This window comes from Emys orbicularis, chromosome 4 (assembly GCF_028017835.1).
Source record: "Emys orbicularis isolate rEmyOrb1 chromosome 4, rEmyOrb1.hap1, whole genome shotgun sequence".
NCBI lineage: Eukaryota > Metazoa > Chordata > Testudines > Emydidae > Emys > Emys orbicularis.
Genome location: NC_088686.1, coordinates 102,998,857 through 103,070,945, shown reverse-complemented (window position 1 = coordinate 103,070,945; position 72,089 = coordinate 102,998,857). Strand labels below are relative to the sequence as shown.

The 72,089-nt window shown below is 41.1% G+C and overlaps 1 protein-coding gene across 1 annotated transcript; it reads right to left on the bottom strand.

Annotated features, from left to right (window-relative positions):
* Nucleotides 1–26,242: 26,242 nt before the first annotated feature.
* STK33 (serine/threonine kinase 33) lies at nt 26,243–71,396 on the bottom strand. The gene is made up of 13 exons (XM_065404115.1): nt 71,187–71,396; nt 65,368–65,484; nt 63,565–63,678; nt 61,960–62,064; nt 60,707–60,845; nt 59,348–59,436; nt 52,766–52,850; nt 49,131–49,206; nt 39,090–39,202; nt 38,730–38,815; nt 29,149–29,388; nt 27,509–27,592; nt 26,243–26,410 (listed from the first exon to the last, which is right to left on the bottom strand). The coding sequence occupies exons 1-13, from the start codon at nt 71,394–71,396 to the stop codon at nt 26,243–26,245; spliced, it is 1,626 nt and encodes a 541-aa protein (XP_065260187.1).
* Between the last annotated feature and the right edge of the window lie 693 nt (nt 71,397–72,089).

Below are 72,089 nucleotides of genomic sequence, written 5' to 3'. Positions count from 1 at the left end.
CTCGTGTTTTCAGGAACTCAGGTCTGTTTAGATGGCTGCAGGAAGGTATTTACTTCCCGGACCACAAAGTAACTCTTGGGGATGTGGAGATGCCTATAGTCATCCTCGGGGACCCAGCCTACCCGCTAATGCCCTGGCTCATGAAGCCCTATACTGGCGCCCTGGACACTGAAAAAGAACTCTTCAACTACCGGCTGAGCAAGTGCAGAATGGTGGTGGAGTGTGCTTTTGGCCGTCTCAAGGGGAGATGGAGAAGCTTACTGACTCGCTGTGATCTCAGCAAAACCAATATCCCCATTGTTATTGCAGCTTGCTGTGTGCTCCACAATCTCTGTGAGAGCAAGGGGGAGACCTTTATGGCGGGGTGGGAGGTTGAGGCAAATAGCCTGGCTGCTGATTACGCCCAGCCAGACAGCCGGGCGATTAGAAGAGCCCAGCGGGACGCGCTGTGCATCCGGGAGGCTTTGAAAGCTAGGTTCCTGAGTGAGCAGGGTAACCTCTGACTTTTCAGTTTGTGTACAGAGAAGCTGAACCTGCCCCCGTTTCTTTACCCACTAAATGTTCAGTATCCTCTCCAGTTACATACCCCGTTCCCCCCCTTCCAACACACGTTTAAAAATAAAATCACTTGAATTTTGTTAATGAACATCGTTTTCTTTATTACTGTTTTCGCGGGAAAGTGTTGAACCTGGGACGCAGACTGTGGTGGGGAGCGGGTGTAGTGTAGTGATGCAAATGACGCTTCTAAACTCCAGGAATGACAGGCTCCGCAGTGGTGGACTGGTTGTTTCAACGGAGCCTGCCACCCCTCCTGTTCGGGACTCTGTGTGTGTGTGGGCTATGTGACTTTGTGGCAGGGGGAGGACGGTTACAGATCCCCTGCTGCGTGGCTCTGTGATCCAGGATAAGGACCGCTGCATAAGATCAGTAACGGGAAGGAAAGGACTTGTCAAATTTTGGGGAATGAGAGCCTTCTAGTACTAGAGCAGTCTGAAGGGGTGGAGTGAGAGTTTTCACGGACTCTGCCGCCCCTCCTTCTTTGGACTTTGGGTGAGGGGGGTATGGGACTTGGTGGGGGGGGAGGGCGGTTACAGATAGACTGCAGCGGGGCTCTGTCCTCCTGCCTCCGGTCCTGCAGAACATCCACAAGGCGCCGGAGCGTGTCCGTTTGCTCCCTCATTAGTCCAAGCAGCGTTTGAGTCGCCTGCTGGTCTTCCTGCCGCCACCTCTCCTCCCGTTCCATGTGTGATCGGTGCATTTGGGACAAGTTATCCCTCCACTGGGTCTGCTGGGCTGCCTGGGCTCGGGAGCAGCCCATAAGTTCCGTGAACATGTCCTCCCGTGTCCTCTTCTTCCTACGCCTAATCTGCGCTAGCCTCTGGGAGTGTGATGCCAGGCTAGGTCGGGAGACAGTCGCAGCTGTGGGAATGGGAAAAAGGGAGTGAATTCCTCAGAAAGATAAATTTAGTTGTGAACAAAGAACATAGTCTTTCTCTGTGAACAAGACCATGCACAGCACCTATCACATGCGCACTCAGGACAAGGTCGAATTTTCGGCCTTCGCATTCAGTGCCTGGGGTCTTGCAGTGCAGATCAGAGAAGCGGGGCAGGACACCGGAATTTGTGTAGCAGGCCGACATGGTAAGCCGTAGACTTGTGGCTGCTTAAAACTTTAATAGTAGCACTGGCCTCCTTTCACACTGAAAGCAATGCCAGTCCCTGCTGCCAGCAATCCGGCAAGCATGAACTCTGCCCCTGTCCCACCCCCTCGCAGCTGTCCCAGGGAAAGATCCCTGTATGCTGCCCCTCTCCCGCCTCCACCGCGTGGCTGTAAACCGCCGGTTACAGTTCTGTAAAGGAACAGGCAAGCAGTCCCAATACTAACATTCCCCTACCTAATTCAAAGCAGGTCACCATGAGCGACATCACTCTGATGAGGATTTCAGAGACGGAAAAAGAAAGGATGCTTCGGGAAAGCCTGCAAAGACCAGGGCCGTATGCCGCCATGCTCTGCAGGGCAATGATCCCGGAGTACTTGCTTGTCTCCTGGCGCGGAAATGTTTGCTACTACGGAGGACCCAATAAGGCCGCTCTCCCCAGGAACCTGATGCAAAGGCTTTCCAATTACCTCCAGGAGAGCTTCGTGGAGATGTCCATGGAGGATTTCTGCTCTATCCCCGGACATATAGATCGGATTTTACTGTAGCTGCACTGGCAGGGACTAAACAGTAGAGCGGCTTGGGCAGAACAATCGTGCTAAACCGGACATTGTTAGATTTTTTTTAGTAGTTGCACTGCCAGGGACTGAACCGTTAAGCACCTAGGGCAAAGTAATCATGCAAAACCCATTGTTAATATTGTTAATATTCCTGTTCTGTTAAAAATAAATGTTTACATGTTTAAAACACTTACTGACTGATCCTTCCCCTGATTCTGTGTCCGGGTTAACGCCTGGGGACGGTTGGTAGGGGATCTCTGTAAGGGTGATGAAGAGATCCTGGCTGTCGGGGAAATCAGCCTTGTAAGCGCTGTCGACTGCCTCGTCCTCCTCATCTTCTTCCACATCTTCCCCGTCCGCTAACATGTCCGAGGAAGCGGCCGTCGACAATATCCCATCCTCAGAGTCCACGGTCAGTGGTGGGGTAGTGGTGGCGGCCGCACCTAGGATGGAATGCAGTGCCTCGTAGAAACGGGATGTCTGGGGCTGGGATCCGGAGCGTCCGTTTGCCTCTTTGGTCTTCTGGTAGCCTTGTCTCAGCTCCTTGATTTTCACGCGGCACTGCGTTGCATCCCGGCTGTATCCTCTCTCTGCCATGGCTTTAGAGATCTTCTCATAGATCTTTGCATTCCGTCTTTTGGAGTGCAGCTCGGAAAGCACGGACTCATCGCCCCACACAGCGATCAGATCCAAGACTTCCCGATCAGTCCATGCTGGGGCCCTCTTTCTATTCTGAGATTGCACGGCCATCTCTGCTGGAGAGCTCTGCATCGTTGCCAGTGCTGCTGAGCTCGCCACGATGTCCAAACAGGAAATGAGATTCAAACTGCCCAGACAGGAAAAGGAATTCAAATTTTCCCGGGGCTTTTCCTGTGTGGCTGGTCAGAGCATCCGAGCTCAGACTGCTGTCCAGAGCGTCAACAGAGTGGTGCACTGTGGGATAGCTCCCGGAGCTATTAGCGTCGATTTCCATCCACACCTAGCCTAATTCGACATGGCCATATCGAATTTAGCGCTACTCCCCTCGTTGGGGAGGAGTACAGAAGTCGAATTTAAGAGACCTCTATGTCGAACTAAATAGCTTCATGGTGTGGACGGGTGCAGAGTTAATTCGATGTAACGGCGCTAAATTCGACATAAACTCCTAGTGTAGACCAGGCCTCAGTCCCCTTTGAAAATCACAGTCTGGATGAATAAACGTTCGTGCTAAAATTCATGAAACTTTCAGGATTCCAAACATGTTCACAAATACCCAGCAGTTGCCCACATATCCAGGAATCATAGCAGAAAAAAACAGTGCTTTTATTCATGAACGTATTCACAAATAAATTATTTACTGTTTGGCCAGTTCTAGTTGTGATGACAAGCCATGAGCATACAATGTGAAATTAATTGGATATATCAGTCCAGTTCATATTAGACTGGTATTCAAAGCGATACATATTTAATGAATTTATACTACAGGATATGTTTAACACAGTGGGCCATTTACATTTACTTTAGTGGGGCTACACTAGTGTTACTGAGAGCAGAAGAGAGAACAGAGGTTCTGTAGATTAAAGCACTAGACTGGGACTCAAAAATTCTGGGTTCAATTCCTGGCTCTGCCACTGGTTCCCTGTGTGACATGGGGCAATCCACAATCACTCTGTAATTTGGTTTCTCATCTGTAAAATGGGGATAATAAATGCTTTGTCTGTCTTGTCTATTTAGGTTTTAAACCCTTCTGTCTTTTAAGATGTGTTAATATGGCGCATTGCACAATGGAGCCCTGATCTTGATTGGGGCCTCTAGGTACTACAATAATACAAATAATAATTTAGTTAATATTGCTGAAAAAACTATGGTAAAATATCAGATTAGTACTGGGTCACAATTTCTGCAGTATAAAAATGTATAGAATCCTATTCTTATCTGTTACGGCTTGTTTTCAAAACTTCTGCCATTTGAAGAAGCCCTCAACACCTCCCAGTAAAAAAGCTAATTCAAAAGCCACATAGTTGCAGGAAATACAATGCTAGAAAACAGAGTCATGGCAAAACTAGTGATAAAATTATCAAGCAAAATGCTGCTATAGTGAAATTCAGCCATACATCTAGCCAGCTTTACAGCTACAATACACATTTGCTGCATATAAAAATTCTTCATTCAGTTCTGACAGTAGGCATTAGTCCATTTCTTTGAGAACCAAACCCCTTATCTGTATGCAGACTGCTTTTGTTCAGAGCCTTTCTTCATGTTCTCCCTCTCTTCTTAATTAACAGAAAACAGTTATGAATATTAAAGAACAAATTAACAACAGTGTAAATAATTTCTGGGTGTTTGTAGATTCCATATTTAGTTTTTAATTAACCCCCGCTGGTTTCAAAAGGCTGTTTAGGAGATAGATATCCTTTTAAAATTCTCCTTGTGTTTTTTTTTAAAGGTAACAGTGAAAAACGGCAACTTGGTATTGCAGACACCAGCATCATATTTAGGGCAACATTCGGGCTTTGCTTCTTAGCTCAACTTGTAATGCAGTTTCAACAATGAAAGTCATGTAATGCCACCATCAGCTAAATAACGTGGTGTTAGGATTCTGTGTTCTAAAATCTACAATATAGTTATGGTAATGTTACAGGCCATTTTCTATCTTTAGTTACATGCATGCAGCCATTTTGATATCAGTGGGGTTAAATAGGAACATAGCGATTGCCAGACTGGATCAGGCAAGAGGTCCGTCTGGTCCAGTATCCTGTCTCTGACATTGACCACTATCAGAGGAAGGTACTAGAAACCTTGCAGTAGGCTGTCATAGAATAACCTATCACCAGGTAAGTTTCCTCATAACCCCCTAATAGCCCTGAAGCATGAGGTTTTATTTACCTTCCAGAGCTCTTGGGTTTTGTTTTGATCATCACAACAACTTTAGATTTCCTGGTTAACCATATAAACTTCCAATTCCTTTTCTGAATCTTGATAATCTTTCAGCTTCAGTGATACCTTGTGGCAATGAGTTCCACAGGCTAATTGCCCTTAGCAGAAAAAAGTGTTTCCTTTATCAGTTTTAAATGTGTTGCTTTTTGGTCTCATGGCATTCATTACAGGTAAAATTGAGGTAAGTGTTTGTGCTCCAAACAGGGCCAGCTCCAGGGTTTTGGCCGCCCCAAAAAAAAAAAAAAAAAAATCCGTGATCGCGATCTGCGGCAGCAATTCGGCGGAAGGTCCTTCGCTCGGAGCGGGAGTGAGGGACCGTCCGCCGAATTGCCGCCGAATAGCTGGACCTGCCGCCCCTCTCCGGAGTGGCCGCCCCAAGCACCTGCTTGCCAAGCTGGTGCCTGGAGCCAGCCCTGGCTCCAAAGCAAATCAGTACCACACAAAGTGGTATATGTGTGTGTACCATAAGAAAGAGCAATTTATGGCTCGTCTATACCTTTTAAAAATAAAGAGAAACAATTGGGACCTCTCCTGCCATCGATCTGTGCACACGTCCTGCTGAGTTCAACAGGAGTTGTACGTGTGAAACAATGACAGGATAGATGCTCTTAGGAATCTAATTTAAAGATGCCTCAGGAAAGCTTTAAATTGCATTTCCCAGTGAGCAGAATGGGGCATATCATCCTCTCCTCTGTGCATAACACCCATTAGCGTTAATTTGAATTATCCATGTTCACTGAAAGGAGAACGTGACCTGGTGCAAGCTAGAGGAATTTCTTGGATTCCCACTAATGCCACATATTCCCTCCGCTTTCCCACACAACCACCGTGGGTACATGTTCTTGAGAGACACAACATGCACTGCAGCAATACTCATCCCGACTACAACACACAAAAAGGCCACTTCTCCTCTGTATGTCAAAGGCAATTCTAAGGGATCAGAAATGGATACTCTGGATATTCTAAAATCCTTAAACTGAAAAGGGTAGTTTGCTGCCTCTTTGCTGTAACTAAAAAAGCAACGGTGCCATCCCATGAATTGTATGACTCAGATCACATGGAGGAAAATACATTTTATAGTCTTTAAAACATTATTTTATAACTGTACATCTTGAGCCCCTACTTAGACAAAACTTGCTTTGCAATATGCACTATTAAGTCAGTGGCAGCTCTGCCTGAGTAAGGACTGCAGGGCTCAGTCCACCATTAGCATTTGTCTTTGGGGAGCCATTTCTAACCCCCTCCCTTGCTTTACTCTAGTTCTTGATCCTCCAGAAGAGAGCCCTAGTGAAGCTTCATTTTGTTTTATCCTAAGAATATATTAATGTTACAATGAAAATGGAAAGGCAGTTGTACAGTTAATTTACCAATAGTGATACAAATGAACTGAAATAGCTACTAACCCAATTGCATGGGTTCCCAAGGCCTAACATCAGTAGAACCACAATGGTTTCACTGTGGGGGTGGAATAGCGGGAGGTAATATCCTGTACACTGCAGAGCGACACTTCATTGTGGCTTTCTCCCTGGATCCACAGAGGGGAGCTGGGAGCAGAGCAGGAGCATGACACAGTGAGTTCAGGAGCTATGCACATCCACCGAACTAATGCCCGCACAGAGAGGCTGAGGCATTACTATAGCTCATGGACAACAATAAGTGGCTACGCGGCAGAGGCAAAGCTGTCCTCAGACCTGCCACTGGGTGGGCGGAAAGGAGTCCATTCCCGTCAGGGCTTACATAGATCTCCCACGTAAGGCTCATTTACTCATGCTTGAGGGGTTGGAGGAAGGGGAGTGGCCAGTATATGGTCCACTGTGTGGGGAAAGTACCATAATTGAGCAGTAGGTGCTGCTGGTGCCTCTTTGCACTACAGCGCCCCAGTGCAGGAAAGAGATACCAGTTTAGAACACTCCAGGAAAGAAAAGGACTCCGATCCCCAGAAGAATGTTATCTCAGGATCTCCTGCGCAAGACTGCCAGAACGAGCAGGAGTTTTGCTATGTGGGTACACGCCCACTAGTGACAGGGACATGTATGTTTCCTTGTGCAAAAAAAGAGCACAAGGGGTTTACTAATGTAGAAATACTTTTAGAGATCAGGGGCCATTGAAGTCATTAGAGTAACACCAATTTATGTCAGCTGGGGATCTGGCCCCAGTGGGCCTGATATTGCATACCAGCATCAGAAGGAGATAGGAATGGGGCCAGAATAGGGTGACCAGACAGCAAATGTGGGGGGTGGGGATAATAGGAGCCTATATAAGAAAAAGACCCAAAAATCGGGACTGTCCCTATAAAATCGGGACATCTGGTCACCCTAGGCCAGAAACATGGTAGCAAAACATCTAGTACGGCCTCTGATGTCATAAAACCAGCAATGTGATCTGAACTAGCGTGGCCGTTGCCATGGCCAGTCCCTCAACCCACCTTACTGCTGCTTACGTGGGTTGAGAGAATTCCTGGACTGGTGCTCCTAATAGCATGTCTGGCAAGGGACAGGTAGCAAATGTTCTCTACTCACATCTGTTAAGTTACCTTTCTACACAAGCTGGTTTTCATGTTAACTAGGCCATTAGCAATCTGCAGTTCCTACATATTACAAGTGAATCCTGCCTCAGGAAGCATTAGCTTACACTGAGTTTTTAATGTAACATCCGCAGGGTTGGAGAAGGATTATATGGCATGAATATTTCCCCACACGACTCCACCTACTTCCCCTACTAATCACACCCCCCAAGTCTCTCTTCTGCAGAAATCTGGGAGAACAGACGTGCTTCTGCCTTCATGGGGCAGCCTCCTCTGTGTGTTTTTTTGAGCCTGTTTTTGTGGTATCTTGAACAACACTCCCTCGCTGCATGGTGTATGAGACAGAAGATTATGTGGGGAACAGCTAAAAATAACACTGATCAATTAGCGAAAGGGCATCTTCATGACTAAAAGCATTAAATTCAATTTGCTATTCATTACAGAGTCATTTTGGGTACGTCTATATGGGGATAAAAGCCTCGCAGCATGGCTTTGGCTGGCCCGGTCAGCTGACTCGGGCTCACAGGGCCCAGGCTGTGGGGCTAAAAATCTCTGTGTAGACACTCAGGCTCGGGCTGGAGCTCAAGTTCTGTTCAGCACTGGAGTCCCAGCCCTGCAAGGCTGAGTCAGCCGCAGGTGTTTGATCTCTGTGTAGACATACCTATTGTTCAATACTCGAACACTTCACACAGGTGCTAAGTATTTTTGAAGATATTCACAAATCCTGAAAGCTTCGTGAATTTTAGCACAAATGATAATAAGTTAAAAAATTGATACCAGATGCTTATTATTTAAACTATTTCAGTCATCCAATCAGGGAGCAGAAATAATACCTCGTGACTTAGGGACCATCCATACAACATGAATTACACATAGTGAACATTTCACAAATAACCGGAATGTTGGGCTGATTCTCAGCTGGTGTAAATCAGCATGGCTCCATTGGATCTGGCCTTGTGTGTCCAAACTATTCTGCAACTGCTACCAATAATGGCTATATCTGAGGAGAATCAGGATCAGCTCACATTTGACCAGCGAGCTCCAAAAACGGGCTAAATTCTCAAAGAATATAATTGTAAACCATTAGTTCAACCCAGCACGAGCTTAGAGCAACAATCTTTTCATCTGTTCACTTGTTCATTGTGGAGAACACTTATAAAGGAGGCATTTATAGAAATTAATGTGACATAGGCACTAAGAAGAAAAAAGCCAAATTTGATGTAAATAGGCATCTGCAAACATTTCACAAAAGAGTCTCTAATGAAATCCTTGGAGAGCCTGTGTAATCTTTAGTTCAACAATTCAACTTTAGGTTCTTTTCTTTTTTCCTTTTTCTTTTTTTCCCCTTTTTCAGATGTTCCCCAAGGTGTCTGTGCTAGGAAATATCTTTATGGTTAGACAAGTTCAAATACAACTTAAAGAAAAAGTGTTTTTTATGTCACTTTTACAAGTTGAGGTCAGTACCTTACTGTTCAGTGAAGTCCCCAGCAGATAAAGCACAGGAGAAAGTCAGGGACAAGGCAAAACAAAGGAAGAGAGTTATGTTAAATTGTTAGCAGACCCCAATCTAGTTTAAACTGTGTTTTGTTATTTGAAAATAAATGTTTCCTGACACCCTCCTCCACTCCTTGTCAGCTTCTCACACAATTGCCACACGTCCTCACCATGTGTGGTACAACCTTCCTGAGCTCATCTCCATAGCCGTATTTACCTTAAGACTTGCTTCTGCCTTTGGTTTTTGCCCACTGATCACTTCTTGGGCTGCTGCTCCTTTTATTTCTAAGCAAGAAAGCAAGTACAAAATAGAACTGTAGCTACTAGAAGTGGATATGACCTATTAGATCATCTAATCCAGCTCCATGCAGGATTGTTCCCTACATTATGTTTTCAGTTGCTATGGCCAGTCTAGTTTTAAATTACCATCCTCATGGGGCTCCCATTGCTTCCCTTGGGAGGCCATTTCATACTCTGATAAAGCTAAGTATACAATTTTCTCCCAAATAAGTACAGTATTTTCCCACGCTCCTGTAATTTTAAGAACTATCTCATCGTAAACAGGCTGGCATTTTCAAAGAGGCATAAGGGAGTTAGGCACCCAAAGTCCAAACTCCTTTGAAAATCCTATCCGTGATTCACAGCTCAGGTCCAGGCACTGTTGAAAGGTTGCCTTAAACTGTAGCACTGCAAGTGCAGTCCATCCATTGTACTGAGTACTCCTCTCCTCCATTATTGCTCCTAAACTCTCCTGTCCTTTTAATTAAACAGTAGTGCCCTATGTGTTTGGTGCCTTTGAATTTGATGGGGTTTCCATTCATTAAGAGCAATAAAAGAACCACTTCTAATTCATAAAATTATAGTAAGTGACAGAAATACCCACTTTTTCTAATGTAAGCATCTGCCCAGCTGAATGTTTTCACTGTGCAGTTGGGAATCACCCATCACAGTACATTAATATTGTATTAGAGGATGTAGATCACTTTTTCGTTCTTAATTGGTACTTAAAAATTTTCCTCTAGTGAAAATACTGATTGATTTTATGTTTAAATGAACTCGTTCACTGCAACTGCAAATATCCTGCATACAAAGTACTTTAAACTAACAAATGTCACGATAAAAAATTGATAGACCTTACCTGGGGAAAAAAATGCTATTAAAATTAGCTTTATGCCGATTTCACATCTGTATTCAGAGATACTACAAATAATTGTAGGACATATGTAAGGAACCTTGAAATAAGTCTGCACAACTGTGCTGCATTTTTCAGTGTTCAACCCTGAAAGATTGAAAGTCATGACTCAGAACCCAAAAAATCACGAGATTATTAAGAATAATAAATACTGTGTTCTTAGAATCATACAAATGGAGGGCTGGAAAGGACGTTGAGAAATCATCTAGTCCAGCCTCTTGTGCTGAGGCAGAACCAAGTATACGTAGACCATCCCTGACAGGTCTTTGTATAACCTACTTTTAATAACCCCCAATAATGGGGATTACACAACCTCCCGTGGTAACCTATTCCAGAACTTAACTACCCTTATAGTTAGAAAGCTTTTCCTAATATCTAACCTAAATCTCTCTTCCCGCTGATTAAGGCCATTACTTCTTGTCCTATCTTCAGTGGACAAGGAGAACAATTGCTCACCGTCCTCTTTGAAACAGCCCTTAAGACATTTGTAGACTGTTATCAAGTCCTCCCCTCAGTCTTCTTTTCTCAAGACTAAACATGCTCAGTTTTTTTCATCTTTTCTCATAGGTCAAGTTTTCGAAACCTTTTATCATTTTTTGCTGCTCTCCTCTGGACTATCTCCAATTTGTATTCTTTTTATTTGCCTTGTGGTTTCTGAACCTTTTTGGTTTTTATGTTTTCAGACTTTTCTCTGCAACCATGATAGCTAGAAACTATTTCTTTTTTAAAACGAGATTCTCGAATAATCACACAACTCCAGGAGCTGGAGCTTTAAGAAAAACAACAAAAATCACAAGGATTGTGATAAAACTCACAAGAGTTTTCTAAGCTATGCATGTTGACTCACTGATGTGTTGTCCACCACTTTTAGAAAAAATACTCAAAAATGTGACATTGGAGTATTATTTTCCTCAGTAATCTTTTTCATTGTTTAGGCTTCCTTGCATTCTCTTACCCCTCAATGTAGTATGATGCATGCAACTGTAGAAAGCAGATGAGGTTTCAGGTGGAACATATGTTGGTGTGGGATTGGAGGCTCAGAAATGCAAAGCTGGGGTTTGCTCCAAGGAGCAAGTTGGTGACAAATAGTCTCAGCATATAACTCTGGTTTCTCACTTTCATAGATTTATAGAGATGAAGATTACAAGAGACATTATGATCACATAGTCTAACCTCTTGCATAACCCAGGCCGTAGAACATCACCCAGTAATGTTTGCATCAAGCCCATAGCTTAATGTTACTATGACTTAAGCTTAATAAAGCCCTGTTTCTCACAAATTTGCCTGCTTGCTGAATCACTTATTGCTAATGAAACACTGACCCCCTGGACTCATTGGAGTCTGTACTGGTGAAGGAATTAATGCTTAATGTTTGGTCTTTGGGTCTTTTCTTTTCCTTAGATACACTTCCCAGTTTGTCTGTGACCCTTTGCACCCTTATCACTGACCAAAACAGTGTGTTCCCAGCCCTAGAAAGCGATCAAGTATTGGACACCTTTGCTTCCCATTTTATAAATAAGTTAACAAAGAAGTGGCACGAGATCACTGAAATCAAAATGGGGAATGGAACCAGGGTCTCCAACATGGAAAGCCCAGGTCTTAGCTATTCAGCTCCACTGCCTGAAAGCATCAAATATGTGTTTTTGGTTCTCGAATTGCTAACCACTACACGAAACCAGAGCCAGGGCCGGCTCCAGGCATCAGCGCAGGAAGCAGGTGCTTGGGGCGGCCAATGGAAAGGGGCAGCACATCCGGGTCTTCGGCAGCAATTCGGCGGCGGGTCCCTCAGTCCCTCTCGGAGGGAAGGACCCGCCGCCGAATTGCTGCCGAAGAATGAAGCGGCGCGGTAGAGCTGCCGCCGAAGTGCCGCCGATTGCAGCTTTATCTTTTTTTTTTCTCTCTTCGCCGCTTGGGGCGGCAAAAAAGCTGGAGCTGGCCCTGACCAGAGCCAGCAATAGGAGCCCAGAGTCCTGATCACAAATATTCTACTGATGACTACCAAATACTTGTGTAACCCCCTGGCAAAGCATGTGTCACGTCCCCTCCGGCAGATGGTCCACACGCAGCACAACAGCTATTCCCATCTCTGAAGTGTTGGGGTGTGAAGTGGGGAACTGCAAAGACATGATTCAAATCTTGCAGCAGAACCTTGGAGGGGAACTTTGTAGTCCAATGAGGTTTGCATTTGTTTTGGTTTTATTGGTTGTTTTTTGGATTCTTTAAAAATCTGTGTCTGTCGGGACCTGGACAGGTTGGGTTGCCAGAAGCTGTGGATTTTGGGGAGCTGAGTTGCAGCAGGCACAAACGAGCCCGTTTCATGCTAGAAGCAGGTAGTGGGCAGGTGCACCATAAACCTGGGAGCATCATACTGTTCACCCCTCATGTTTTAACAGCATTACCCTGGGCAATGGGAAACAGAGATGTGCCCACTGCTGAGGCTGCGAGCGAGTCCCTGAGATACTTATAAGGGCTTGTCTATACTTACCGCGCTGGTTCGGCGGCAGGCAATCGAACTTCTGGGTTCGATTTATCGCGTCTTGTCTGGACGCGATAAATCGAACCCAGAAGTGCTCGCCGTCGACTCCGGTAATCCTGCTCGGCGCGAGGAGTACGCGGAGTCGACGGGGGAGCCTGCCTGCCGCGTCTGGACCGCGGTAAGTTCGAACTAAGGTACGTCGACTTCAGCTAGGTTATTCACGTAGCTGAAGTTGCGTACCTTAGTTCGAATTGGGGGGTTAGTATAGACCAGGCCTTAGCATTGGAAGGGAGACAGTGATTGGGGGCGGGGAGGTCTCTGGGGATTTAATAAATAAATAAAGGTCATAGTGAACTCATCTGGTAACCCTTTGAAATCAGAGGAAAGATTCCCAATCACTTCAAAGGGCTTTGGATCAATCCCTAAGTGACTGCCTAGGAAGGAGTACTGCGGAAAGGGATCTGGGCGTCATAGTGGATCACAAGCTAAATATGAGTCAACAGTGTAACACTGTTGCAAGAAAACCAAACATCATTCTGTGATGTATTAGCAGGAGTGTTGTAAGCAAGACACGAGAAGTAATTCTTCCGCTTTACTCCACTTCGATTAGGTCTCAACTGGAGTATTGTGTCCAGTTCTGGGTGCCACATTTCAGGAAAGATGTGGACAAATTGGAGAAAGTCCAGAGAAGAGCAACAAAAATGATTAAAGGTTTAGAAATGACCTATGAGGGAAGATTGAAAAAATTGGGTTTGTTTAGTCTGAAGAAGAGAAGACTGAGAGGGGACCTGATAACAGTTTTCAAGTACATAAAAGGTTGTTACAAGGAGGAAGGAGAAAAATTGTTCTTAACTTCTGAGGATAGGACAAGAAGCAATGGGCTTAAATTGCAGCAAGGGCGGTTAAGTTGGACATTAGGAAAAACTTCCTAACTGTCAGAGTGGTTAAGCACTGGAATAAATTGCCTAGGGAGGTGGTAGAATCTCCATCATTGGGGATTTTTAAGAGCAGGTTGGACAAACACCTGTCAGGGATGATCAAATTCTTAGTCCTGCCATGAATGCAGGGGACTGGACTAGATGACCTCTCGAGGTCCCTTCCAGTTCTATGATTCTATGCAACCAAGTGAGTGGTAAATAACCACCAAAAGCATAAGTAGCAGAAAAAAAATTGAGATTAGTTTTGCCTTATAAACAAAGCTATGAAGACCCTGAACATGTGAAGAAAGCAAAAGAAAGCAAAAAAGCAAAAGGTTTTCAGGATTAGAAAACGAGGGACCTGTGAGGAGGTGGTGAGAAAGCTGGACCTGGCTTTCATATCAAGAGAAAGTTAATAGGCTGCTTGTGTCCTGCACCCAGGTAGCCTCTGTCTCAGGGTTACCATTTCATCCCTGCCAGCCTCTTGTGCCAAAACAACGGCAGAACATCCATTTACATGAATGTACATAACATGACATTAATTTATACACACTTACATGCACTGCTGGCTGCTGGAGCCTTGGGATGGGATAGAGAGCCAAAAGCACAAACACCAGTTCATGCCAATACTTCCCACCCCTCTCCACAGCACAGACATAAATAAGCACTAACCCACCAGATACATAACTATGGCCCCACCCCCTCACCAAATCAGTATGTACGGAAATAACGTCCTGCTTTGTCAACAGACACATGAAGAATGTGTTTCATGTGGACAGATGGACATTCTTAGCAGACCTGTGGCAGGAGCTGAAAACACTCTTCAGAAAACCCTTAGAAGTGGCAGGTCAGCCATAACAAAGCACTAGGAGGCTTTGCTGTGGGAACTCACAGGAGAACCTTTTTATAAGGACTACAACTAACAAATGAACACATTTGCACACCAGGACCACACAATGGAAACGCTATGTTTCTATTTCAATAGGGGGAGGAACTGAGTGTGTTTGGGGGCATTTACAGTGGGTCAACCCAGGACAAATTCCACACTGGACAGGAGCAGAGAGGTGCACCTGTCCATACACTGTGTGGCATAGAAGGCCCTGAAGCCTGCGTTGGCTAAGGCAAGGAATTCTCAGCTCCCTGTTGTGCTTCAGTGCTGTTTCCCTGAGGCAAAGCTATTGTACCTTTTGTCTTTGCGCTAGTTTTCAGGACTTGGCCTCTGGAATTTATTTGCTGATATTTGAAATCCATGTTAGTGGAAGCAGGTATCCAAATCCTGGCCAGATGCCAATGTGGGGGCTGTATTTTAGGTGTTCTTGCTGAATACCACGAAGCCAGCGCACCTCTAGTATTTTATTCTCTAAAGAAGACAGGAACAGAAGGGGAGAGGAAGAGGCTGGAAAGGACAAGGGCTGAAGGGTCTAAAACCATTAGAGAACATCCCCCACCCCCTACTGAATCTGGAACTGAACCCATTATTCCTGGGGCAGGGAACATCAGGAAGAGCAAGGATGGTCTCATAGGTAAGGCAGTTAGAATGCTGCCCTGGAGAACTGGATTCTATCCCTGTCTCTGCCTGGGTTCCTATGTGATGCTAGTCAAGTCACTTACACTATACTTTCTACAGGTGGCCAACTGGCGTGTCTCTTAGTTTCTGAGTACTCAATTTGAGACTCCTGGGGTCTGATCTGCAGAAGTGCTGAGCACTGACAGCGGCAACTGAGGTCAATGGGAGCTTTGCGCTGAACATATGAAGTGCTATAAAATGCAAAGCATTCTGAAAAAACAGGCCCTAAACTCCTCAAATTGGGCACCAAAAATTAGTGGACACATTTGAAAATTTTTGACTTTAATCTCTGTGCATCAGTTCCTCATGTGTAAAAAAGGAATAATACCACTTCACCTCACAGGTAAGTTGTGAAGATAATTTCTTTAATGTATGTAAAACACTAAGAGACAAGAGCATCGTAGAAAAGCAGGTGAGGACATTAATAATTCTGTATTCAGTGCAGGGTTGGGACGATGTGCAGCAAAAATGGCATGGGACACACACATTGGATGATGAAAAAATATACATTGACTAACAACCCAGTTAGCACCATCCATTGTGTGCACTGAATAAGACAGGAGTCCTGTGGAAAAAATAGTATATGTAAATTAAAATCTGTATCACAGTGCATATGCACAAAAGGGGGCAAATTAAGATTGCACAGGCAACCTTAATTCAGGCATTTCCTAACTTTTGAGTGCTTGATTTTGCAACCCTAATATTCTTTTAACGTCGTTTCTTTGGATGTAACATTAGTAGGGCCCTATCCAAATTCATGACCATGAAAAACAGTTCACGGACCGTGAAATCTGGTCATCTCCCATGAAATCTGGTCTTTTGTGTGCTTTTACCCTATACTATACAGATTTCATGGGGGAGACCAGGTTTCTCAAATTGGAGGTCCTGACCCAAAAGGCAGTTGCAGGGGGATCACAAGGTTATTGGGGGGGGGGTGTCACAGTATTGCCAGCCTTATTTCCATGCTGCCTTCAGAGCTGGGCACCCAGAGAGTGGCGGCTGTTGGCCAGGAGCAGAGCTATGAAGGCAGCACCAAAGTAAGGGTGGCAATACCATACCATGCCACCCTTACTTCTGTGCTGCTGCCTGCAGAACTGGGCAGCTGGAAAGTGGTGGCTGTGACTGAGGGCCCAGCTCTGCAGGCAGCAGTGCAGAAGTAAGGGTGGCAATACCATACCATGCCATCCTTACTTCTGCGCGGCTGCTGGCAGCAGCTCTGCCTTCAGAGCTGGACTCCTGGCCAGCAGCCGCTGCTCTCCAGCTGCCCAGTTCTGAAGGCAGCGCCGCCACCAGCAGCAACACAGAAGTAAGGGTAGCAGTACCGCAACCATCCCCCACAATCTCCCACACACACAACTCCTTTGGGGTCAGGACCCCTAAAATTACAACACCATGAAATTTCAGATTTAAATAGCTGAAATCATGACATTTACGATTTTTAAAATCTTATGACCGTGAAATTGACCAAAACAGACTGTGAATTTGGTAGGACCCTAAACATTAGAGAAGACAAAGTTAATGTGTGTCTTGCACTTGAAGTGGTGGGTTTGGAGGGTTGTGAAGATTTAATGTAGTATTTCTTTGAGGTCCACAGGACAGATAAGTGCAAGGTCAAAAACTATGATCATTAACCTATTGTTAACCTATTAACTTTGTTATATATTTACTATGAACTAAACCAGTATAACTGTAACATGGAATTTTATTAAATGAATAACTTGCACAATAAAATTAATGGCCTTTCTCCACAGCTTGCAGCTCTATTTCCCAACTTTGTGTATCCTATTCCATGTCTGGTTAAGGAGAGTCAAACATATATAAATACAATGGTCTACATTTTCTAAAGTGACGTGTGATTTTGGGAGCCCAATTTGAGACACCTTAAAAGGCCCTGATTTTGAGAAAATACTGAGCAGACACTCTTGGAAAAATCAGGCCTCCTTAATACATTTCAAGTTGGATACCCAAAAATTGAGAGAACTAAAATCACTAGTCACCTTTGAAAATTTAAGCTATTCCATTTATATATGTTTGACGTCTTAATTCAAGTAAATATCCTTAGCTATTGCTTTTTTTTTTTTTTTTTCCATTTTCCAAAAATTGATTTTGTTTTTAATGGAGCTGAAATTAACATGGCTCTTTGTTTTTTATACTTGTTTGTTCATCAGCATTGTTGATTATTTCACACGGCCACAACTCAGGAGAGGAGGTTTGCAAGTCAATTAACGCTGCTGTAGAGCAGAGCCCAGGGGAGAAGCTCACATATGGCAAGATATGATGTGCAATTTGCTATTTTTTAATTTCTCAGTCAGAGAATGCTGGCCTGTTTAATATTTAGAAGCCAGAGGACATTCCTGATCACATTAGGATGTTTTTAAGGTAGGTCAAATTTGGAATTTCAGTAATTTGATATTATTTCAAGTTTATAAATGCCTTATGTGCCAAATATCTTAACTTCTTGAACATATACAGCAGTGAGATTTAAAAATCAAGACCTTTTTGCTATATAAAAATTTTCTTTCACTATTCATTTCCTTAACCTGAATGTTACAGCAGAAAATCAGTAGATCTAAAAATAGTACATTAAAAGACTGCCAACGTTAGGTCCAAATTTTGCCCCCAGTGACATCTGTGGAACCCATGTGGAAGCATGGGAGGGCAGAATTTGGGCCAAAGTGTTTAATGTTTATTATAAACATTTCATTATAACCTACGTTAGACATGAAAAAGTCCTGTTAGGTCATCGTGTTCAGTTCTTTCCTTCTGTTCAACTATGGTCTGCCCCATGTTAATTTTAAATATGGAAAATACCAAAATCATAGATACACCAAATAATATAGATCAGTCAATTAATAGCAGTGTGCCCTATCACCCCCTTCTCCAAGCTACGGGAGAGGATACCTCAGCAATGTTTCCTTGCTGAGTTTTTTCATTGCAGTCATTTCAGGGGGCGGAGGAGGGACACACGCAAGAACAGACCACAAACCCAGCATGCATTCTAAGGGTCAGTTGGAGGCCTGGGCCATCTATGTGGAGGCCATGTGTCTCTACCCTTATTCTGTGTCCCTAGTGTCTTTCCCTCCCTGCCCCCACCAGCACTCTGCCAACTCATCTGCAACAGAACCTGAAAAAGGGTTCTTCTGTTGACCCACCCTGTAACACACAGCTGTTGGCAGGATGGAATATTCCCTTTTCATTGTTCTGTGTCTGCTCCATTAATGTGCATTCTTCTATAGCATTACCCTTCTATGCAGAAGCTTATTCAAGTCCTCCTAATTGCCACTGACCTTCTCCACACCAACAATCTTTCTAATAAATCAGCTATTCTTTCTCCCAGACCACTAAGAAGAGTCTTTCTTCTGATCAAATTTCTTCCAGTCACTGTTTGCCATGTGTCAGGGGAAAAACCCCCCATTGATAAGTTAGGTCATTGTGACTCACTAGCAACTGACAGGAAGGGGAAGCAATGGCCCCAGGAACTGGCAGTACAAAATGGATCCACTCATCTTTACATAACAAATCTAGATTGGTAGCAGCTGAAACTCATGACCATCTAATGTCCTTGTGAAATGAGCTTGGTCTCTCAGTCTAACTCCAAAGTGTCCACATCACCACTGTTTGCTGGCAATCTCAGAAGAGGTGCCAACAACTGAATAGGACATGCAAACTGAAGTACCACATTACTGCTAGAGGTGGTCCCTACCGGTCAGGTTAGGGGCATAAATAGCAGAACGGTCTAGGGAAGCTTGGACTGTAGTTGCCCGTGCTGTCGCCTACTGTAAATAAACCAAGGACATCAGGGTTCAGAGCGGTCAATCAGGCAGTTTTTGAGCACTAAAATTCACTAAAAGTAAACAGGGAAAGGGTAACTGATTGTTCTTTTGTCTCTGACAAGTGCTTTAACTTCTCTTTATTAAAAGTTATGTGGAGACTTTTTTCCTCAGCAGTCATTTGCAATAGCTGGAACCTTGGTGCTGCTGATTTTTTACCACCTTCTCTCACTCACACAATCTCTCCTTTTCTTTGATCGTACAGAGCAATGCACAATCTTTTTCAAAACATTTCTTAGTTTTAATGCTGAGAACGTTGCAATAACTCCCTAGTGCATTCGCTGGCAGATAGTGTTGTAATTTAGACTACCCTAGTACTATGGACTACCCTGTCCATATATCTTTTTGGATAATTAGCAAACCAGATACTTAAGGAAAAGGAGTCATTTTTATTGCAATCTTTTATTTTATTAACAGACTCCCCAAATGGATACAGTGATGCTTACAGTGCTTTTGTGCTTTTTGTGCAGATTATAAACAGATGCATGATAAGCTATGCTATACTGTTATATTACATAGCATTAACATGAACGATAAATTCACTTCTAGCATACTTTTTAATTAAACTTCACTCCTATTATTAAATTCAAATTATACCAGCCAAGAATATTGGTTCAAAGTAATTTTACATCATACATGGGGCTTCCTAATAGACATTTGTTTTGATTGGGGTGGAAAGGCAAATTAATTCATTGTTCTGGTTCAGAAATCATACTTGGTGTAGATAAGTGAACAATGATGAAAGATGTGAGGTAGCCAGATCTTAGCATTCAAGCAGTTATGAAAACTGTAACTTTCCAGCTCCCTCCTACATATGTCGAGGGGGAAACAGGCTAGACACTTACGGTACGTCTCCAATGCATACTCTTTTCAGCAGTGTGTAGAGTACATAGACTACATGCCCCCGCCCAGCACAGGTATAAATAGCAGTGTAGATGGGGGGGAGCAGGGAGTGCTTAGGTGAGTAAAGACACACCTGAACCTGCTGGGTATATACTCTACATAGCTATCTACTCACCCAAGCAGTGCATCCCCCATCTACACTATTTTTAAGTGTAACTCCCATCCTGTTCCTTAATACAGATAACAATATTCCTAAGGCCAGATCATCCCAGGAGATGCATGCACATCTCCTAGCCAAGTCAACAGAAGTTGTGTGTTACTGTCCTGGGATGATCAGATTTCTGGCATCTAGATTACAGAATCATCCTGCCTGGGCTCTTTTGGTCAATTAATAGCATACTGCTACACAAGGGTGGAATAAGGCTAACCAGTGCCTGTATTCATCAACATTTTGGGACCACCAGCAGTGTCTTCCTTCTAGTTCCCACCCTCCTTCCCCTTCAGGTCATTCAGATTTCCACCCCAGTCCTACTTCCTAGACAGACTTTCCTTCCAGCCACCCCTTACTACTTGAACTTCCTCTTAAGCAAGGCAGGTCAGATCCCCCTAGCAAGCAGCTGACCAGCAGCATTCAGAGTCCTATTCAATCTCAACCTACAGCTTGGCCCTAGACTTATTGCTTTGTCCACAGCATCTCTGACCATGATGTTCAGAATCCAAGGATCCCACTGTAATCTACCACTGGTACTCCATCAAACTGGCTGAAAGTGATAGTTTTCGCATTTAACATTCAGAGAGAGACAGCGACAGAGAGAGAGAGAGATGGTAGGCCATTTTATAGTCTAAAAACTGTTTAATACAGATAGATGAGAAAGACAGGAAACAGATGGATCCTTGAACCTGTTCTGACATTTTTTATCCAATGGACATGAAGCAGGGAGGCAAAAATAATCAAACACTCATATAATATATAATGCCAGCATGTAGGTACAAATGATGCCTAACACCTGTACTCTTTTTAAATAAGCCTGAACATTATCTCAGGTAACATGTACCTGGAATCAGAGTTGGAGTTAAGTATGGACCAAATTTAAAATCCAGACAAGTGAGGAGTAGTCAACTGATCCTTTGCTAAACCGTCTGAATGTTATGAATTAGAGTAACCCATTGCAGGGGTTACCAAACAGCAAATTTTAAATGCACGCACACACACGCGCGCGCACACAAACCCTGAGGCAGAAAGTAACATAGGGAAAGAGTACAAGAAAGTTCCACAAAAGGTGTCACTGGAGAAATGGCATTGGTTGTTTCACAAAGAGGAGGAAACAAACAATGTTGTACTTTTAATCTCCTCCAAAACCAATTAGGAAATGCTTCTCATTCCCTTAAATACTTACATACAAGATACTGTCCACGCAATCAGGAAAAAAGGCTATTTAACTGTTCTTGGTCTGTTTAAAAGGATAGTCAGTGTAAAGGCCTACTGTTAGAAAGTGAATAATAAGGGACTGTAGTAGAAAAGGAAAAGGATCCCTGCATACCATCCTCTGGATACATATTCACCAATACACAGCAAGAGCTAACACTCTGATGGAAATAAAGGAAAATAAAACATTACAGTGATTCTTAAATCTTGTCTGACCCGAAATTGAAATGATGACACTTTTCTTATAAAACATCACTCTACCAGTGCATGCTGTCGTATCAACAGTATACACACCCACCCAGATTTGGCTTTACAGTTCAAATCTGAAAAGGAAGATACTTTATGTCTTTTTATTCATGGGTTGTGAAATCTATTTACTGTATGAGACTTCCAATGTCACTTCCTCTCTCTCAGGTGAACCTTGTGGGGTAAAGAACAATGTTAAATGTTTTCAAATATATTTTGTTGCTGCTCACAAAAAGTGTAATATGCCTGAAAACAAGTATAGAATTTCACAACACAGCTTTTCAGAGGAGCAGATATACCAAGCACGCAGGTGTCCCAACATAAAAAAACGGTGAACTTTTGCTAATAAGTCAATGCAACCATTCTGTAAGGAAAATTCTTCTCTTTGGGTGTCCTGAAATCAAGCGGTCATCTGCTTGGCTCCATCATGTGCCTCACCTATTTTAAAACATTTTACATGCAAACTTTATACACCTGAAGGGGTGGCAAAATATCACCAGTCAGCCTCTTCTGAGAAAAATAAGACAAAAAAGCCTGACATTGCTCTGCACTTAATTAGGTCTAACACAGCGACAAGTAAGTTTCTGATTTATAGTAAACCTGATGTTCACAGAGCAAACTACGTGCTCAGTTCAAAGATGCTGATCATTTCATACAGAAAAAGGATTCTGCTTTGTAATTGTACATAATATTAATATTTGAAACATTCTTAAGGGTGATTGTACCTATTAAAATTGTATGTGTGGAATGAGAAATAAATGAACTGGTGTTGCATTTTTAAAGGATCAGGTTACTGTTGATTAAAGCCTTGTCTACATTAGTATTTCAAATTTCCCACTGGTGCAGTTCCATTGGTGGTAGAAACAGTGGGAGCGCTAGTGTAGACAGGCTGCCAGCAGCCACCAACATTTAAACTATTATGTCATTTAGACCAGCTCTGCATAGAGTTAGACAAGACTGTGGTTAAAATGCTGATAGATAGCTTGCATCGACTCCCCCAGCTTTGCTACCACTAGCAGCAAATTGGAAGGAAAATGTCAGCAGAGATGCAGCGCAAAAGTTAGCAGTAGCAGGAAAGGCTGAGGTGTAAGTCTGAGAGAGACACATAATATGTTGATCTGAATGTTACCATTGACTCATCTTTCATCTTGATGACATAGTGACAGGCAGGTGGTAAGGGGAAAGAATAAAAAAGCACTAGGAAAAGGGGTGTAAGGGAGAGAGACACATACCAGGATGGGGGAGCAGAGGAAGAGAGCACAGTACTGGAGGCTGGTTAAATGGATATAAGTAGGATGGAATGGGAAGCAACAGAGAGTTGAAGGACAGGGGAGAAACAGGCACAGTGGAAAAAGGGGGAAACAGAAGAAAAATGGGCAAAGTCCCTTGCAAGCTATTGAGCTCAGTGGAGCAGGTAAGCAGTGATGCAGAAAGAGCTGGGGAGAGGAAGACAGCAAGCACTCAAGATACAGAGGGGAAGGCTTGAGAAAGAAAAATAAATCTTTTAAAGAAGGAAAAATTCAACTGAGGGAAAACGTGAACACTGAAAAGAAATGAAGAAAAGACAGAAGCAAGGAACAAGGTAAAAGAATGAATGGAGCTACAGTAAGGGGTATTTGTAGTTTAAGAATAGGTTTGTCTGATCAAACTCTGGCACTTACTGATTTAATGGAGGCTTCTCCAGTCTTTGGGATCCTAACAAGGGTAGAGGCACAAGCCCTTTCCAATCCCCGCACACCAAATTGGATGCTATATTTCACCCAGAAAATCTGACAGGTAAACTTGGAAATTTTATCGGGTGTGTTTATCGGGGCTGTTATCACCTAAGCTTGCCAGGGAGAAAGGGGAGGCCAAAACCCACAATAATCTTCCCAAGGCCTGCGAGATGAACCCTCCCCAAAGCCATACCGCAAACTTGATCATTTGTTAGCACACACGTGAGAAGTGCTGCTCAAGGAGCTGCACCAGCGTTCCCCAGCCTGTAGGGGAACAGGTGCATCCCTGCAGCAAGTGCCGCTTCCTATGTGCATGGAGGTACCAGTGACCTCCTCCACTAGCACTACTGCACGTGTGCCAGCTTCCTCTTTGTGGGATAAGAAGGGGTGCCGAAACAGGAGCAGCAGTAATGCAGCTTGTAAGCCCTGTTCCCACCTGCTCTGCGACCAGGGGGCCAATATCATCTGTCTCCCCTTCCACTACTGCTAAGGAAGGCAAATACTACCTCCCACCTAAGGGAGGACAAGAAGAAGGGAAAGAACACTGGAGGACAGAGAAAGCAATAACAATTTAAAATAGGGTGACCAGATGTCCCGATTTTATAGGGACAGTCCCGATTTTGGGGGGCTTTTTCTTATATTAGCACTTATTACCCCCCACCTCCGTCCCGATTTTTCACACTTACTGTCTGGTCACCCTAATTTAAAAGAAAACCAGAACTTACATACAGGATGGAAAAAGATCGAGAGACCACTAGGAAAAGGAGAGAGAATGGACTACGAACAGATGAGATATGGCAACTGCAACAAAGCACAGCATGCCAGGACAAGGCAGAGTTTGTGTAGAGGGGGCTCAGCACTGATCCACCAAACAGGCGTGTTCAAATCAAAAAGGCTGGGAATCACTAAGCTCCACAGAATTGGGTACCTATGTAATTTCTCAGGAGAGTGGGAAGTAAATAATTCTCCTGACTTTAAAGGTAAATGTTACTTATTGTACAGTGCCAGCACTGTAAAAATGATATACTCCTTTGATGTGGGGCAGTAAATTTTCAGGTTCCCATGGTTCAAACGAGCAGCGGTGGCAGATTGTCAGCATGTCTGCTGGGCTTCTAAAAATTCTATATATGTTATAAAAGGGCTTATTTGAGCACAGAACACAGGCACCCTCGACACTGTATCAAGTCAGTGAAAGCACTTCATTTTGCAGCTATGCAACTACTGTGATCAGGTAGGACTGACCTGAGGTTGGCTAATGATGCAGCCACAGCTCTAACAGAGTGAGTTCCGAAATGCCCTTCAAGTGACTGTCTCACTAAAGGAAAAGAATGAGCAATGCGAGTTAATAGCCAACAAGAGATAGGTCAGATTGTGGCCTAAAGAACTAACACGTTGGTGTCATGAGACTCAGAAATCCGGATGGACTTTGTAAGAGGCTTTGTCCGCTTCAAATAAAAACAGAGAGACTGTTAGATCCAGTATGTGGAACAGGGCTTTGCTGAGACAACCAAGACTGCATAGGAAAAATACTGGAAGGGCTGCCTGGTTAAAGTGATATTCTGGTAGAATTAAAATCAGATGAATATAGAAATTTATACTCTTATCAAATTTAGTACAGTCTGGAGAATTTACATCCTTGAACTCATTCTATGTCGTAAGATAAAAACACTAACCAGAAGATTAACACTCCATATAAACATACTTAAACATGCAGGATCTATCTATAGGCTTCAGAGAGAATTTGAGTGGTTTTTCATTGTGTTGATATTGAATGATTCAACAGAGATTTTAACGGATTTATCATAATTTTTTTTTTAAATGTCCAGATTCCTTCACAATCTGTTTGAATTTTATGGGATTGTTTACGACCCAAATAGAAACAGTTGAAAATGTGTGACATCTAGGTTCTGACAAGAACAAAAGAAACTCAAGTATTTTTGTGGGGAACAAGAGAAAAAAATCTATTTGGTCCCCCAATACACAGTGAACGTCCTGAGCATAAGTGATTGAATAACTTGTAATATAAAGTTTGTATAGTTTGCTCCCCCAGTGGAGCAATGTGAAGGACTATAGGTGAGACTTACCTTCAGAGAGAGGCACTGAATTTTGAACGATAGAATACAATCTTATTTTACACAACAAGCCTTAGCTTAACAGCACACTTCACTGTCCTTTTGAACATTAAGATAAATTACGATGTAAAGGCCATTATTCTAACATCTGCTTTTATTTATGTATTTCATCAACACATCAGAAGTTTATCAGCAAGAACCACAGCAATTTCATCATACTTCAAAAATATGTCTCCCATTTGTCAAGTTTAAAATAAGTTTTGTAAGCAATCTACAGTGACTTAAAATAGCAGTAACAAATTTCATTGACCCAAGTATTTGTGCTGTAATGCCTAGAGCAACTTTATAAGCAATTTCCTAGAAAATTCTTATAGTGCAAAGGGTACGCTGTTATTAGGAACCCCCCATTACAGATTCTGGCCTCTCATTTTTTCCCCATATATGTTTGTGACAAAACTAATGAATCTAAAGTAAAACATAGCAAGTGGATTCATATTAGTGAGCTACTCACATGCACTGTACCTGCTAGTGTAGAACAAATAAGTTACATACCTATTTAGACAATTTGATAATCTGCAGTCTCACAACAATACTATCAATGGATGTCCTCTTACAGGTTAGGAGTTCACACTGCTTTGGAATCTTCTTCAGTGTTAGAGGAAAGCCAGAGCTTTCTGCTGATTACAGGGCTCAGGAGAGCAAAAAGGTTAACAGTTCAGGATGTACTTGTCCATTTTTATGCAGTGTCCTCATTTTGGCACAAGTAAGTTGCCCCATTTGTATGTTGTTCAAAGTTGATGGAAACCCTATGATTTCTTTTTGGTTCTAAGTGTGGTAGCGGGTTTTGGTATGTTTTTATTTCCCGTTCCTTGGCTTGAAGACATAGAGGACTTTTCTGTCTCCCCCTTCCTTTCTTGACTGTCCTGATTTCGCCTTGAATTTGACACTGGAGATACTGACCTACCTGCAGAGGACTATAATTAAAAAAGAAGTTTAATATATATGTGTTTTTATGTTAACAAAATAATGGTAGACATCGTAGTACAAAAAGCAGATGAGTTATGTAGTGGTACCATGCCAGTATTATTCTACATCAATCTAAGTTATAAAAAAGTAGTTAAAGACAGTAAAGGACATTATAAAGTGCAAGAGAAGCTGATCTATGAAAAATGCAATTCTTATCTTCTTCTGTGGTATTCTTGCAGAGCTTTCATTCCACTAATCTAAAATCCCATGCTTTGGGGACAACACTACATTCTTAATACCTGTTTAGGACTACTTACATCCAACTGTAATTATCTGATATTAGTCTTCACTAGCCAGACTTCTGTACCAAGATTTATGATTTTAAGGAATATAATAATCACTATTATTGTTATTCAATTATCATAACAATCCAAATACATTTTAAAGCTCTTATCTTTATCCTTTATAAATGTGTAATTAAGACTATTTTTTCTGTTCTGCGTCTTGATTAAAACTTGGCCAATGCATGAGCGTACCAATATACTTTAGTTCTCCAAGTCTTATTCTCTAATTTCCAGGTTTCTCACCTTACTAGAACTGATTTTTTAAAAAAACCTGCTAAACCGATAAAGCAGTCAACAGCCATCCCATAAATCTCAATCATTTTATTTTTACTTTCCGACAAAGTGCAGTTAACTATTGTAAGAGCACTTCTTGGGCCAGAGTCTCAGCTAGTATGAATCAGCTGATGACTTCAATGGAATGATGCCAATTTACACCAGCTGAGGAACTAGCCCTTAATGTTTATCTTTATATATTCTAATTTTTTCTTCTGGATTTTCCAAGATGTTAGGCACACAAACTACCACTGATTTCAATGGGACATGCTAGGTCTTCAAGCACTTTTGTTTCATAACAGAAATCAATTGTAAATCTTATTGCAAAACAATATTTTAAAAAGTGAATAAGAACTCACCTGTCTCTAGTTAAACACTATTTTTTCTCTTATTCTAAAAGTGTCTTAAAATAAAATGTCAGCAAAGAAAACATAAAACTAAGTAAAACTGAAGATAATTGGAAAAAAGAGTTTCTGAGAGAACACTTACAGCAATGGATGGCTTGGGGGTTATACTCTTTTTTTTAAGTGTCCCATTTGGTAAAGCACTTGAGTTATTTTTCTTCTTGTTGACCTGTGAAAGAAAAATCAAGTGGTTGGAGTAATAAACCAAGTATACTTAGGAGGTTAGAAAAGGGCCTACAATATGTCTACACTGTGATAAAAGACCTGGGCTGGAGCCTGGGCTCTGAGACTGGTGCCACGCACTTTTTAATCGTAGCGTAGACATACTGGATAGCCTCAAACACAGCTCTTCTGAGAGGCAGATAGATTGATTAAATAATTAACTGGCAAAAGTTAGACCCATTTATGAAGCTTTTTATATACATTTTTTACTTGCAAGTTTACTATCAGTAAACTTCGTACACAGCTCAGCTCTTCTGTGTGTGTTAAGCACACCTTTCCCTTATGGCAAAATCCAGCTCCTTCCTCCAGTGGGGACCCCAGATCAAATGGTCTTGGGAATAGTTCCACTGTATGGACAAGAAGGGGTTAGCATTTGGGGAGCCCAGCTCTGCATAGCTTGTGTATGTGTCTCTAGGCAGTTGGTTTGGAGGAACATGCTGATCTTGAGGAGCGTGTACTCCTCAAATCCACAAGGCATTGCCACCAACCCTCTTCCCCCACTGCAGCAGGTGCGAAGTAGCAGCAGGAGCTACCACAGCATCAAGGCTACAGTTGCAGCTGAGGAGCAGCTCTGCAGTTTGAGTGAGGAGATAATTTCTTCTCCATATCCCTATGGAACTACCTATGCAAATTCCAGTTATTCAGGGGGGTGGAGGAGCTTCTAATTCAAACAAGAATATTCTGCTCTGATATAGTCACAGCATTGCAGCTCCATATCCAAGGCTGATTCTCTGCTAAGTGGAACCGTTTCCAGAGCGGGCACCATACTGTATAACAGTGAAGACTTCAACATGCTGCATAGGAACAGTCTTCATTTTGATCAATAAATCTAAGAGACAGAGAGGTCATAGCTAATGCAGAACCACCAACATTTGCACTATGGCTTTTAGTCTCTTCAGGCCAGGGATTCAGCTGCATGCTATGAAAATTCAATATTTTAAGCAACAAGTCATCTGAGAAGTCAAAGCAATGCTTATTATAAGCATTATACCTTGGGCTTCACTATGTTACTAGTGGTTTATACATGTGTTGCTTGCGAACTATTGTTTACCTTTTCCTTCACTTCCCCCAGGATGGTTTCTTGTGACTCCGACTTACAGAATGCAGAAGGAATGTGGAAGAAAAGAATGGAGTGTCCATCAGAGATTCTTCCTCATCTGCCCATATCATCAGTTTCTTAATATCCTATTCCTTTTCTGTTAAGTTTCTGCACACACACCAGCTTAAGGGAGTGAACAGGAGCAATAGATTCTTAAGGAATTGGTATTCTGGGTCAGTCTGGTTTTGTTTCTCTTCAGAGGGTAACTGTACAGTACACAGCTCATCCTGTATCCTTGTATTTATTCAGATTCTGTACCCTATGTATAAATCTTTCACTAGGTTCCAGCGATCCTCTATGGCACTAGGTCATGTTCACCATTCCTTACCTTACCAATGTATTGCCCCCTAATAATACTTAGCACTTATATAGTGTTTTATTTGTTCAAAGTATTGCACACATACCTGTTTTGTTGGTGTACAGGGTTTGCTGCTCCCACTCTCTGTTTCTGTACCAACCTCTGAGTTGCCATTGCTGCTAACAGGACTTTCCTGCTCTTCAATCATGTTTTCCTGATTCAGTGCAGTAGATGGACTATTCAGTTCTTCTTCCACATTGCAAACTTCACCAATGTCCAGGTTGTTATTCCATTCCTTCATCAGCTCTAGGACATTAAATGGTCTCTGGACAATATGTGTTTCACCCTATATGGTAACAATTGGGTTTTTTTTTCACTTATTGATTCTAGAACACACAACGTTAGAAAATTTAACACCAAAGTAATTTGCCTATTTGCTGTAAGAGTAAGAAGTAGAATACATGAATCCTTACTCCAAGTCCTCGATCTAATTGCTAGACACAATATGTCAATTAAGAGTTCTGACTAAGGCCTGGTCCACACTAACCCCCCACTTCGAACTAACGTACGCAACTTCAGCTACGTTAATAACGTAGCTGAAGTCGAAGTACCTTAGTTCAAACTTACCGCGGGTCCAGACGCGGCAGGCAGGCTCCCCCGTCGATGCCGCGTACTCCTCTCGCCGAGCTGGAGTACCGGCGTCGACGGCGAGCACTTCCGGGACCGATCCCAGAAGATCGATTGCTTACCGCCGGACCCGGAGGTAAGTATAGACCTACCCAAAGACTTTATCTTTTTATACTTGAGTGATAGTGCCTGGAATAAATTTCTTTTGTGTGAAATAGGGCACATGTGCAGAGTAAACTAGGAATGGATTCATTTACTTAAATCTGCAATTAAATGTGGGCAAAATGGATGGCACAAACACTAAACTAACTACCTCATTTGCAGGCACAATCAGGCAGTTAAATATGTAAGTACATTGAATTGTACCCACAAAATCAGGCTGAGTTTAGGCCTTTTAAAAAAAAATCTAGGCCTTAAAGAGCTCCAGATAATTATATAGCACATAAAGAGAAGTGGGAGTTTGTATTCTGACAATTTTTAAGAAAGTGGAATCATTTAAGTTAATTGTCTGTGTTGGCTCATTTGAACACCTGTTGAGTTTAATTGGCTAGCATCTGGTGCTAATTGTGGGTAAAGAGAGTCATGGATTACTAATTGGCTGTCTTTACATTGTTTCATTTTCTTTTGTCTTCCTTTTCAGCTTTTTCTGTTCGGGTTTTAAGAGCGTGTGTTTCAGTAAGATTCAAGACACAAAATGAAGAGATGTCCAGTTATTTGTGAATAATGTAAGATGCAGTATTTCCTCCATGAAGACACCCAGCACATATCTAGAAGGACACACAGTTTCAGCTTAGTGAGCACCACTAGACTGCTGATCTTAAAAGCCTACTTGCCCAACTACAGAAAACTCAGGAAAATTAAAAGTTCATCAGTGAGAATTTTCAAGAGGAAGCAGAGAGGTCTGGAGTATGTTGATCAGAAACCACAGTGGGAGATAAAATCTGGGTTACAGTAAAAAGAATGAGTCACGGATATAACCAGGACTAACAATTTCACTAAATGCTTTTCAGTTTAACTGGTTCTGTGAACTTGAGATTTAAAAAGAACAAAAATTCCCCTCAAAAACAATTAAAACATTGAAAAATACACTTCTGCACACAATAAGGGCAAGAGAACTGGGCACAAGAAAATGCAATGGCAGAAGGGAACTCGATAGTTCAAAATATAGGCTCTGACCCTCTGATGATAAAAAGTGCCATGTATCTGCTGCAAGTGCTGAGTTCCCTCCATTCCTATAAGACTTCAAGTCATTAGGAGTTAACACAGAGCAGCACTTCTTTGGATGAAAATATGGGGGAAGTCATAACCGAGTCTTTATAAGGAAACAAACTGTATATTGCCAGGGTAGCACTCAAGCACAGGCAAACTCCTGTCAGCTGTTGAGAAAGAGCCTGTCTTGAGTCACATTATAGAAATAACAGTGGAGTCTTCAAATCAGGTTGGAGATGTAGTAAGTTGAAGAAAAAGATGTCTAAACATGTACAGAAATGCTACTGACACCACGAGGAAAGTTGACAGAGGCAGCTAAAAACTTTAAATAGACTGATAAATGTGGTGAACCCTGAGGAATTTTAGGGTTAAGAAGCTATGGAGCATTTTTTTTAAAATAACGAACAGAATAACTGTATAACCAAGCATGGGGGAGCAAGCATGTTGCCTCACACATACTTAATGTGACAAAAACACTCATTTTTATGATTTTCCATTCAGAGTGAAGTGAGAGACAATGATTAGCTAAGAGAACTCTGACTACATCTGTCAATATATAAGAGATATATTAATTAAAAAGGAGGCAGGAGCTTCTCACCCACAGCAAATGCAATATAAACATAAAATAACTAACATGGGATAAACTTGCAAGGACAGCAATAAAATCAACTAGCAAACATAGTTCATGAAAGCAGAAGGGAAAGTAACTGGAAAAATTATTGTAGAGAGCACTGTACAACTGCTTCTCTTCTTGAAATGTGTTATTAATAAAATATACTATTTTGCGTCCAGTGAAAAAATGTGGAAACCAAGTTCTGAACTCAGTTGTAGCATAAAAGATGTCTGTGAGAGACCAGCTCCCATCTCTGTTTTAAATGCTTTGACCGTCACCACTCTTTTCAAATGCATGCTCTATAGAATCACAGAAGTCACAGGGTTAAAATGATTGTCAGATGGGTCATTTAGTCTCTGTGTAAGCTGGTGAGCTATCTCACCATCCCAGGAAAGAACTAGTGCCATGCCTGAGTCTATTGCAGGCGTCTGCCTCTGGGCACAATTTATTGTTCAAACACAAAACTCGTAACACTAAAACAAAGCAATTTCCCTGACCAACACAGGATGCCGTCCCCAGAGACTTTCCCCTGGCCTCTCTCAGCCCCCAGAAAAAGGACATACCTTTTCCTTAAATACCTGGTTGGGCTATGTGACAGACAGGTAGTCCTTATCCCTTTCCTGGACGTTTTACCCTGTCACATCACTCCTTTGCATTTTTCCAGAACTGATAATGTCATGATCATTACTCCTGATAGAGATGGATCAAGTCTAGTAGTAAGTATCAGTAATAATGGCAATTCCACCAACTCCCTTGGCAATCTGTCCCATTAGCTAAGCTGTTTTATTATTTAAGTTTTCCCACATTCACTTTTTGTTATGTTCTCTTTAAGTATTATGTAATTCATTATTGGTCTCTGTCCATCTGTCTAGCATCCATTTGATATATAGGGAGAGGTTTTTTTTTAAACCCGGCATTTTGTCACCTCCTTCTGATCTACTGTTTATTTGATATAGTTGTCTGTTTTCATCATCTTAAACTCTGTTAGGACTTTAATATCTGCTCTAATTGCAGACATTGTTCTTTCTTTCTTGGCTATGGAAGTCTTTGTGCCTTTTTGTCTATGTTTTCAGAGATGGCCTTTCCACTTGGATTATACATTTTCCATCTTTCCAACCTCAGCTATTTACCATCCCCATCCCACTGGGGATTTTTCCAGTGGCTTTAGGTCGTCTCTCTACCATTTCCACGTTTCATCTCTCTGCCACTCCCATGCACCAGAAGGGAGTCCACGGAGAGTTGTGCTTTGTGGCACAGAAGCAGGGTGGGCCTCCTGTGGTGCCTCCACATCCTGTTTCCTGTGCAGCAGAAGCACACAGTTTCCAAATGTGTTCAGGGCGGTCTGCAGCTGCGACATGTGGGGAGGAAGACAGGATTAAGGACAATAAAACACTACTGTTTTTCCGTTGGTTATTTAATGAAGGGAGTGACTTCTCTGTAGGGCCCTGATTCAGCAGTCCTTCCCTATTTAGCTAAGCACTTAGCCTGAAATTTTAAAGGTATATATCTATGCATTCCAAGGCCAGAAGGGACCACGGTGAGCCTCCAGTCTGATCTCCTAAATAATACAGGCCATAAAATAGCCCCAAAATAATTCCTAGGGAATAACATTCAATCTTGATTTAAAAATTGCCAGTGATGGACCCTTGGTAAACTGTTCCATTGGTTAATTACTCTCACTGTTAAAAGTGTACGCCTTACTTCCAGTCTGAATTTGTCCAGCTTCAATTACCAGCCATATTTGTTCCCCAAGTAGGTACTTACAGACTGTAATCAGGTCACCTCTTAGCCTTCTCTTTTAAACTAAATGGATTGAGCACCTTGACTCTTTCACTATAAAGGATGTTTTCTAATCCTTTAATCATTCTTGTGGCTCTTCTCTTAACCATTTCCAATTTATCAACATTCTTCATGAATTGTGGGCATCAGAACTGAACACACTATTCCAGCAATGACTGCACCAGTGTCAAATACAGAGGTAAAATAACCTCTCTACTCCTACTCGAGATTCTCCTGTTTTTGCATCCGAGGATCGCATTAGTTCTTTTGGCCGCATTGTAACATCGAGAGCTCATGTTCGGCTGACTATCCACCACAATCACCAAATCTTTTTCAGATTCACTGTTTCCCAGGATAGAGTCCGTCGTGCTGGAAGTGTGACCAACATTCTTTGTTCCTAAATGTATATATTTGCATTTAGCCGTATTAAAACACATACTGTTTGCTTGTGCCCAGTTTACCAAGTGATCCAGATGGCTCTGAATCAGTGACCTGTAATCTTTATTATTTACCACTCCGCCAATTTTTGGGTCACCTGAAAACTTTATCAGTGATGATGTTGTGTGTTCTTCCAGGTCATTGATAAAAATGTTAAGGATAGGGCCAAGAAACAATCCCTGTGCGACCCACTAGAAAAAGACCTGCTTGGTGACGATTCCTCCTTTACAATTACATTTTGAAACCTATAAGTTAGCCATTTTTTAATTCACTAAATGTGCGTCAGTTTAATTTTATATCCTTCTTGTTTTTTAATCAAAATGTTGTGAAGTCAAATGCCTTACAGAAGTCTAAATATACTACGTCAACACTATTATCTTTAGCAACCAAATATATAATCTCATAAAAAAATATCATGTTAGATTGAGAGGATCTATTTTCCATAAACCCCTGGTGATTTACATTAATTACATTACCCTTCTTTAATTCTTTACTAATTGAGTCCCATATAAGTCACTCCATTATTTTGCCTGGGATCAATGCCAGGCTGACAGCCCTATAATTACCCTGGTCACCCCATTTACCCTTTTTAAAAATTGGCCCACCATTAGCTTTTTTACAGTCTTCTGGAACTTCCCCAGTATTCCATGATTTATAAAAAATCAACATTAATGGTCTTGTGAGCTCCTCAGCTAGCTCTTTTAAAACTCTTGAATCTGGACCTGGTGATTTAGAAAGCTTAGAAGCTTTAGTAGCTTCTGTTTAACATCCTCCAGAGATACTAGTGGAATGGAAAAAGTATTATCACCGTATGATGAGACTATATCATCTGTTTCTCCCCAAATAAAGAACAGGAATATTCATTGAACAACACTGTATTTTCTGTATTATTATTTATAAATCTACCATTTCCATGGACCAATATAATTGCCGGGATTATTTTTGTACCTAAACTATTTAAAAAACTCTTTTAATCATTGTTCTGCTCAATGTTGCAAAAACTAGCTGATTTTGGAGACTAAGTCTCGTTGAATGTCAATATGATTTAGGCTCCTAAATCACTTTGGAAGCTCAGAGTTAGGCTCCTAAGGCAGTTAAATTCATTAATTGCCTTGGGAAAGCCACAATTTCTCTGTGGCTCAATTTTCCCATCTATATAATAGATATAAATAATACCAATCTACTTTACAGGAATGTTATACGAGTAAATCAGTTACGACCTGATCCTTTAGCATCCTTTCTGAGGCAATGCCTAAATACATTTAAAAATCTGGGCTTTAAGGCATTGTATAACTTTAGGAACATGCTTAAATGCCATTGACTTAAATGGGAGTGAAGCACACCTTTATGTAATCTGCAGAATAGGGATGGGTTTAAGCATGTGCTTAAATGTTTTGCTGAAGTGGGGCCATAGATTAGATAGCAGAGGTTTTTTTAATGAAGGTTGATTTTGAGAAGTTTGTAGCCAAAAGAAATGAAAAATCTCATTCTGTGTGCGGAAGTTTATACTCAGAAAAATGCTGTGCCTCCTGGTTCCGCGTCAAGCAAGATAATGGACTGGTAATTTCACCAAAGAGAAATTGTATCACAGCACCAGAAAATGATAAAACATCCAAACTGTGGAAGAGTTCACCTTCAACAGTGCTCACAGACTGTACCAAGAAAAAAAACATTAATAGCAGGGGAAAATCCAAACCCCTTGTCTGAAAGGAAACAGCACCCTCTGCCAGTCTCAGTGCTGAGAAAAAACCTCAGACATTCTCAGTGGGCAGTGAAGCAAAACAGAGATGTAGTACCTTCGAGCTGAAAATATACAGTACTAGATAGAAAGGAAATGGAATATAGGTTATGTGCAAATATCAAGGTTGAACAGTTGATAGGAAATTATAGGATTGCACTAAACTATGCACATAATAATAAACTATATTGGTTCTAAAAATTCCTGAAGAGAATTATATCGACGATGTGCAAAATATAATGTACCAGCAGATCGTTTAAACACAACATCCTAGTTGCCATACAACTACTCGCCTTCATCTGACCTTAACAAGATTCCTCTATTCCGGTGTCTTTTTTGCCTATTTTTTCAGATGATGAAAAGGGAAAGTGAAAAGGGTTGGGAAAAGCAGCAAAATGGTGTATATCAAAAATAATCAAAACTAGAAATAAAATTGTATTAATAAGTATTTGTAAATAATTAATCAGCGATCCTTTGCACAGCCCACAGCCAAACTACATATTGTCTGAAACAGACAACAGATAAACCTCTGTGGTAATTACTATCTAAAATTGGTCTTGAGGCTTGTTGATTTAACTGTAAATGCAATGTAATTCTACAATGAATTTTGTTTATTATTTTGCCACATTTATCTTTGACATGTCACTTTTTGTTATGCAGGATAACTTGTGACTGTATAACTTTTGGGTACAGGTGGTTGAGATTTTCTGGTGGGAAATTGTAATGCCAAATGCATTAACTCTTATGCAGGAACTCATGTGTCACTTGGCACCGAGGGGTTAATTTTTAATTTTTTTATGCACTACAAATCTCTACATGATATTGCACTTTCATGTTACCCATCTGGACACTTCAAAAATGCTATCAAAGCTGAAGCATGAAGTAGAAACTAGTGGCCTGATTTTCAGTACTGAGCACCTACAACTCCCACTGAAGTTAAACAGGAGCTACAGATCCCTCAGACATCTTAAGGAACACTGAAGACAACACATAAGTAGTATCACTTATCACTGAAAGTCCTCACTTCCTCACTCTACACTCCTTAGCAAATCTAGCGAGTTTCTTATTGGAAACTGAAAAACATTTAACTACTCCTCTTCTAACGCCACAATATCAGAGCCTCATGTACAAGAAAACAAAGGTTTGGGGCAAATTAAATAAATAGTTTACTAATAAAAAACAGTTGCAGGACTCAGGTCTGAACAGAGATATGCATAGTCTCATCTACATTTAAGGAAACAGCCATGTTAAATGCACCCATTTTTTAAACAGAGTCAGTTAACACGGGTATTTTCTTAGAGGTCAGTTATGCGTTCCCACAGCTTAATTTATAAGAGTGGTGGTAGGAGAGAGATTGCTGTCTGCAGCACTACTGGCTCCAGAGAGTTTTGTCATGAGAGAACAGCTTTACATTATGCTTGGAACCTTGTACCTGGGGTTCTGTTAAATCAGCACATCCCCTGGTCCCCACTTTTCAGTACACTCGTCCTTGACAGAGGAGTGGTTGTAGATGCCTTCTGTAACTACACTCCCCTGACCAGTGGACTTCCTGCAGCTGGGGGGTTGTTGTCAGGGTCTGTGATAGCAGAAGCCAATATGATCTTGGGCTAAAAATCCATCCCATTATCTATAAAAATCCAAACTTGACAGAATCTGGGTTATTGCCCTGTGCTGAAACTAAATTTGCAGGTGTTGGACACATAATTACTACCAGTAATTATAAAAATAATTTGCACAGGGTTTGTTTGTGGAAAATGCATAGCTAGATCTGAGAAAAACTAGTCTCCTACTTACTTTTTAAATGAAGAATAACACAGTAAATTAAGTCTAGTGTTCGAGAAATGTATAGTATGAAAAGGAAAGGTTTATTATGAATTAGGGGAATGTTCTGTTTGAATTTTGTAGCTCTTATACATGATTTACACTAGAACTCCACTAATGTACAGTTTGGTAAGCCACAAACCAACAATGAAAGCAGATTTCCAGGTCCACAGTTTACTGACGCACAGAACAGGGAGGTTCTCTTGGTATGTCAAGGCAGAATTAATATAGGTGTCATCACACTTCACAGGCCACTGAGAGAGTGTCAGGGTCAGCCATGGCCCTGCCCCAAGAATTTACATGACAGTAGTTGATTGTCTCCTCTGAGATCTCCCTGCTCAGCTAGAGCAGGGCCATTTTATTGCTGCTGGAGTGGCTCTGTTGTGGCTGAAGGAGTGATGAGAAACTGGTAGCTCATTCTGAGTAATGTATAGAGGTGTTCTACCTCCCCTACAGAGCCAATGATTCTTAATGAGCCTCAGGTGCCTCTGTGTCCTCTTAGCATTGAGCCCAGCTGCAAGAGCAAATAAAGATGGCTACCACTACTATTTTGTTGCTATCGCCCCATCTCCATCCCCTCTGCCTGACCTTCCAATGAGCTGCATAATGGGGTGTATGTATTTTGATAACCACCTCAGTATTTAATATTCTCATAGTGTAGATTAGGGGTCAGCAACCTTTCAGAAGTGGTGTGCCGAGTCTTCATTTATTCACTCTAATCTAAGGTTTCACGTGCCGGTAATACATTTTAACATTTTTAGAAGTCTATAATATATAACTAAACTATTGTTGTATGTAAAGTAAATAAGGTTTCAAAATGTTTAAGAAGCTTCATTTAAAATTAAATTAAAATGCAGAGACCCCTGGACCGGTGGCCAGGACCTGGGCAGTGTGAGTGCCACTGAAAATCAGCTTGCGTGCCGCCTTCGGCACATGTGCCATAGGTTGCCTACCCCTGGTGTTGATGTTCTGCATCATAGTGCAGTGATAACAGAACTTAGAGAATAGGTTTGGAACTCCTAGGTTTTCTTCCTGGCTCTATAACTCATTTGTCTAGGGAAAGTCACTTTTTCTCTGTGGCTCAATTTGCCCATCTAAAAAACAGGCATAATTATATTGACCAACATTACAGGAATGTTGTGAGATTTAATCAGCTAGGACCTGATTCTGTACTTCCTTATGGAGATGAAACACCCTTTGAAGTCAACATAAATTTGCCTGGGTAAGAAACACAGTCTCAGGTCCTGGTAAGAAACTAAGGGCCTTATCCAAAGCCCACTGGAGTCAGTGGATATACTCCTACTGACTTCATTAGGAATTGGATCAGACTCAAATAGGAGGCTATGTCTGTTTATTTATTGGAAAGGACAGAGGTGATACAGCATGCATGGCTGGAAGGTCAAAATTCAGTTAGAAAACAAATAAAATGGGAAGAATTTTTTGTAAAAAACTCAAAACTTACTGTTATCCACAGGTTATCAAGCAATTCATTAGCTGTGATTCGGTGGGCAGGATCTACTCTCAGAAGTAGCTGCAGTACATGTTTAGCTATAAAAAGACACTTTGATAAATCTCATTTCTGTTAATTATAACAAACCCAACACATCTCCCAAATGTCTCTGAATGCTTTAATTCAGCAGAGAATATTTTACTTATAATGAGATTAAGTTAGTTCACAAAATCATTTAAGTGAATTTTTTTTCTTAGACTCAATTTTACTTTTATGAGAAAATTAGTTAAGGAAGTCCAAAATACTGTAATTGTTTGCTGAGTTCATTGTTGTATTATTGGTGTTTGTTTTGTCAGATAGTTTAGTACTTACCAGCCTCACTAACTGTTTGCCAGATTGGATTAATAAAGTGCAGTTCTCCTTTCTTTATTAGTTCAAAAAGTTTTTCTTCTGAGCTTGCTATAAAGGGTGGGTCACCACAAAATCTACAACAAAAGTAAAGTCAATTAATAGATTCTTACCATTGTCCACTGATGGAATAACAGGTACGCAAGATAAAACAGACCAGTATGACTGGAGAAGGTTCAGAAGGGATCTACAAGAATGTTTCAAGAGCTGAAAAATATACTTTACTAGGAGAAATTAAGGGGTTTATCAAAGAGCAGGTTAAGAGGTAACTTAATCACAGTCTCAGTCACAATCCACAAAGGGAGAAGATGACTAATATCCCATAGATTTTTAACCTGGCACACAAAGGTGTAACAAAATCCAATGGCTGGAAACTGAAGTTAGAAAAATTCAAAATGGAAATAAGGTGCAAATTTTTAACAATGATAATAAACTATTGAAATAATTGACCAAGACATGTGATTGATTCTCTATCAGTTAAAGTCTTTAAATCAAGACTGGATGTTTTTCTAAGGCCTGGTCTACACTAGGAGTTTATGTCGAATTTAGCGCCGTTACATCGAATTAACTCTGCACCCGTCCACACCACGAAGCTATTTAGCTCGACATAGAGGTCTCTTAAATTCGACTTCTGTACTCCTCCCCAACGAGGGGAGTAGCACTAAATTCGACATGGCCATGTCGAATTAGGCTAGGTGTGGATGGAAATCGACGCTAATAGCTCCGGGAGCTATCCCACAGTGCACCACTCTGTTGACGCTCTGGACAGCAGTTCGAGCTCGGATGCTCTGACCAGCCATACAGGAAAATCCCCGGGAAAATTTGAATTCCTTTTCCTGTCTGGGCAGTTTGAATCTCATTTCCTGTTTGGACAGCGTGGCGAGCTCAGCAGCACTGGCAACGATGCAGAGCTCTCCAGCAGAGATGGCCGTGCAATCTCAGAATAGAAAAAGGGCCCCAGCATGGACTGATCGGGAAGTGTTGGATCTGATCGCTGTGTGGGGCGATGAGTCCGTGCTTTCCGAGCTGCGATCGAAAAGACGGAATGCAAAGATCTATGAGAAGATCTCTAAAGCCATGGCAGAGAGAGGATACAGCCGGGATGCAACGCAGTGCCGCGTGAAAATCAAGGAGCTGAGACAAGGCTACCAGAAGACCAAAGAGGCAAATGGACGCTCCGGATCCCAGCCCCAGATATCCCGTTTCTACGAGGCACTGCATTCCATCCTAGGTGCGGCCGCCACCACTACCCCACCACTGACCGTGGACTCTGAGGATGGGATATTGTCGACGGCCGCTTCCTCGGACATGTTAGCGGACGGGGAAGATGAGGAAGAAGATGAGGAGGACGAGGCAGTCGACAGCGCTTACAAGGCTGATTTCCCCGACAGCCAGGATCTCTTCATCACCCTTACAGAGATCCCCTACCAACCGTCCCCAGCCGTTAACCCGAACACGGAATCAGGGGAAGGATCAGTCAGTAAGTGTTTAAAACATCTAAACATTTATTTTTTACAGAACAGGAATATTAACAATATTAACAATGGGTTTTGCATGATTACTTTGCCCTAGGCGCTTAACGGTTCAGTCCCTGGCAGTGCAACTACTAAAAAAAATCTAACAATGTCCGGTTTAGCATGATTGTTCTGCCCAAGCCGCTCTACTGTTTAGTCCCTGCCAGTGCAGCTACAGTAAAATCCGGTCTATATGTCCGGGGATAGAGCAGAAATCCTCCATGGACATCTCCACGAAGCTCTCCTGGAGGTAATTGGAAAGCCTTTGCATCAGGTTCCTGGGGAGAGCGGCCTTATTGGGTCCTCCGTAGTAGCAAACATTTCCGCGCCAGGAGACAAGCAAGTACTCTGGGATCATTGCCCTGCAGAGCATGGCGGCATACGGCCCTGGTCTTTGCAGGCTTTCCCGAAGCATCCTTTCTTTTTCCGTCTCTGAAATCCTCATCAGAGTGATGTCGCTCATGGTGACCTGCTTTGAATTAGGTAGGGGAATGTTAGTATTGGGACTGCTTGCCTGTTCCTTTACAGAACTGTAACCGGCGGTTTACAGCCACGCGGTGGAGGCGGGAGAGGGGCAGCATACAGGGATCTTTCCCTGGGACAGCCGCGAGGGGGTGGGACAGGGGCAGAGTTCATGCTTGCCGGATTGCTGGCAGCAGGGACTGGCATTGCTTTGAACGTGAAAGGAGGCCAGTGCTATTTATTAAAGTTTTAAGCAGCCACAAGTCTACGGCTTACCATGTCGGCCTGCTACACAAATTCCGGTGTCCTGCCCCGCTTCTCTGATGTGCACTGCAAGACCCCAGGCACTGAATGCGAAGGCTGAAAATTCGACCTTGTCCTGAGTGCGCATGTGATAGGTGCTGTGCATGGTCTTGTTCACAGAGAAAGACTATGTTCACAACTAAATTTATCTTTCTGAGGAATTCACTCCCTTTTTCCCATTCCCACAGCTGCGACTGTCTCCCAACCCAGCCTGGCATCACACTCCCAGAGGCTAGCGCAGATTAGGCGTAGGAAGAAGAGGACACGGGAGGACATGTTCTCGGAACGTATGGGCTGCTCCCGAGCCCAGGCAGCCCAGCAGACCCAGTGGAGGGAGAACTTGTCCCAAATGCACCGATCACACATGGAACGGGAGGAGAGGTGGCGGCAGGAAGACCAGCAGGCGACTCAAACGCTGCTTGGACTAATGAGGGAGCAAACGGACACGCTCCGGCGCCTTGTGGATGTTCTGCAGGACCGGAGGCAGGAGGACAGAGCCCCGCTGCAGTCTATCTGTAACCGCCCTCCCCCCCCACCAAGTCCCATACCCCCCTCACCCAAAGTCCAAAGAAGGAGGGGCGGCAGAGTCCGTGAAAACTCTCACTCCACCCCTGCAGACTGCTCTACTACTAGAAGGCTCTCATTCCCCAAAATTTGACAAGTCCTTTCCTTCCCGCCTCACCCAAGCCCCCGTCCAAGTTTCACCCCCCAGTTTCATGTGTAGTTGCTAATAAAAAATACGTTTCTGTTAATTACTGTTTCCATCATGTTCTTTTAGAGGAGAGTCTGTCTGAAGGAGGGGAAGGGGGTTGGTAATTGGACAGGACAGTCACCTTTACCAGGGTACAGAGGCGGGGGCAGGTTCAGCAGCAGGGCACACACACATTGCAGTCACTAGTTACCCTGGTCAGTCTGGGAGGTGGTTTTAGTGTTCTGTGGTGGGTGGGGGGTGCTCTGTGACTTTGTGGCGGGGGAGGGCAGTTACTGATCTTATGCAGCGGTCCTTATCCTGGATCACAGAGCCACGCAGCAGGGGATCTGTAACCGTCCTCCCCCTGCCACAAAGTCACATAGCCCCCCCACACACAGAGTCCCGAACAGGAGGGGTGGCAGGCTCCGTTGAAACAACCAGTCCACCACTGCGGCGCCTGTCATTCCTGGAGTTTAGAAGCGTCATTTGCATCACTACACTACACACGCTCCCCACCACAGTCTGCGTCCCAGGTTCAACACTTTCCCACGAAAACAGTAATAAAGAAAACGGTGTTCATTAACAAAATTCAAGTGATTTTATTTTTAAATGTGGGTTGTAAGGGGGGGAACGGGGTATGTAACTGGAGAGGATACTGAACATTTAGTGGGTAAAGAAATGGGGGCAGGTTCAGCTTCTCTGTACACAAACTGAAAAGTCACAGGTTACCCTGCTCACTCAGGAACCTAGCTTTCAAAGCCTCCCGGATGCACAGCGCGTCCCGCTGGGCTCTTCTAATCGCCCGGCTGTCTGGCTGGGCGTAATCAGCAGCCAGGCTATTTGCCTCAACCTCCCACCCCGCCATAAAGGTCTCCCCCTTGCTCTCACAGAGATTGTGGAGCACACAGCAAGCTGCAATAACAATGGGGATATTGGTTTCGCTGAGATCACAGCGAGTCAGTAAGCTTCTCCATCTCCCCTTGAGACGGCCAAAAGCACACTCCACCACCATTCTGCACTTGCTCAGCCGGTAGTTGAAGAGTTCTTTTTCAGTGTCCAGGGCGCCAGTATAGGGCTTCATGAGCCAGGGCATTAGCGGGTAGGCTGGGTCCCCGAGGATGACTATAGGCATCTCCACATCCCCAAGAGTTATTTTGTGGTCCGGGAAGTAAATACCTTCCTGCAGCCGTCTAAACAGACCTGAGTTCCTGAAAACACGAGCGTCATGAACCTTGCCCGGCCATCCGACGTTGATGTTTGTAAAACGTCCCCTGTGGTCCACCAGTGCTTGCAGCACCATTGAAAAGTAGCCCTTTCGGTTGATGTACTGGCTGGCCTGGTGGTCCGGTCCCAGGATAGGGATGTGAGTTCCATCTATAGCCCCACCGCAGTTTGGGAATCCCATCTCGGCGAAGCCATCTATGATGACCTGCGCGTTTCCCAGGGTCACTACCTTTTAGAGCAGTACCTCAACGATTGCCTTGGCTACCTGCATCACAACAACCCCCACGGTAGATTTGCCCACGCCAAAGTGGTTCGCGACTGACCGGTAGCTGTCTGGCGTTGCAAGCTTCCAGAGGGCTATGGCTACTCGCTTCTGGACAGTCAGGGCTGCTCGCATCCGGGTGTCATTGCGCTTCAGGGCAGGGGACAGCAACTCACAAAGTTCCATGAAAGTCCCCTTCCGCATGCAAAAGTTTCGCAGCCACTGTGATTCATCCCAGACCTGCAGCACTATGCGGTCCCACCAGTCCTTGCTTGTTTCCCGGGCCCAGAATCGCCGTTCCACAACATCAACATGACCCATTGCCACCATGATGTCCTCGGCGCTGGGTCCCGTGCTTTCTGACAGGTCTGTGCTACTCTCAGACTTCAGGTCCTCACCGCGGTGCCGTAGCCTCCTCGCCTGATTTCTCTGCATCTGCCTCTGGGAAAGGTGGATGATAAGCTGCGAGGTGTTGACAACGGCCACAACTGCAGCGATGGTCGCAGCGGGCTCCATGCTCGCAGTGCTGTGGCGTCCGCGCTGTCACTGACCAGAAAAGTGCGCGAACTGATTTCCCGCCGGCGCTTTCAGGGAGGGAGGGCGGTAGTGACGGACGGATGACGACAGTTACCCAAAAGCACCCTCGACACATTTTTTTACCCAGAAGGCATTGGCGGCTCGACCCAGAATTCCAATGGGCAGCGGGGACTGCGGGAACTGTGGGATAGCTGCCCACAGTGCACCGCTTCCTATGTCGACGCTTTCCCCGTTAGTGTGGACTCACAAAGTCGAATTACTGTCCTTAGTGTGGACACACACGTTCGACTTTGCAATATCGATTCCACATATTCGATTTAAGTAAAATCGAACTACTCTCGTAGTGTAGACATACCCTAAGAGATATGCTCTTGTTCAACCACAAGTCATTGGGCTCAATTTAGGAATTATTCTTCTGTGGTCTATGTTATGCAGGTGGTCGGACTAGATGATTATCATGGTCCCTTCAGACCTTTAAACCTAATAAATTATTTTGTTCAAACAGTGATTAAACACAGTCTCAGCCCCCAAAATGCATGAGTCAGAAAGAGCCTAGTTCAGTTCTCAGAGCCCAGGTTGAGTTTGTGGCACTAGCAGTTAAAACATTTTTTTAAATCTCTAAATTGAAAAAAATTGACATAAGTCATTGAGAGAGAGAAACATGGAAATTCATGATGTCCTTTGAGCAAAGTCAATTTTCAGGAAAGAACTGCACTATAGGAAATTAAGTAACTTTGATGTTTTTAAATTTGACATTTACTATATGTAGTCATATCTCAACACTTTACTGAGCTACATAATATGGAAATTGTCTGATGTGGTATAATCTAAACTAATGTGTCAACAGAAAAGTGATTAAGAAAATAAATCTACAAAAGTGTCAGAAAAATATCTAGGAGATACATGTATGTGTGTGCGCGCGCATGTGTTTAAATAATTTGTGAACACAGACATCCCTGGCATTTCTCTGCATCAAATAAATTATATAATAACTTTCTTGATAGTAGAGTAAGTACAGTATTAAAACAAATGACTGAACTACATGGTATTGGACTTCATGTCTGCCAATTCCGTTTACACTGAAAGGAAATAATACAATACAGTATTACTACATTGTGTTATTTTTATCTTTTATATTCATTATATACTGACTAATGTGGAAAGAAACAAACAAATGAACACATTCAAAACAAAGCTGGGCAAATATTATGAAAACATTTGTGCAAATATTAAATAAATGAATTTCCTTTGCCTATGTTCTTGACCCTTTTGTGTTTGGTTTCTGTGAACAACCTAGTTTACCGGCAGGAATGTTCACAGAAACACCAAATTCTAAGGGATCACAATATAATATTCATGGAAAGTAAATTTTGGACTTGTAAATGCAAAGTATTTACCATGGAAACTAGAGTCTACAGAATGATGATCAAATCAGAGAGCAGAAATATATGACCTATGTTTTGAATAAAAACTAACCACCAGAAATTAAATTTCAAATATTCATAACAAGTTGCTTGTGAACAATCTACAGACAAAGATTTACATGGCAAATAATTTCAAATAGTGATTAAATTCTGCTCGTGGACTATTTGAAAACAGAAATAAAGACTAAATTCATCAAATAAATTATTTGCCACAAAACACAGAAATAGCTACTGAAAATGTAACGGGCATCTCCTAGTGAAGGATGTCTGTCACTTTGTATCAAAGTATAGAATTATTATCCTGGGATTTTTTTTTTTACTTTGTTTTAATTTTTAATTTTGTTAAGGTAAAACATAAAATTAATATTTTAGCACTTTTTCCTCCCCTAAAGCGTTAATCTCAAAATCACTTTTAACAAAAACTACTCTGTTCTCTTTTATCCTTCACTATTTTTTCCTCTCCCTTCCCCAGCACTTATCCACATGGAACTCAATTTCAAGAAAAGAAAGAATTTTAAGCATGGCTTCATTTTAATCTATGATGCTGTAAGTACTGGACAGTGACAGGGTTTGTGTACCCCATATGTACCCAGTACTGTCAGCTATTGGTTAGCTATGAGCAATGTATACACTATCCACGGGGCGTGGACGAGGTGAAGGAGGGAGGGCTAGATTTGCCTCCTTAGGTAAAAGCCTTACCTATTGGGTAACAAGTTAGCTAGCTATCTATATTAGCATGCTCTGAACTGCTACAAAGCAGTGCTGATTGCACATAGGAAAGAAACTCTTTACCCCTACTCAGTCAGAGGCGTAGCGAGCGCCCTCCGTACCCTCCAACCGGAGGGGGCCCCGCAAGGAAGGGGGCCCCTAAAAGTGGCAAAATAAATACCGCATTCCAGTTTCTGCATTGTAAGGGGCCCCGCCCGGACATATGTTCGGAGGGGGCCACCGTTCGGAGGGGACCACGTTCTTTGTTGCTACGGCCCTGTACCCAGTACACAACTGGATTTAGGCATACACTTAGCATACTGAGCAACAAGATTCCTTTATTCATCAATAAACTAACATACTACTACACGTTAATGGACTCTCTTAATTGATTACTATGGTATATGATTCTATCACTACACGTTAAAATAGAAACAAAATGGAAAGTTTAAAGTACATCTCCGCTTAAATTATATATAAAAATGCATCATGCTGGCATTGTCCCATTATGCAGAGACAGTCCTGTGCATTATCATTCATGAAAACTGAGTTCATGAGTCACCTTATGCCCCCCAGATAAGTAGAGATCAAGCCTGTTGTGGCAATAATACACTTGGTGTCAGGATGGAGCATGTCAAAGGGAGGCATTGATAGTAGCCTAGAAGGGTCAAAGTTGTGATAGTGGCAGTAATGGTTGTAATAGCTTCTTTAAACCCATTAAGGGAAGACCAGAAACTTGTGCGATGAGGGAGAGGGAGGTGCCACTAGCAAAAACAGAGTTAACAGAAGAATATCCTACTGCTTTCTCTAATACTATTTTCAAATTAAGAAATAAAAAGAAATGTGAAATGGATTCTATTAACTCATGTACAGTATGTTCGATCTTGTGCTGTCAACACAACTAGGTGTGAATTAATGCTACACTGGTCTAACATTGCTGTGATTATAAAATGCTAATTTAAAAATATTTATATTGCTAATTAAGGAATAAGGTCAGAAGTTCTGAGCTGCGACTGTTATCAACACAATTCACTGTTCTGAATTTTACAAGTTCTCAGCAGTGAATTGTGCTGATTGCAGACACAGCTCAGAATTCTTATTAACCAATTACATCACCCAATTTCTAATGCCCATTTTATAATATATTCTATCATACTGACTTGTGCAACTATAACTACACTGCCATGCCAACATTAACACCATAAAGTAGGACCATAAAACTGATGATGCATAAGCATAAAAAAGTTCACATAACACAATACACACTAGAAATTAAAATAAGAATACGGGTAATAAAAACTATGATGAGGCCTTCATTATTCTGCGAACAAAAACAAAGGTGGGTTAGTTGCAAAGTAAAAAAAAACAGACGGAGGAACCAATGTATGGAGAAAGATAAAAAAAATCCCCAAAAGGGGAAGGTATGAGAATATGAATTGCATATATGTGTGTGTTTACACACATGAGTGTGCATGTACAAAAGCTAGGACATAAAAGAATCAGATTGCATGCAAGAGAAGTAGAAAAGTCTTGGGATAGAAAGCACACCAGTGGATCAAATAGAAAGAAGCAAGGCTCTAAAATCAATGCACTAAAACCATGAATTAGGGAGAAGGCAGCTAAGAAGAGAAAGCGACCAAGAGAAAAATTAAGAATATGAAAATATAAAACCACTAAGAGCATCTGTAAGCAGTGTGACCTTTAAATTATGTAATTTTCACTTTTCATTCTTTATAGATTGTATTATGCAAGGCACTCCTGTAAGTATTTTTGCTGTAACTTGTTTTTAATACTTGGGATATGCTCACATGATTTTTCAGCTAATAACTAATTTTGAGACATTTCTTCTCTGAGAAATAACATCTCATAATTTGGTAACAATTAATGTACTGCTGTCTAGGCATGGTAATGCTGCTACATTATGAGAAGCTTTATTAAAGACATGCATACAGTCCTGTAAATGTAAGGCTTGATTTTTCCCTCCTACAACAGCATGCTTTGATAACTATCAAGGTAAATCACAAAGAGTCAAATCCAGCATCTTTTCAGCCAGACATGTAAGGCCCAGAATGAAGTGGAATTTCTTCATTACTGCTACATGAGGACAGACAACCTGTGCAGAGAGACTCTGCAGCCCTTGCACACCATAACTGCCTGCCAGCTACTATAAACTGGAGAAAAGGTGCTGCTGTGCAAAATAGAGGCGTGTGAAATGTAGAACGCTCTAATGTGTCATGCTCTAACTATCCTGTGCAGACTGTGCTGACGCAAACTAAAAGGTACCTAGTTCACATTGAGGTAGTCACATTTCAGACAGGACTACTTAACAAGCATTGGATACCTTTTAGTTCATGCCAGCAGGATCTACACAAGGCAGTTAGAGCATGACACATTAGAATATTCTACAATTCACATCCTTCTAGTCCACACTGCAGCGCCGTTTAGACAAGCCCTGCGCCTTTCCCTGCATGTTTCCCTGAGTATGCAGCTTTTTTGCTTGGGTTGTGCACTCCATTTGAAGATTTGCCCTATAATTTGCAAGTCAGTAGCCAATTCCCTCAGACCAGCATGTTAAAAAGACAACACCTAAATCCTTAGTTTAATTTTTTAGAATTACAATGCAATGTTCTGTAATCAGATGTTATTTCAGGACTATAAACTGGTTCATAAACTAAATATGTATTCTTCAAAATCTGAGCATACTTTTAGCTTTCTTTTTCGGACATTAATTTGTAATATATTTCATATAGGTTATTATCTCAAAGATCTCCAGTCTATAACCTCTTTGCACACAAGTTTACTTTTTATTTTAATGAAAATTCATAAGCAGATTTATTATAAAGGGACAGTAGATTTATATTGATTTTACAAACTACTTACAGCATGTACATAATGACTCCTATGCTCCAAATGTCACACTGTTGGCTATAGTCATGGGCACTGATAACTTCTGGGGCTATCAACCAAGCAGAAAAAATAATATTAATAATAGAAAAAATTACTTTTAAATGCTTAAACACAAACATGAAGAATGTGCTGATGTGGTATAATTTATTCCCCTATGAAAAAAAGAACCAACAGCAGATGTTTAAATGAATAATGTACAGGCCTTAACAATTCATGTTGATGTGTCCTCACTTTTATCATTTAGCTGCTAACAGGATTGTGACATTGTGACATTAACTTGTGACTAAATGTGGTATTGTTTTTCAAGTCGTAAATTGTTAAAACATTATTTATAAAATACTGATTTAAAGCACTGCATGATACCACATTAAACATGTTTCCTTTCTGAAAAATAAGTGTAATATATAAGAATATTCACATTTTCTTCATATGGCATAAGGGCTTTTGGTAGCACATATTGTCTAACATATATTCTGTACAGTGTACAAAAAATTTTAAAATTAACAATCCTGAAAATAAAAATGTTTTTGAATACTTAAATGGCTTTATATCTTTATTTCCATGTGTACTAGATTACAAAATGCATACACTGTAATCTATTCCCTAATCATTTTTATGTTGATATAGCCGTATGTTTAAAAAAAATGCTGCTTTGGAGCCAAATTGGTGGTGGTTTATCTACTACATCATGGGACTGAAGGTCATGAGTTCATTGCAAGACTTGAGGTCCTCATTCCCAGAATCAATGAAGATGACATGTTTTGGCCCCGAACAGAAAGCGAAAGCTAAATGCTTCATGCATCAGTACCCCAACCTATGCAGCACTGGAGCAAATTGACACTAGCTGCCTTAGTAGGTGTTCTCCCACCATCTCAACAAAGTCTGATTAACTATCTCAACCTCAATAACATTTTAATATACTATTTAACATTCTGTTGTCATTTAAAGTCTCTTTTTTTCAAAGCATTTGCCTCTTGCTTTGAAGATATCAAGCTACAGAATGTACTTTAAAATACTGTCATAATATCACAACTTGTACACAAAATGTTTAAAGGAGTATTTCCATTGTCAGTATTTGCCAAATTTATCAAAAGCTATAAATCAAAATATCATCTCATCCTTAAGATATTAGCTAATCTATTATATTTTAAGAATATTTTAATACTAGCATTAATCTATTCTATTAAAAGCAGGGAAAAGATGGCTACATTGCAAAGTGCAAGAGCTGGAGAATTCATACAGTTTCATGTCTCCAAGAGAATAAAACATAGAGGGGCAGATTCTTCGCTGGTGTAACTCCAATAAAGGCAATGAAATAACATCACCAGAGGATGTGGCCCAAAGCATTTTTAAGTGCCTAGCTTGTACTTGTTACACACACTGAATAGGAAGAACAGCTATTTCTAGATTAGCTATAAAGGTTAGCTACTGATCACAAAGTAATTTCATCCTACACAGAACCCTCCTTTTAAAAACTATTTTGAGATACCATTTTTTTATAGATTGAAATGCCTGTGGGGCTAAATTTTTTATCCTTCATTATCTTTCCCAGAAGGAGATCTGTTTTTACTTTGTTAAACAATCCACGGTCAGCTAATCAGTCTGTGAAACTCTGCCTAAATGTATTGAGGCAAAGAGCTCAGTAGGATTTGAAACAGAATTAGATATTGGATGATGAGGACATCCACAATATACAAGATTAAAAAATGTTTAGATGGTCATAAGACATCTACTAACTGATTTGGGAGGAGGAAGGGAGTTTTAACAAATTTGACCTATGGGCAGGTTACTCCATAATTACCAACTTCAATATTTCTTTCAACTTCTTCCGAAGCATCAGATACCAGTCACTGTCAGAGATAGAACCACTCATAAGGTAGTTCCTATGTGAAGCAATATTAGGCCACGTCTACATTAAAAAGGTAAGTCAAACCAGTTATATCACTCAGGGGTGTGAGAAATGTATACATTGATCAACATAGTTATGTTGATCCTAAGTCCCAGTGTAGACAGCGCTAAGTTGACAGAGAATTCTTCCGTTGACCTAGCTAGCGCCTCTTGGGGAGACAGATTAACTACAGCAACAGGAGAACCCTTCTCGACACCGTAGTGAGTGTTGATGTGCTGCTGTAGCAGTTGAAGTGTAGACATAGCCTCAGTGTTTAATCCTCTTTTTCCCTTTGCAAAGTTTAGGAAGACTAGGGTCTCCATGTCCTCCCATTTTATCTGAGGGAGGTTTGGGGTGGTGGTGATGTATGTGAAATTTTAGAAGCACAAGCTTCCTGTTTCTAGTTAGGACCTTTAATTCGTAACAAGTAGTGAGTATGCCGAAGGCCCGAGTAAGGGTTGGGATTCTGCTTTTTGGGGGGTGGGGGATGAGTCGATGCCTCTTTGCCTTAGATCCACAGTGTGAGCTCTCTCTGCAAGACCTCAGACCTTTCTAGCCTGCTCTCCAGCTGACTGGAGAGAGGAAGGACATCTGAACAAACATCAATCATGTAATCTGTTAGTATCCAACAGCTATGTTACCCTTGTTACACTGGGAGCAAAAATTCAACAAAATGCATTTCTAGTCTGTGGAATCCAATGCTACAGGAGAAGCCAAGAACTTAATAGGATTAAAAAAAAGTGAATTAAACATTTATATGGATACTGTGAACATCCACATTACACAAGATAGGATACGAAGTTTATAAGGAATATAAAGCCTCATGCTTCAGGACACAAAGTTGGTCACTATAACTGCCAAGGGTTAGAAAGAAACTTCTCCACTATTATTATTATTATCCATTATAGTTACTTGCACCTCCCTCTGAATCATATGGTACGGACTACTGTCAGAGACAGGATATCAGACTAGACCGGGGTGGGCAAACTTTTTGCCCTGAGGGCCACATCGGGGTTCCAAAACTGTATGGAGGGCCGGGTAGGGAAGGCTGTGCTTCCCCAAACAGCCTGGCCCCCGCCCCCTATCTGCCCCCTCCCACTTTCCACCCCCGACTTCCCCCCTCAGAGCCCCCGACCCATCCAACCCCCACTTCTCCTTGTCCCCTGACTGCCCGACCCCTATCCACACCCCTGTCCCGACAGGGCCCCCAGAACTCCCACGCCAATCCAACTGCCCCCTGCTCCCTGTCCCCTGACTGCCCCCCAGGACTCCCTGCCCCTTATGCAACCCCCCGCTCTCCATCCCCTTACCATGCCGCTTAGAGCACCAGGACCAGCAGTCGCGCCGGCCGGAGCCAACCATGCCACCGCGCTGCCTCGCAGCCCTGCCGCCCAGACCACTGGCAGCACGGCGAGCTGAGGAAGCGGGGGTGGGGGGACAGCAGGGGAGGGGCCAGGGGGAAGCTCAAGGGCCGGGCAAGACGGTCCTGCAGGCTGGAAGTGGCCCGCGGGCTGTAGTTTGCCTACCTCTGGACTAGACAGATCATTGGCCTGATCTGGTATGCTGATTCCTATAAGGGAGGGGGAAGCTCCTGACAAAAGGAGCTTAGAAATAGGCACCTCTCCATGGCTATTTGTGAGCAAGAAAGAACACGGAGAGTTATAATTGCATTTCTTCATGTGATAAGAACAAACAAACATTCATAAAGTGCTGAACTTACCCATGTAGGTAGGAGTCCCACATGTAGACTGAAACATGCTTTCGCTACCACCTGCTTTCTGTACAGCTAAACCAAAATCAGTCACCTACAGGAAACAACACAGTAGTGAAACTATCCATACTGACATGAAGCTGAAGTTCTTCTGTCCAGCTGAGAGTTCATTGTTTGTAGCAAAACGGCTGTAGTCAGAGATAATGGAGTTTGACTGGACCTCTCAAATCATCCCACTCAATCTCCTACCTCAAGCAGGAAGGACTCTACCCCATTCCTTTCATACATGTCTGTTACTTTGTATCAAACACTGCTAATGTTTGTTCCATAACTACCTTGCTAGGCAACCTGTTCCACTATCTAAGATATTTAAAAGGTTTTTCCTGATATTCAAGATAACTTAGACCCAGAGGTCATCAAAAAGGAATACACCAAGGACAATGGACAAATTCCTGTTAATCATTTTGCTTTCCTTGTTGATAGGGCAGGCTGGGAGGCTAACCTAAAATCTACTATAGATAGTAGAGGCAATAATCAGATACAGTCCATGGTGCGGGTAAGCAGGGAGAGGGCCAGAAGTCAGAAAGGAAAGTCAAGTGAACAAAACCAAAACTTCTGGAAAATCAGAGAGCTGTTTATTAAGAGCCACACAGAGTTTGGACTGCTGCAGAAAACAACTCCTTACTTTAGCAGTGACTAGAGCATGCTCCCATGTGGGCCCACTCCTCGCAATGATTGCATGTTCCTTGCACAGCAGTAGGAAAGTTGAAAGGGAAGAGGCAGCAGCAGGGGAGAGGGGCTGTTGAAAGCACACTTCAGCTGCCTGAACCAGAGAAAAGAGGGTGAAGACTCTTCTGCAGCTCTTCAGAAACAGTTGCTTGGCTAGTCAGCAGCTTGGGTCCACTGCACTCTGCTTTGCTTGACGCATTCTGCACTATACTCAATGTGTTTGTGCTTGCTTATTAAGTCACTGGTGGCTCCCTTAACCTCACAGGCTGGCTCTTTAACAAAAAATGGCAGGGGGTAGAAAAATAACAATTATTACAGGCAGTTCTGTGAGCAATGTTCTGTTGGTCTGATCCAGACCTCAGAGTGGGATCCCAGCATCTCCGTTGAACCAAGAAATGAAGACAGAAGCTGGGAAAATTGGTCTGAAAAACCCCCCAAACACCTTTTTATTTATTTAGTTAGTTAGTTATTGTTTAAAAACCAAATTAGAGGTTTATTCTATATGAAACTGGTGAGTGTGAGTAGGTTAAAAAAAGAGAAGCTATTAACCACACTTTAGAAAGTCTCTCTAATATAAAGTGAACTAACACAGAGACTCTTCACTATTGTTTATTTTAGGGAGTAGCTGCATTATATTTTGTGGTTCCGAAGTACACCTGAGGTTACATTTATATCTGCTAACCGCTTTGGACTCTCATGGAAATGAGAGGTTTATCTCATGAGATGTTTGCAGTGAGCAACATTTTAATTTAAAAAAGCATTTCCTTTTATTTCTTTAAACTTAGCTGTTTGCTCTTTTTCATTCCGAGTGTTTAATACTGGGAATCATTTTCCCAACTTCACATTAAATATTGAAAGGGTAACATTGTATTCTGTCCCTTTGCCTCCTTACACACAATATTTCCGAGCTATACAAATGACATAAATGGGGGACAAACCCTCTGCAATTGTTTGCTGTGGGGAGAGGGTGCAAGAAGTCCCTTCTGTCACAGCACAGCCATAATGTGACATCCCTGAGAACAGGGAAGGTTGCTTTGAGTACTGGGGCCATGCTGCATACCCCAGAGAAGGTGTGCTGGGCTGTGCGAGGCTCTTGTCACCTCTGCACATCAGGATGCGACAGCACAGCAAAGAAGGCACACTACAGCTTTTTTTTAAAAAAAAATGTTATAAAAAGTGCAGCAATTTCTGTTTTTCGTATATCATCTCTAGCACCTTTGTGGGCATCCATCTAATACAGTAAAATCACAAATGGAAAATTTGTTACTTGATTTCTTTTCTGTGCGTGACCTCTCTCCCAGTCAGAGAGATGTGGACTGTGCATCTTTTCCTGGAAATAGTGGGGGCAGTTCAGACTTGTCCAGTGGACTTTGGGAACTGGCTATATCCTTCATCCCTGAGATAAGTGTGATGATTTGAAGATCTGTCTGTACCACTTCTGAATTGTTGATAATTTTATGAAATTATATCATGAAATTACTGTGTCATGGAAAGCCTACATGGATGTGGATCCATCAGGAATTAGCAGGCTGCGTCATGTCTCTCCCAGGCCAAAGACAATGGGGAGTGATCAGCACTCAACTATCATCTATTCAAAGTAAAACATCTTGGGCTAATGGCTTTATTGTACCTGGGAGAAGACACTTCCTCCATTTGTCTGAAGGGAGGGGGCTTTGAGAGCAGGGGAAAAAACAGAAGGCAGAACAAAAGAAGCAGGTAACCCCAGAAGTTGTCTATAAAGGGACTCGTAAAGAAGGGGAAGTGGGAGAGAGTCATCTTGCACCCGAGTAAGATAAGGGAGGCTGTTGCAAGGCCAGGGTAGGCAATGGGGTGAAAGACCCTGTCTGCCAGAACACAGATGATCCCCAAGGGAAGGGTAAGCTAGTGAGGGACATTGTGTTTATAGTGTTTTATTGTTTTGTGTGATCTGTACTCTCCTGTGCTTACCATGATTAAATATAAAGAGCATAAAGTTGACAGACTGAACAGAGTGTGTGTGTGGTATCACAACTACGGTGTGACCCTGAGAGTTAAACTGTAAACCAGAAGCTTCGCACCTGTTGGATGGAGTTCTGAGCGAGGGGCATGTTTAAGTATTGGGTAGCCTGAAGGGTCAGTGCTCTGCCCAGAGAGGCTAGGCAGGTGGAGAATGGGTTCCAACACTCCAAAGGAAGGATGCCAGATACAAGGTCTGTACCCTGAGAGCATGCGTAAGGACCCCTAAACCGGGGCAGTGGCTGAACTCCATTCAGGCTTCAAAACTATAAAACACCCCTGGGAATCCAGAGCATAAAAGCTTGGACTCCCCTCACAGCAGTGGGTGGCACTTGCTAGGATCTGTGAAAACAAGCACTTCCAAGGTGTACTGAAATGTTTAATTTCTACTAGTTAATAGATGTAAAACTCCTGACAGTAACCCCCCTATACAACTGTGATAGTTATACACAGGGACCCAAGGAGAGGCCATCACAAAAATAACCCAGTGGGATAGGTCAGTATCAGAAAGGAAATCATCTGGTAAATTGTTTTCCATTCTGGATCCTCACCTCTCCTAAAGGGAGACATTTGGGATACAGAGAAGAGTAGGGAAAATTACAGGGAGAAGAAGATATGTAGGACAGAAAGAAGGTTCCTTTTCCCCTAAAATTAGCAGTATTTATCTACTACAGGATCACCACCTGGAGCAACTTTCTGCCCAAGAATGAGACTGTGGAGAATTAAAAGTGAAGCTCAAAGTGTTTTCTAAAGGATGAACAAGCTAGTATCTGGATTGTGAAGGAAGGATCTTACATTACATGGGCTTCATGTGGATAAGCCCACCAACTGAGGGACTGCATCACTCTGGATGGTATCTTTCCTTTCCTTTGCATCTCTTGTAGACAAAGATTCTAGGCCTCTAAAATTAATCTCTGAAGCCCTCTCGTTAATTCATATCCATATAGGAATCTCCATGCAAGACTGTAGAAGATGCCTTGGTGACTCTTGGCTCTGAATCACCTTAAACATTAGTGCTTGAATGTTGCTGAATCGCATAAGGAAGACTGGCTCTCCTTGTGTTTCTCTCAACCCCCAGATTGGCAATCTTCCAAGAGGGGGATTAGAGAATTCTTCATATTACAAACTTGTTTATCCGTAGCATGGAGAGACACTAAGTAGTTCCTTCTCGTGAGGTGCCTGGTGCTGACATTCTGTCAAGTACGCCATCAATAGATATGTTCCTAGACTCCTCAGTGGATAGTATCACTGTCAGTTCTTTCATAGACACTCTCAGGGATGCAGACAGAATGAAAGGTAATGTTTTGTATTGGTATTGGTGACTGCCAATGAGAAGGCCTGATGGTAATATGGAGACAAGTGCCTGCCAGTTCCACCAATATCAGTAGAACCCTTCAAGAGTCTGCTGCAATCCTGGAAGTTAAATTCTCCATCCTGAATTTCAACTTTTTCCATCAACTTGTTCAGCCTTTTGAGAATTTAGACAGACCAAACTCTTCCTGATCTTTTTCTTACTATATGGCGTAGACTCCAGTGCACCTTGTGTCTTGAGGGACAGATTCATCTATCCCTAGTCCTAAAAGCTATTAAATGCCTTCAGAATGATTTGATGTTTTTACTTTTTTCTCCAAGGTGTGTAAGAGCCCATATCTTCACAGCATACTGCCCTAACCCCAGTGTTCCTATGTCTGAAGTTGCCAGGAGAAGGAATATGCTGCCCTCTAGTGCTATTTCTGGATGGATGCAAGTCCAGCTGCAGTTTGGAATGGAAGGAGGGATTGGTCCTGTTCCTGGGTCTGGCCTTTCTCCTGGTGTCCCTGGCCCAAGTTTTACCCTGGGAAGTACTTTGTGGTGGACAGGAATTGAAGGGAGTTTCTACCCTTATACTCAGGACTCCCTCTAAATCCAGGGGTGTGTGAGACTCTGCCTTGTGCAGGCATATGCCATACACTGAGCAGAACCTCTTCCTTCACCAAGAAGCATCTGTCTCCTGGCTGCTGCAGTAGGCCTCCACACTCCTTCCGTATCTGTTACTGTTCCGTCTAGTGTCAAAGGAATAGTGAAGGTTCAGGCAGACACCATTCCTCAGAGCTCGAGAGAGGGAAGTGAAGATCCCAGCATCCATATCCCAAGTCTTGAAAGCCCGGTGATGGGTAGAGGCAGAGTACAGATCACAGCAATTCTCCCACTTCAGGCAGTGGGCTGAAGGAAGCATGTAAAAATCTCAGGAGAGCAGCAGGAACAGGAGCAACAGCATGAGGGTCCCACAAAAAGATGATAGAGGTTGACAGCAGCTGTAACTGATTTTGTTGGGTGAGGGGCAATTAATTACTTTTGTGAGGGAAGAGGAAGCAATGGCAGTAATTGATTTTGAAGGGGATGAGAAAGAGAGAAGGAAAAGGGAGAGGAAGATTGTGATTGAGAGGACAAAGGGAAAATGAGGAGCAAGGTTTTCTATAAGCCATGTACTTGCACATACATAATTCCTGCAAAACAGGGGAGCTGTTCTCCCCAGGTCTCTCCCCTACCCTGCAACCACTTCTACTGCCACTAACTATGAAAGGATCTCCACAGCTCCATCTCTCACTTTCTCTGTTGGTCTTCAGATTGTTCCATCAGGCCTATTCTACCATGAGGAGGACAAGGTAAACAGAGGGAAAGATCTCTATAGATAGTCCCCTTAAAGAATGGAGCCTAGAAAAACCTTAGTGCCCTGGACAGGGGAGTGAGAGAGAGAGAGAGAGAGAGGAGGAGAAGAAAGATCTTGCTTGCTGCAATTCTAAACTGAGGTATAAAAGCAAGACTATGACTGGATAATCCAGGAGGGCTGAATCACTGCTCTATTTGCACTGCTGGAGACAGAGAATTGGGCGTAAGAACAGAATGGGTGTTCTGACTCATGACAAGTCTGAAGTGCCTCTGTTATTTGCAGGAACAGAGGTGCAGCCCACATGTCCCACACTGGGGGAGAGATCAAGATCCAGAATTTTATGTTTCTCAGAATGAAAATAAGTTATGCAAAGTGGACACCAAGGTACATGTAGGCTGGATTTTGTACCATGGAATTTTCCAGAGCATTTTATAAAAGCATCGGTATTACACAATGTATGAGATATGATATAGATAAATCAGTATGTTCTATATTGTGTTTATGTTTATATGGATAAGCAGTATGTATAGATACATACAACTATCTACTGGAGCAGATCAGCAATCCAACACTTCAATTCTACGAGGTTGTAATAACACACAGCAGCTGCTATTAAAATGGGGAACAACTAGTATATGATATAACATATGATTTATTAGCCTTCAAGGACCAATTATTACAATTAAAATCTATAGATATAAGTAGATGGTACCTTTATTGTGTTTAGTTAGTAAATATTTAGTAATATCTAACAAAGCCTAGAATGGTATATAATTTATATTTAAATCAAGGGCTTAGTCTAGATGTGCTTTTTTCTAAATTACTAACACATTTACATTAAATAGTCAATACACATAATTTAAAAATTATAGCTTAGAATTCCTGCTAACTTACTGTTACTAAGAGTTTGGAACTATCCCAAGGTAAATCTAGATTACTACGGTATGCTTTCTTTAAGGTTTGTTTCAACTGACCTAAAAGTATACCACCGATATCTGACCCCCCACCCCCGCCCAAAAAAAGTATCTTTCAGCAGTGGCACTTAGCTTCCAAAATAATTCATTTTAATAATATCTGCATTAGGCTGGGCAGATTTCTTAGTGTTCTTAAAACACAATATAGTGGCTCTATTCAAAAGCTACTGGGGGGCTGACTTTGATACCTGGGTATCTAAACCATTGCTCAAAGCAAAGAGTTGCTACAATTTCTAATCTTACCTTTATATTTAATTTCATTTCGTTTTCTTCATCAGTTTCACTGCTTTTAACTAAAATGTTTTCCAGTTTTAGATCTCTATGAACAATATCTGTCAAGGAAGAGAACAATAAATAAAAATGTATTTATCACTTGTAGTCAAAATATTCTGACAAATGTTTTTATCTTGTGGAAATTACTCATTCAAATGAGTTTCAGTTTCAATGCATTTAGCTTTCCATTACTGAAAACTTAAAAGGAAGGAGTATTTGCCCTTTGATCCAAGGAGTCTTATATGAAGATTCCGAATCTGGATCAAATTTGGATTCATCTTCCTGATGATCTGTAATAAGAAAAACAGTTTGCGTTGCTCTGTGTTATACAGTAGCAGACCTGTGAACATCTTATAGAAAAGAGTAGTGGATTATAGATTTACAAAATGTGCATATATTTTCATAAATCTAGTCTCGTCTCATATCCAACAGACCAAAGGGGATGGGACTGTAGATTTCTTTATTCCCCTTTCTCTGCCCACCAAAAATAGAGAAAAAAGAATGAGGAGTACTTGTGGCACCTTAGAGACTAACAAATTTATTTGGGCACTTTGGGCTTTAGCCCACGAAATCTTATGCCCAAATAAATTTATTAGTCTCTAAGGTGCCACAAGTACTCCTCGTTCTTTTTGCTGATAGAGACTAACACAGCTACCACTCTGAAACCAAAAATAGAGAGAAGACCAAAGAAGGGGCCATTCCACAGACAAGGAATCATATGTCTGGGTGGGAGAAAAAGAGGAGCTGCTAATTCCTCCAACTAATTCCAAAATATAGAGATGAATAAAATTTTTTGTGTTATTCAAATACAAATCTTCATACTCCTACAATATAGGGAAAAATAACTGGATACACTGAACTCTAGTTTTCTGGCTGAATTGGTTAACTCTGTCATGGACTGTGCAGGATTTTAATGCCTCTCTGGGGTGAATTAAAATGCTGATGTTGACTGCATCCCACCAAGTGGAGGACAGACAATTAAGGAATATCTAGAGCACTCCATGCCTGCTTCTTTCTCTCTGCTGTAATAGACTATTTACTTGGCTGCTGAAATAAGTTAATGCTGTAATGCAAAGTGGTTGAGACTTAAGAAGAAGAAATTCATGTTATTGTCAGATGGACGGTGCCGGAACAAAGAAGCAAAAGGAAATGTTAACAGTTTAAATAGTGGGGGGAAGCGCTAATGTAGGATGCTTCACTCCTAGGCCACAGGGACAGCAGTACTCTAGGAAATAAATAATATATATATAAACAGAGATCACTGTTACTCTTAAACAAAAAACTGACATTCAGAGCCAATTAATAAATGCGAGAAATGAACATCCTTGCCTTTTTTGTGAAGATACGCTATTGCTGATGCAAGGCTTTGAATTATGTGCCTTGTCTCGTTCTCTGTAAAGCATCCTTTCCTGTGAAGAATTTCTTTAAGTTCGCCATCCTCGCACAGCTCCATCACAAGGAACATCCGCTAACATTAATAAAGAACCAAAATAGTGATTTTCTTTTATATGTAAGATTGAATATTTTGAGTATTAAAACAAACTCTCAACTTTCAAGAACATGTACAACAAAAATAAAATACAATATGGATTTTAAAGACTGTTCTAAGAGTTCATTCAGCATATTGTCAACTTCTTAAAAAAGAGAATCCTATAGAAGCATCACTAAACCTAAAGACACAACATGATCTTCTTTAATGACTACGAATAAAGCTGTAAATACATATCACATGAGCACCCTTGACTAATTAAATAAAAGATAAAATATATTCTTACAGCTCATCAAAAGTGATCTGTGCCACTATAATGGACATCATACAGTGCCATCATTACAGTGTCCTTGAGCTTTGTGCTGTCCAACACAGCAACAACCAACCCCCTTTCACAAACTGTGAAGTAAGTGACTAAAAAAATGACACTAATTCACTCTCAAAAAAGCTTCCATCAGACCTTCCATCAAGCTCTGGTCTTCCAGCTATTTCTCAGAAAATGGGACAAATCAAAACGGAAAGCTAGCTTCCGGCTGGATGTTTTCTGCCACACTGCAACCAGTGGACTGCCCCCTCACACAGTGCTACAACAAACATGACGAGACAAAAAATAAACTTCACTATGACAGTACCAGACTATAAACTAGCTAATCCTGAAAGAAAAGAAAAAATTGGGTTGTGAATTTACAAAAGGAAAAAAATGTAAAAACCAAGGCCAAATCTATGCTAGCCAAACAGAAGAGTTATCTGCTCCCGTTAGAGACAGACACATAACTAAGTAGGGCCAGCAAGCTAATTCCTTTAAACAGGAAATGACAACACATGGACTTTGATTATCTTTTGAACTGCTGGCAGAAGGATTTATATTTACTGCCTAGAACAGCCTAGAAAAAAATTAGGAAAAATTAAAATGCACATTTCTCCACAATTTTCTAGTCATCAGTGGTGAGAAGAAATGTCCTATAAGAGAGGAGAGTGTACAAGAAGGCATGAGGAATTACCTCAGAATGCAGAAAAGAAAGCTTCTATTGATCTCTGCACCTTTCATTAAGTATTAATAGCATTCCGAGTATTGCAATTAATGAACCCTTACCTTAGGGGTCTCAAACACCTCTTCTAAATGTATTATATGCTCATGGTTCACTCTTTTTAAGATGCTCACCTCCCGTTCAAGTAGCTTCACAGCAGAGCTTCCAGCCTTAATTTTAGATGGAAAATGTATTTTACAGAGCATGACAATATTCATGATATGACCATATATATTCCACAATGGCAATTTCTGTTAAAGAAATCTACAGAATGTGTTAAACAAATGAACATGTCTTACATTTAGAAAAAGAGTTACAAAATAAATCCTATTGTACTTTGGGGTTGCTACCATTATATTTTAGCTTTTTCAACTGATAATGTCTTACATTTATATACAGTCTTTCCATCAGAAACCTTTCTGAAGCATTTCCTAAAATTGTGTTCACATTTACACATGTGCATACATGTGAGAGAGAAAATAGTAATTACTTTCCCTAAGATGGAAAAAATGTGAGAACACATATATGTGTGAGAGACATAAAAAGGAATTACTTCACCTAACGTGGAAAGAACATGACCACTGTTTAACACACACAGCAACGCTACACAAACATTCAAGACAGAAAATGAAGAAGAATATCAGGGGAATGCAGATAAACAAAACGTAATTACTCAAGTTGGAAGCTGGCCGGCTCACAGGAGCTAAAATCTCTAATCCTGTGAACATTTGCAAGGGGATCTCAAATGAACGTAAATGATTTTTGTCTTGTTCATTAGAAAGTAACAGACAGAAAAGCACCTCTTAACACCACACTGGGCTTTGGCTTAGTACCGACGTGGATGGAAGAGTAGAACCTACTCATCTTGGAGGTCTCCCATCCAAATATGATCAGACCCAAGCTTACTATTCTTGTCATATGATAAGACGTGATTATAAGAACCATATTTTCGTAACTTGTTTGCAGTAACTTAATTAAGGAGAATTAATCATTGTCAGTTTAGCAATTTGATAATGGTAAAACTATGAGCAGTAATACAACAATACCTCTAAATCTGGATCAGCTAGTAGCCTGTCACACACCAAAATAACTGGGGCTGCTAATATTAAAGTTTTAACAGTATTTCACCTTTTCAAGGTCTGTCATTCAGCCATAAAAAAAAGTTGGTTGCTGGCTGAAATTTGGCATGTAAACTCTCAGACTATGTTCATATGTTTTTTTGAATGTAAATCATCATTAAAATCAGTTAAGCTAATATTTCGTTTTATTTAGGATTTTTAAAAATTATTTAGCAAAAAAGAAATAAACTTTAAATGGTATTCACTTAGCATCCAATGTTCTCTAAATAGATTTGGATAATTAAGGGTCTGATCCGGCAAACTTTTTCTTCAATTGTGACTTTATGTAGGAGTAAGAACCCCAAATTGCATTTTTATATTACATTTTTAATATTTAAAACTTGATGTGACTCACTTTCTGCTACAAGGAAGAGATAGTGAGAATATCAACTAAACAGTGAGAGTAAATACATGCACTGATTGCAATGTGAGTTTTGGATACACAAAGATACTGAGAAGAGGCACAAAGATACTGCAGAAACAGATTGGATAGAAAATCAAAGGAAAAGTAAGACAGGTTTAAAATAAATCAGAGATCTACATAATATTTACCTTTTCCCTATTCACTTTTTTGATTGCCCATTTTTTGCCGGTTTCCTTGTGTTTTACTTCAATTACCACCCCAAAGCTGCCTTGTCCTAATTTTCTTCCGAAATAATAGATTTGCTAAGGAAACAGAAACCAGAAAAAGAGATTTTGTTTTAAAAACTTTGATGGCAAAATATAGTTGTCATTGTTAAAAGTATCTGAATTGGAATGTTTAAAAGATCTCTTTAACAGGAGATGATGAACCCTGCCCATGTACACCAAGATTCATTTTTAAGAGAACACCTGTTCCAATTGTCAATGCAAGTTGATATAAGAGGGTAGACTGTGATGAGTTATGTAGATCTCAGTATGAATTCTCCATCTGAAAATTTTGTGGGCAAATCAATAAAGAATTTTGTTTCATCGTCTGACTATTTATTATCTCACAAATTAGAGTGCTGAACACAGTTACAAAAGAATAATAGATAATGTAGGTTAAAACAAACATTATGCAGACCTAACACAGGCAAGACTCCTAGCATGTTCAATGGTAGTTTAGCCTTAGAACAGCAGCATTCAAATATGCTGTGAAACAAAATACATAGAAATCACAATTCTTCTATACTTACAGTACCTAAGAGGCAAATTTAAGTTTCCTGTGTATCTGTGATTTGTAAACTTATATGTAAATAATGTGATAGGCTCTGATTAAATGCCTATTAGAAGCCTATCACCTAACTTCACTGGTGATTGGATCAAGTTCTTAATGATGAGATCTTAAACATTTTTTTCTTTTAAACAAAAGCTTAGTACTTGATAGCTGACCAACAAAGGAAACTACTGGGTTTGTGCTCCAGTTTTATTTCTATTCCGAAGATACGATTTCTAAGACAAGATATTTCTAATGTACTAAGGTCCTGTTATGTTAATTTCAACACATTTCCAAAAAGTAACAAAAACAAATACAAGAGGGAACAACAAATGTCTGTTGTGAACCCTTTACAGACTTCTCAGCACACCTACAGATGGATCTTTTGGTTAACTTTTCTGCACTGGCATATAGCCCCAATCAATGAACTGTTTATTTGGATCTGTTCCTTTTTGTAGAGGGGTGGGGGGGCAGGGATGTTTTCTCAGTTAAGAGTAAATTCATTGATCTAACAAATTAATATCCTGAGACACAGGATGGACTGCAAATGAAGTGCTGCACTTCTGACCACACACAGCAGGTCATTTTAGAGCACTGGTTTCTGCACCTTTGAAGCAAAATTCATGGAGAAAACAAATTTTCATTAACCAAGCATTCTGAAGTTAGATGATAGGTGTTTCTATCTCTCACTACGTGTTTTCTTCTTTAGATCTGAGATAAATGAGCAAGAAGAATGGGATTCAAAAATAGCAGGAATACCTCTTTTTTTTTTTTTTGGTACTTGTTAAAAAAAAGTGTTATCCTTTCATTTAAACAGGAGGAGAATGACTTTTTGGTATTGGCTTTTTCAAAAGGTCTTATAGCTGTACAGTGGTAGCAGGGAAAGGATCTGGACTCCTGAACAGAGGAGTCTGGCTCCTTGTTAGCTAAATATAGTGAACATGAGCCTTAAGACAGAAAATCACGACTCAGGTTCCTTTGGATGAAAAACAGCTGCAATTTATTTTAGGAATAAGGTGCTGAAAGATCAAATTGTTCTTTTTGGGGGGGAAAGGGAAGCTCAAATTCCCAGAAATGATTAAATGTTATACAAACAAAGCTACATGTCTCTATCTGCTGATGCAGAACAGTTAAACCTAAGGTTCGGCAGGATATTAATGATAAAAGTGGCTACATACCTGAATAGCAGCTCCATCATCTATTCGTGTGTGAGGAACTTTGCTTTCTGCACTACTGCTGCGAGTTGACTGGGTGAGCATTTTTCTATAAGATTCTATTAGCTCTGATTTTGGCATCTTTATACAAAAATATGAAGCATGAAATTAAACTACAATTCACTATTTTAAAAATTCTTAGATTGTTTCAGATATTTCAGTATTGTAAGATATATAATACACTAATTCACAGTATGTAATAGTTTAAAAGATGAACAAGATTTAAAATTAATTACAGGATTCCACATAGCCCAAGATTAATAGTCAATAAGTTGAAGATGGCAAAATATCTATACAGAATTATGTAAAAACCAAGAATAAGTTTTGTCTTTTGCAGGTCTCTATTGCTTGTATTCAGTGGGCTATATTCTGTTTTAGTGTAAATAGAACTATTCCATTAAAGGCAGCAGACTTGTATCTGCTTACAGAGGGGCGTAACTGGACAGGAAGTGGCTCAAAAACTTGATCACAATAACCACATTTAATAACATGGCAAGTAACACAATTTACTTTACTGGGCTGTTCAAAGTGGTGCCAATATATTATGGAAATATCATATGGTCCTACACTGCCAATTTTAATTTGCGTTTTTGAATTTCTCTCACACACAAACAAAATGATCACACTAGAGTTCCTAGTGAAGTTGGTCAGAAAATTTTCGACTAACCAGGTTTTTGTCAGAAAATACAGATGTGTCGAAACCAAAACTTTTTGTGGGAATGTACCAATTTCAACAAAATTTTCATCAGGAAATGGTTTTGCAGGTCCAGGGCAAACTTTCTAGTCAAAACTAGGAAGGTTGGAGGGGGTGGAGGGTGGGGAGAGAGACCAAAATGGTTCAGGCACTCACTTAGGATGTGGGAGACCCAGATTCAAGTCCCTAGTCTGAATCTATTGGCTATTCTAACTGGGTCTCTCAATCTCTCCTGTTACAGCTATTCCACTTTGTATAAATAAATATTCATTGGGCCAGAGAGAGAAAGGGAGAGAGACTGACTATAGCCCAGGGGTTAGAGCACTCACCTGGGATGTAGTAAATTCGGATTCAAGTTCCTGTTCCAATAAATATTTAATTATTTATACAAAGTGGGACTGCTCCAATAGGAGAGATTGAGAAAGACCCACCTCAGAAAACCAAATAGTCTGGTGGGTAGGGCATACATCTGGGATGTGGAAGATCCACGCTCAAGTCCCTGGTCTGAATCAACATATTCCAGGATGGTGCACTCTCTCTTCTTTGAAAAACTTCAAAAGGTCTTGGTTTCCTCCCAGTACCCAACAGGAAAATTTCTGAAAACTCAACAAAGTTAATGGGATGAGCAAACCATTTCCTGTCGAGTTCTAGATCCTAGCAGTTTGATTCTCAATCATTTAATTTCTTGCATGGTAGAGTACAGGAATGCCACAGACACATTGAAATCTTTTGTGGAGGTAAACATTACAGCCATTAGCCAAAATTAATGACCAAGGCCCCATTGAGCAAAGCACTTAAGTACTTAGCTGTAGACATTCATTGATGTCAATCATACTACTCACGTGCTTGAAGGCAAGTACTTACTCATGTGCACAAAGTTAAACATGTGCCTATGTGCTTTGCTAAATTGGGACCTGAATGAAGAGGTCATAATACTCTTAATCAGAGGAGTTTAATTGTGTTTAAAAATGATTGTGTGTTGGGGACAGGGCCGTCCTTAGGATTTATGGGGCCCTATGCAGTATTATTGAACTGGTGCCTGTGACGTTGTGCAGTCTATATGGTTTTATAAAAACATGATAATAAGTGAATATAATGCAACTGGGATATGCTTCGTGCAAAAGGTCTCTTGTAAGGTATCATTACAAAGCTCATAATCTACTGAGTGTGATCATCCTATTTGTAGAAATGTACCACTCTTGTATCTAAAACTAGAAATATAAAACATAACTCTGAGGGCCTATTGTAATTATGTAAAGTGTGGGCCATTAATGATGGTTTGGAATCTTGATGACTCCCATTAACAAGGACCATTGTCTGCAGATGGCTGTGTTTATCTGTTAGTCTTCCTGTATATGTGTGTGCTGGCAAGTGGGCAATGAAGTCTTGCAGTGACATGTGATCATGTCACCTGAACTGGAATCCATCTTTAACCTGGTGCTTTTCCAGTGAGGGGGGGTGGAAACCCAGAGGGACAAAGGGTTCCCGCCTTATGCAAAAGATATATAAAGGGGTGGAAGAGAACAAAGGGGGAGAGGAGCCATCATGAAGAATCCCCTAGCTATCACCTGAGCTGCAACAAGAGCTGTACCAGGGGAAAGAATTGTGCCCAGGCCTGGAAGGTGTCCAGTCTGAGAAAAAGCTTACTGAAGCATCTCTGAGGGTGAGATTATCTGTATTCAGTTTGATTAGACGTAGATTTGCGCATTTTATTTTATTTTGCTTGTGACTTACTTTGTTCTGTCTGTTACTACTTGGAACCACTTAAATCCTATTTTCTGTATTTAATAAAATCACTTTTTATTTAGTAATTTATTCAGAGTATGTATTAATACCTGGGGGAGCAAACAACTGTGCATATCTCTCTATCAGTGTTATAGAGGGCGAACAATTTATGAGTTTACTCTGCATAAGCTTTATGCAGGGTAAAACGAATTTATCTGGGTTTAGACCCCATTGGGAGTTGGGCATCTGAGTGCTAAAGACAAGCACACTTCTGTGAGCTGTTTTCAGGTAAACTTGCAGCTTGGGACAAGTGATTCAGACCCTGGGTCTGTGTTGGAGCTGACTGGAGAGTCTGGCTCAGCAAGACAGGGTGCTGGAGTCCTGAGCTGGCAGGGAAAACAGGAGCAGGGGTAGTCTTGGTACATTGGGAGGCAGCTCCCAAGGGGGTTTCTGTGATCCAACCCGTCACAGTGCCCTTATGCCCGACGGCAGCCCGGGCTCGCATGTGTATTTTAGATAAGGGTGATCTTTTGAAGGATTTATTTTAAAAACTATATGTCTGAAGATCCAAGCATTTAAGACTAAAGATGAATACTCAGATTGTGCATTTAAAAATCTATGGAAGGATTTTTTAGAGATGTGATTTTATAATCTTCAGCAACACACTAATGAAATATTTTAAAGCAAATTTTAAACTAAGGTCCTGTAGACTAACATGTTCTGAGTAAATATGACAGTAATGCACAACTGTTTTTGTCAGTAAATTCAGAAACTGACAGTATATACCTGGGGGTTGGCAAATGCCTGTTAAATGGCTTCATTACCACTTGAATGGCTCTTTAACAGTTTCAATGTTGTGCTAATAGATCTGGCAGGCTGGAGGCTTTTTCACTTTTAAGTTACTAGATCCCCTCCAAAGGAAGACTCACCAGGCTGCAGCAGCAGCCAGCTGTGGTGGGAGCCTGAAGGAAGGGTCAGAACAGGGATAGGAAGAGGCAGGTGGGTCGACACTAAGACCCAGAGGTGCCCCAAATTTTCAGGTGCCCTACGCATCCGTGTATGCTGCGTATGCCTAAGGATAGCCCTGGTTGGGGACACAAAAATTCTTCACGTAGAGCTGCTGACTGAATACGAGTGAAATAGGGATAAATGCTGGCCTTAGTATGAATGGTCCAACAAGTGCCCTTGACTTTCCTGGTCACAGACTGACCTACAGAAACAGCTTCAAGTGGTAACAACTCTAGAAGGAATTCATTTTACTCACATACTAAAGTGATGGACACTATATAAACGCTTGTCATAAATAAAATAAATAATTATCTGCAATAATTATGCCTGATAACAAGAAAAATATGCTTTCAATTGATGAGATATGTTACAAAATTATTTGAAATAAAGTAATGTTATGTGAATCTGACACTGAATTAAATAATAGAAAGGGTTTCTTATATTTTAGAAGATGATCGCCATTCTAATGCAATTTCCTCATTTATTTTCAAGCACCACATATCTCCTGACAGGTCTAGCATTGGATATTTCCTATATACCAATGGCCAAATAGTCAGCTATAGGTTTACCATATATACAATTGCTATTACTAACTGAGATTATTCTACAATATTATCGGATACTCTATACTATTTACGTAGTGAAGGAATAACTGAGGCTGAATGTATTTTAGTTTTCTTTGCTAAAAACATTTCCTGTTTTGTCCCCCCACTTACAGAAATGCTGGAAAACAAGTCACTGATGGTATATTCAGATATGACTGATTTAAAAGGATATTGAGTTTGCGTCCATCAATTTAGAAGTGCTTCTTTAAAGGGGACTCATTTATGTTAATATATCCCAAATGATGGATTTTCTTCTGGCATTCAGTTTTAAGTGCTTTTTTCATTTTATTCTTTTCAGATATATATTTAATACAAACGCCTCCAATAAAAGCTTTTAAAGCTTCCAATTGTACAATTTTAGAACCTTCAATATTAGAGAGATTATGTTCTGAGATAAATATGTCCGCAACCAATGCATTAACTACTGCAGGAACAATACTTAAAGAAAGAAACTCTGTACATCAATAAGAATGGCCTAAAGAGAAATTAAAGACAGATAGTCAACTTAAAAACCATACTTTTGTCTGAATTTTTTACCTACTATTATATAGCATACAATTATTATTATGTACTATTAAAACATTTAAGATTACTATAATTGAAAGAGATTAGAGGGGAAAATAAACTGGCTAACATATTCAAACCTGGATGCCTAAAGATTCCTAAATCAAAAGCCTGATCTTCAAATGTGCTGAACACAACAGTTCTATTGACTTCAAGGGAATTTGTGAGTACTCAGTTCTTCTGAAAATTAGACCACTTCTATTTAAAGCCTTGCTTCAGCAAAAGCTATTAAGCATGTGCCTAAATCCATCCTTGTTCAGGACGTGATTCAACAAACCATCCTTTAGCAAAGAACTTCAGCATGTGCTTTACTGAATTGGGTCAAGGGGGCCTACATATAGAGTTTTCTAGATTGTTTACTACATGCATTACCAGCACCTCATTTACAGTTAATTGCACTGTATAGTCTGACAGACACATTTCTTAGGGCTACAATGTAATTTGTCTCAGAGTACTACTTGGCCTGTCTCTTAGGGAGAAAAAAAAAGTCCTCTGAAGAAGGGTTTACTCAACATTTGTTTACAACTTAGGTTAAAAATGATATAATTTTATATTCATATGGTATAATCTTCACTCTGAGTTAAATGTACATCACAGTACATGAATAACTTAGCACTTATAAACCACTTTGCAGTTTCAAAGCATTAACTAATTAATCCCATTAAATCCATTTAATATGTAACCTTTTCGTGTCTCTTGAGGTAAGATATTAACACCACATTTTCTTCAAAAGAAAAAAAAATCAGGAATTTACGTTTTAATATATTAAGTTAATTTGTTCTGCAAATTTTCTAATAAATTATTAGATTTTTTTAAATAGTGAAACAGCTTCTTCCATATAATTGGTCCTATATGGGTCTGGTCAAGCATAACGTGTTATATCATACTCTTCTCATGGTATTCACAATTTCTAGAGAACCAGGATTTTTAAAAAAAAACATTATAGATTGTTACATGCAGTATATAAGAGCTAGGAAATATTATTATTAGGTACAAGGCTTCAAAAACATTGTGAATAGGGAAGATGTTTTAGAATGTAGTTAGAATCTGGGCTGTCCTACTATACACACTTATGAGGGCACACTGGGAAATATAGTCCTTATTGTTCTAAGCAGAAATGAGCACTAGTCATTATGAAATAAAACCTGGATGGAAAGGAATGGCATCTCTAAACCCAATCTGCTCACCTCTGTTACAAAAGAGATTTGTTCCTCTGACTGGTGAGGCAAGGTGTCATCATGGGAACTTAAAAACTCAGATGTCTCTAGCAGAGTACCTCCGGAGCACATTGGACCCTTGTTGCAATTGGGGCAAAAAAATACAACATCGCTTGGTTGAAATGAAGCGGAGCACTTGGTGCATTTTATGGTTTTCTTGTCCTGGCTGAGATCAGTCATCTGTTCAGTGTTGTAGAACTTGCTGTGCAAATTAAATGGTAGCACAAAGACTGGCAGGAATGTGTCCACTGATGAAGGAAGAACAAAAAGCTGAGGAGAAGAATGGGAAGGTCACAATTAGTGAATTTGTGGCACAAAAAAAACTTATGTTCTGATTATGAATGTCTGCCACACTGACAAGGAACTAGACTGGTACAACACAGAATACTGGTTTGTACAGCAGATCTGCAAAAACAGAAGTTGTAGTTAAGAAAATTTTCCTTCAGCTTTTCTACCCATGCCTGGCACGTTCAGGGAATCATAGAAATTGGAGATGGGAAAAATAAATTCCTGCTTATTACCAATGCAAGGTTGTTTTCCACATTTATTTTCTAGTTATTTCTTTTTCATAAATGGGATATAACATATTTGTTAAAATATTTCAAAATACTTAATTAAACCTAAATAATTGTAACTGGCATGATTATGTTGTTATTTTGACAAATAAAAATGCAGAATTTTCAAATATTGTGTACAGAATTTTTAATTTTTTGGCACAGAATTCCCTCAGGAGTAACTAATGGTGGGGAAAGGGGCATGAAGGAGGGCTTTAATGGTGGTCATGAAATAGTTTTGCTCACTTAAAAGAAAAATATTTTGCTCATTTTTTTAAAAAGGGCCAACATTAAATGTTATACTACATTTCCTGCCTAG

Coding starts and splice junctions, on each gene's coding strand:
- STK33 (XM_065404115.1), bottom strand. CDS start 71,396: ATGACTGATCTCAGCCAGGACAAGAAAACCATAAAATGCACCAAGTGC. Junction 62,065..63,564: donor AAAAAGTGAATAGGGAAAAG/GTAAATATTATG, acceptor TCTAAAATTAAG/GCTGGAAGCTCTGCTGTGAA. Junction 39,203..49,130: donor GGAGTCATTATGTACATGCT/GTAAGTAGTTTG, acceptor CTTTTGTTGTAG/ATTTTGTGGTGACCCACCCT.